Here is a 72,089-nt window from a genome sequence, read left to right on the forward strand (position 1 = left end):
AATGCTAATGAGTCTAGAGATGACACACTCTTCCCTGATGAGGGTGATGATGAGGAGGAAGAGAATGTTGAACCTGATTTGACGAAGGAGCATGCTCCAACTCCCGTTAGACCAAGAGTGTACGAGTCCCACGTGCCGTTTCATTCACGGAAGATTCCCTACCTTGATCATTTGCCAAGTATGACGTATGTTATTGCCCTCACAAGGGATCTTGACGAACTTCGGATAGTAATGAGGGATGAATCTAGAGCAACGGTGTTGTCAAAGGGCATACTTTTTGCTGATAAAGCGCGCCTAAGTAGGCCGGTGCGAATGTACAACATAAAATAGTCTCGTGAGATCGTGGTTCATGAGTCATCTCCGGATGTATACAAGGTTATTTGTCGTAGATGGTTTACGGGTTATAATTGGATGCTGCGTGTGAGGAAGCTGAAAATAAATATGTAGGTTGTGGGTAAATACATTGGCACCCACAATTGTGAATGGACACATTCAGTGGGAATCATTTTAACTTGAATGTTGACTTGATTTCTCTTGTCTTGATTCCACATATTAAAGTGTCCATAAGATACAAGATCAAAGAGTATATAACATGTGTCCACCAGGTATATGGGTGTACCATTACCAAAAGAAAGGCATTTCTCGGGTGCAAACTTGCGTTTGAAATTGTTTATGGTCCTTGAGATAAGTCTTTTGCATCGCTACCTAGGTACATGGCCGCATTGCAACACTTTAACCCCGGGACTGTTATTGAATGGAAGCTTGAGCGGAATCCGGGAATAGCAGAATACATATTCCGATATGTGTTCTAGGCATTTAAACAACAAATTAATTAAATCACAAAACAATCACGAAATAACATAGAACACAGTAAAAAGAACTAATAGGATTTTTTATACATGAGTTTTAACTAAAAATAAGTCGGAATACCTCGATTTTAATTTTTTGGAAAGTTGAAGATTTGGTGATTTGGAGCCGAAACGAGCAACCCACTATGAGATAACGCCTTAGATACGATGTGGGACCGAGAATCTATACTTTTTGTGGGATCGGCAGGCTCCAACTGAGTTTATTTTGGTTAAAAATGATAGGGGGCCCGCTGGAAAGGGGGTGTTCTGGTTCGCATCTGTGGGGAAGGGGACTTGCACGCTTTTTATCTAGGTATAGCACGCATATATACCACGCTATACTATAGCGCGGTATATATGCGCGCTATACCTTCCCGCCCATTTAAAGTTCAAATATTGCGCGGTAGTTCACCACGTTATACCTTAACGAGCAAACGTGCCGTTAAAGTATAGAGCGGTGAAATACCGCGCTATACATGTTATGGTCCCCAAGTTTTTTCCCCACATATTTTAGTTGTTTGAGTCCAAAAGAACCACACTTTGGTTCCGGATTCGGACTTGGATGTCCATGACAACCATTACATATTGATACGCGATGGCTATTACATAATGCACAATGATGATGATGACAAAGGGAAGAATGTTGTATTGCAATCAACAACACCAACAACAAACCTACTAGTTTCCCACAAGTGGGGTCTGGGAGGGTAAGATGTACGCAGCCTTACCCCTACCCCTGAAAGGGCAGAGAGGCTATTTCCGATATACACTCGGCTAGAGAATGATTGAAAAAGAAAAGGTAATTGCAACAAGTAGGAATAACAGTAAGATAAAATAAGATCGAATCTAAGCATGCAATCAAACTCTAGGAAGTAATAGTCATCTAAGAATAAAAGATATCATACTAACACTAATGCTAGCGAACTGAGTAAGACAAAGAGAAACGTTCGACTACCTACGAACCTTCTACCCTAATCTTTAACCTCCACACCTTCCTATCTAGGGCCATGTCCTCAGTCAGCTTTAGCTGCGCCATGTCCCGCCTAATACCTCTCCCCAAGACTTCTTAGGCCTACCTCTACCCCCTCCTGCTACCCACCGAGGCTAACCGCTCGCACCTTCTAATTGGGGCTTCTATACTTCTCCTCTTAACATGGCCGAACCATCTCAACCTCACCTTCTGCATCTTATCCTCCACAGGGGTCACTCTCACCTTTTCCCGAATAACTTCATTCCTAATCTTATCCAACCGGGTGTATTGCAATCAATGCTAATAATGATAGTTGACAATGTATCTTTTCATTTAGTTCAGAAGACGCAATTACGTTAATGGCCCGTATTTACTAAAGTTTATTACTCTCTCCGGTATATAATAAGTGACTTTTTCGCTTTTGGTACATCCCTTAAGAAAATAAGAACTTCTAGAGAAAAAAAGATGTATTCACTAAATTAATCATTGCCTTGACATATTGGTATATGTAAATAAGGGTAAATTTTGGAAAAATAAAATTAATTACTTCTTGATTATACAAAAGAATACTTATTTTGAACCAAAATAAAAAGATAAAATGTCACTTATTATGAACTAGAGGAAGTATATTTTATGTCATTTAAAAGGGTAATTAATAAATATTTCTCAGAACAAGTGAAATGACGCAGCATTTGGAGGAAAAAGATGAGGGGATTACGTTTTTCCGTCTCAGGAACTTGCATCTACAGACTATAACATAAAAAGTCCAATTCCAAGTACTTTCATGACTTGAATCTCGCGTCAATCTCTAGAATTCAATAGTTACTTGAGGTCACATTATCAAATTTTATATAAATCTTTGATTTCGGCATTACAGTAGTACTTAAGAGAAAACAAAACCACAAAAAAAGTGGGAGTCGGGGAGGTGAAGCTGTAAAGTGCCAGCTGCTATGCAACGCGTTAATATGGAGTAATGACAACGGTACATTGTGTGTGAGTAGTAGCAAGAATTTTAAGAGGTGTAGTGATGACTTGACTTGAGTACCAAGTACCAAACTAACTGGAGAGGGCATTAACGAGGAAAGGCCAATCTAGAACATGACAGAATGGGGAGGTTATTGACTTTGTATTGATTAGAATTGTGGGTCTAAGGTTTGGAAAATATTGCATAAGAGAATAAAGGAGACATGTCCATAACGTAAAGGCAAAGACGCGCCTTGTGGGCTCACGCCCATGGCCACGGGATAATTATGGATGCGGCTTCTGCCCGCCGAAAGGTTTTATAATAATCCTTTCCACTGTCTGCCATACTCCCCACAAACGAGAACGCCCTTTCATCAATTGCGCCACGAAAATAGATGTGACCTTGTTAACTTTGTCACCTACTCTTATCGTTTTCATTTTGGCAGAAGCCACCACTAGAATATTAAATCAGACATAGAAGAACCTAGGCAATGAAAAGCACAATCGCTTTGTGTTTTCTTTTTTTCACATTAAAATCCGACTAATTCAATTTTTTAGTATTAAACACACAAAACGTGATTAATTGGATATTCTGATGATTTGTAATCGAACTTACAAAAAATATTTTCAATCCATTCTAAATAAGTTATAGTTAGCTCAATCCTCAAACAGAGAGCAAATAAACTGGCTCGTGACTTAATTCAATTCCAAAAACAAGTTAGTTGCAAAATTAATGATTGATATAATTAGTTGTTGTTTAGACTAATGATGAAGTAGGCGACGAAAGCTTTTAATTCAATTAAGTGTGCCGATGCAGCTAAGATAAAAAGTTATTACAAATTAAAGATATAAAAAAAAAATAGAAGGAACAGAGTTTACCCCAAAATACACGCGTAAGTTCGTTCTTCTTAACTCCAAATGAAATTTCACTATTGAACTGTTGTTTTCACCAGCTTACAAAAAATCTGACCTAAAATCAATGTACCCACATTAAAAATGCTATCATCAATTAGTGAACCCCCTGGGCCTAGAGTATAAGATTATCCTCAGGCTGTTACTTGTTTGTTTGGGCAGTTTCTCGAAAAAGCTTTTCTAGTTTAAAAAGTTTAACAGGTACCCAAAGTTCAAATAACTTAGACAAATTGTTTTTTCTCTGTTTCTTTTTCTTCTCCTTCTTCTTTTTAGTTGCCGTCAGAAGAGGGGATTAGTGGATTTATATGGTATTAGTAAGCAGATTTTAAGGTGGTTTATGGTGTTGTAAGGTAGTGAGTTGTTGTGGTCCTCTTTTCTTTGCTACTGTTTAAGGTTTCTTCATCTTAGTTGCAAAATGGATTAACTAGATTTATTATTGTTTTGATAAAAATGATTGTAGTTTGTTCTTTATGATATTTGGAAGTAATATTTCAAATTTGAGCTCATTTGGAGTAGATTTAGACCTTGAATCGTATATTGAATTATTGAAATTCAAACAAGTTTCAGTATATGAGCAATTTGGACTTCAGACTCGTCTTAAGTACATTTTAAGTACAATTTTTATAACTTCAGATTAAAACGTCGTAAGTGCAAAATTTGCATCTGAGATGTACTTAAGACGTATACGTCTGAAATGCAACCAATTTTTTGCATGCACTTAAGACGTCTTGGTGTGAAGTCACAACATATGACTGTGACTTCCCAACTTTAGACATTGTAATTTTAGACGCAAATTGTGTTGCTTCAATTAGGGGTGTTTATTGGGCGGATCAGGCGGATAATTACGCTTAACGGTTTGGCTTATCGATTATCGGATTATAAATGTAGTAATCCGCTAGCCATCCAATAAGACAATGGGCGGATTGGTATCGAAATAATGATTATCGGGCTGTTTATCGGCTAAACCAAATAGAAATTTTTTGAACAATCAACAAATCCATTAACATGAGCATGCATTTTAATTCACCCTAACACTTTCAATTAAAATGTTACACGGGACTTGTCACTTTTAGTTTGACAACAATTCTAAAAGTTACTGCATATTAGCACATTTTGATGTGATTATATTAAATTTTAAAAGATTTTCTTCTTTCTTTATTGTAATTTGGAAAATTTCTAATGGAGATTTTATGGTGCAGATGTGATGATAATAAGATAATTATTTTCGTGTTGTAAGTTAAACTGCCAAATGCATAGGTTAAACTGTCTTTGTTAGTTTTTGAACAATCAATACCATTTGCATTGTTATCTACAAAGGTAATACTATGGCTGAGAGAGGAATTCAATTCATGTTCACTCATAATTCATGAAAAGCTAGAAACGACTGCCACTAGGCATAGCTACAGACATCAGACAGTTCTATCATTCTATGTTATAATTTTGCATGCATTTGCGACTGTTTTGATTTAAAGAATGTTCAAATTCAACGGGTAGTATGCTGGGAATAATATCATCCAGTGTCTAAATTATAAGCATAGTAAGATGACATGTCGATGCTTTCAGACTAATGTCGGATTCAAATTCAAAAGGCTGTCTTGTTAGTCTAACAGTATTTTTGAAGAGTTGTCTTCCAATCTAGTACATACAAGAATTATTGATAAGGGTAAACGTGTAAATATAAAAATTCTTAACGGGTTAACGGTTTACCCGATAAGAAAATTAAGTAATCCGCCCCCAAACCGTTGAGCCGTTAATTATAAAATCTCAATCCGTTCGCCATCGATTATCCCGATAATCCGGTACTAATAAGCCAATAAGCCATCAATTCGTTTCGGTTAATGGTTTCAGTTCAGTTTTGAACAGCCCTAGCTTCAATCACGTAAGTTTGATTTTGTGTTCGAAATTGGTAAAATTACAAACACACAAAAAAACAAAAAAAAATTAACAGTGGCCACAAAATCGGGTACTTGTACACTTTCCCGATTGTATTAGATCTGTGTTATAAATATATTATATTATGGATGTTCATTTAGTATTCCATTGTAAATAAGCTTCCTGAAAATGTTTATCTATATGAGACTTCGCCGTAAATATGTTTATCTATTTAGTACTCTATTAGAAATAAGTCTCCTCAAGAAACTTATCCTTTCAGTACCCCGTTATGGATAAACATCACACCCGATAAAAGATTATCCATATCTGGTATAATGAGCTTATCCTTTCGGTACCCCGTTATGGATAAACATTACCCCCAGTAGAAGATTATCTATATCTGGTATAATGAGCTTATCCTTTTCCGTTATAGATAAACATTACCCCCGGTAGAAGATTATTCATATTTGGTATAATGATCTTATCCTTTCAGTACCCCGTTATGGATAAATATTACTTCCGGTAGAAGATTATCCATATCTGGTATAATGAGCTTATCCTTTCGGTACCCCGTTATGAAAAAATATTACCCCCGATAGAAGATTATCTATATCTGGTATAATGAGTTTATCCTTTCGGTACCCTGTTATGGATAAACATTACCCCGGTAGAAGATTATCTATATCTGGTACAGTAGCAGCTTACACAACAGCTTGCAGAAGTAACTTACACAACAACTTGCTTTCTTCTATAAATAGAAGAAATTTCAGTTCATTATGTACATAAGTTTGAAATTTGAATAATATATCAGTTTCTCTCTATACTTGTCTTTACTTTATAGTCTTTATTTTATAATACGTTATCAGCACGAGATTCTGCCATCTCGAGCATATACTTTGAAAGTATCAGAGGTACGAACTTTATTTTTTAAATAATGTCAAATCTTTCTAAACTTGAATTTGTAGCCCTCGATATATCGGGAAAAAGCTATATGTCTTGGGTGCTTGATGCTGAAATTCATCTTGATGCGATGGGTCTGGCAGACACCATCATGGACAAAAATCAAAGCATCAAATCAAGACAGTGCCAAAGCAATGATATTCCTATGCCATCACCTTGATGAAGGCTTGAAAATAGAATATCTCACTATTAAAGATCCATTTATATTGTGGAATAATTTAAAAGATAGATTTGACCACCTGAAGATGGTCGTTCTTCCACATGCATGTTATGATTGGACTCATCTAAGGCTACAAGATTTTAAATCTATCAGTGAGTATAATTCTGCTATGTTCAGAATTATTTTCCAATTGAAACTACGTGATGATAATATGACTAATCATGATATGTTGGAGAAAACTTTCACCACTTTTCATACCTCGAATGTGCTCCTGCAGCAACAATATCGAGAGATGGGATTCAAAAAGTATTCTGAACTTATCTCACATCTTCTTGTAACCTAGCAACATAATGGGCTATTAATGAAAAATCATGAAAGCCGACCTACGGGTTCTTGTCCATTTCCTGAATTGAATGAGACGAACTTTCACCAAGCTAAGCGTGAAAGAGGACGTGGCCCCGATCGTGGTCATGACTGTGGTCGGGGAAGAAACAATAATCATGGTAATAATAAAGCACTAAAGAACCCTCCTCACCCCCAGCAGTGGAAAAGGAAGGAACAAAAGCATGAAGTAGTGCAAGCAGCAAAGGCAGAAAATGCATGTTATAGATGTGGAGGAAAAGGGCATTGGTCACGTACATGTCGTACGCCAAAGCACCTGGTTTAGCTATATCAAGCCTCCCTGAAGAAGACAGAGAAAAATGCTGAAGCAAATTTTATTTCTGAAGATAATTTAGATTTCATGCATTTGGATGTAGCGGATTGCTTTTTACTCCCGGAAGGAGAAACAAGTCATGTGATCAGTGATGAATCTGTAGAAATATAAATATTTTAATTTTTGTTGTTTGTAGTAGATAGTATGGTTATCTAATTATTCTATATAAATAAAAGTTATGATTTGATAATGATGTTTACTATCATATTTATTTTGTTTATGAAGAAATTTTCTCTCATGATACCAGAAGTGTGTGGGCAATATTTGATAGTATAAAATGTATCAACAACTCCCGAAGAACTAGTTATTTATCTAGAAGACACATGACACCAGTAGTGTCCTATAAATATTTGATTGTGGATAATAAACGAAGGCTCTCAAAGAGCTTATGTACAAATATGTCATTTATATTATATGATCATGGTTAAAACATATGTTGTAGTAAACCTGAAGTTTACTAATACAAATAGTTATCATATTGAGATTACAAATTATTGGAAGATTTAAAATATTCATGTTTTCACAATCATAGGGAGTAAAATAATATGTATATGAGAAGTGACCTGTCTTATTCTTCAATTTGTACTATATCATATATCACACAGTAAACCAGAAGTTTACTAATGCAAAAGCAATCACAGTAAATCAGAAGTTTTACTGAGGTAAAAGTAGCTACAGTAAATCAAAAATTCGCTGATACAAAAGTAGCCACAGTAAATCAAAAGTTTACTAATGCAAAATTTATGCCATAGTAAACCAGAAGCTTACTAAGAGATAGCACATGCCATGATAAACTTGAAGTTTTCATTTGCCATTTTTAAATGAGCTATTTGAAATTAAATAAGCATATACTGAAGAACTAGAAGATTCTTTAAGAATTCTCTTGTGTTGCTTGTTCTCATAATAAATTGAGTATACCAGCTAAAGTTGGGACTAAGACCCCTGAATTCTGGAATATATAAAAGGTGAATATGGGCTCATTCACCTATTATATTAACCACTTATAGATGCATATATGAGATGGTTACATGTGTGTTTATTGTCAACCTGTAGTTTGGCATTTGAAATTGCTTTTCTCAATTAAGAACATAATTTTAAGATTATTAAATCAAGATAGTTCATCTTGATGATGCTGGTTTATATCCAAGCTAGTTTAGTATTGAATACTTCCTATTAATGGCTAAACTATTGCTTATGAGAACAAAGCCTCATGTGTTGGTCTAAGATTTTCTAAATTGCATACAACAGCACTTGTATGCATCAGACCAACAAAATATAATAAGTCCTCCCCTCACAATTGGTTTAGGATCAGAAACCAAATATTTTTACTATCTAATAACTTTTGATGTGTGGTATATGATTAAGTTCTCTACCACAATGCACAGAGATAGGTTTCCCAAAGAAGATTGGGGATATGTGTTAGTTTTTCTAACATTTGGGGATGGAATAAACAACTGAAAAATATGCTATATGAATCGAATTATCATTAATATGAACCTCACTTAGAATATAATTCAAGTCAAATGCCAGACGCATTTGCTGATCCAAAATTAAATATCATATTTCAGCTGCAAATGCTCCTATTAAAATTAAAGTCCCTGAAGGATAAAGTTTACTGCACGCATAAAGCGCAGTAAACCGATCAGTTCCAAAGGTAACAATCCTTGAAAAATGATAGGAGCAAATGATCAAAATGATCATAATGAGGAGGAAATGAGCTCTAGAAGAGCCCACGGCATAACATTTCATGAAAATCCAGGAAGAAGTTCAGGTACCTGAAAATAAAAAAAGTGATGAGATCTCAACAAGTTATGTCGCTTAGGAACCGATACAAAATGATCGTCGACGATATATTTGATACAATATAGTTCACAAAATTGTAAAAGATTGTGAGGATCGGACCTGTAGTCCAGACACCTGAAGATATCGTGCAATCTAAATGCAAGTCATAACCTATATGACTCATTTGATTAAGTCTATATGAAGATCCCTGAAGGATTTAAAATGCCTGAAGCAAATTCAAAATCTCGAAAAATGTATTCAATCAGATTACAAAGATCTTTGTATGGTTTAAAGTAATATGGGCGCATGTGGTATAATCGCATTAGTGAATATTTGCTGAAAGAGGGATACCTAAATGATGTTATTTGTCCATATATTTTGGCATCAGAATTTGTTATACTTATTATTTATATTGATGACATAAATCTTGTTGGAACTCTAGAAGAGCTCCAAAAGGCAATTGAATATCTTAAGAAAGAATTTGAGATGAAAGATCTTGGAAAGACAAAACTTTGTCTTGGTTTGCAAATTGAACATTTAGCAGACGAGATCTTTATCCATCAATCTGCCTATACAGAAAGGGTCTTAAAATGCTTTTACATGGACAAAGCGCACCCATTGAGTACACCAATAGTTGTTCGATCACTTGAAGTGAATAAGGATTTGTTCTGACCTCCAGAAGAGGATGAGGAATTCTTTGGTCCCGAAATACCTTATCTTAGTGCAATTGGTGCACTTATGTATCTTGTTAATGCTACAAGGCCTGACATAACATTTTCTATTAATTTACTAGCAAGATATAGCTATTCTCCTACACGGAGACATTGGAACGAGATTAAGCATATATTGCGATATTTAAAGAGAACACTTGATATGGGTTTATTTTATTCTAACAAAGGTAGTGCAGATCTTATTGGTTATGCAGATGCAGGTTATTTATCTGATCCACATAAAGCTCGATCTCAAATCGGGTATGTGTTTACATATGGAGGTACTGTCATATCATGGCGCTCCACAAAGCAATCTATTGTTGTTACTTCTTCAAATCATGCTGAGATAATAGTTATTCATGAAGCAAGTAGGGAATGCGTGTGGTTGACATCAGTGATTCATTTTATTCAAGAAAAATGTGGTTTGGAATGTGATAAAAGATCCACAATTTTATACGAAGACAATGATGCATGCATAGCCCAATTAAAGGGAGGTTTTATAAAAGGAGATAGAAGGAAGCACATTTCACCAAAATTATTCTACACACATGATCTTCAGAAAAATGATGACATTGATGTGCAACAAATCTATTCAAGTGACAATCCGGCAGATTTATTTACTAAATCTTTGCCAACTTCAACTTTTGAGAAGATGGTATACAAGATTGGAATGCGGAAACTCAAATATTTGAAATAAGATTTTTATCAGGGGGAGTAAAATATGCGCTATACTATTTTTTCCTTACTAAGGTTTTTCCCACGGGGTTTTTCTTATAAGGTTTTTAATGAGACAACTAGTTATGCGTATTACTAAATATGTGTACTCTTCTTCCTTCACTAGGATTTTTTTCCACGAGTTTTTTTTCCTAGTAAGGTTTTAATGAGGCACATTATCTTTTAATGAACATCCAAGGGGGAGTGTTATAAATATATTATATTATGGATGTTCATTTAGTATTCCGTTGCAAATAAACTTCCTGAAGAAGCTTATCTATATGAGACTTCGCCGTAAATATGTTTATCTATTTAGTACTCTATTGAAAATAAGTCTCCTCAAGAAACTTATCCTTTCAGTACCCCGTTATGGATAAACATCACACCCGATAGAAGATTATCCATATCTGGTATAATGAGCTTATCCTTTCGGTACCCCGTTATGGATAAACATTACCCCCAGTAGAAAATTATTTATATCTGGTATAATGAGCTTATCCTTTCGGTACCCCGTTATGGATAAATATTACCCACAGTAGAAGATTATCTATATTTGGTATAATGAGCTTATTCTTTCGGTACCCCATTATGGATAAACATTGTAGAAGATTATCCATATCTGGTATAATGAGCTTATCTTTTCGGTACCCCGTTATGGATAAATATTACCCCCGGTAGAAGATTATCCATATCTAGTATAATGAGCTTATCCTTTCGGTACTCTGTTATGGAAAAATATTACCTCCGGTAGAAGATTATCTATATATGGTATAATGAGCTTATCCTTTCGGTACCCCGTTATGGATAAACATTACCCCGGTAGAAGATTATCTATATTTGGTACAGTAACATCTTACACAGCAGCTTGCAGAAGCAGCGTACACAACAACTTGCTTTCTTTTATACATAGAGGAAATTTCAGTTTATTATGTACATAAGTTTGAAATTTGAGTAATATATTAGTTTTTCTCTATACTTATCTTTACTTTACGGTCTTTATTTTATAACAATCTGCTCTTTATTAACCTGAATATGAATTGAATTCTATTTGTCTTTTTCAGTTTGAAAGTACCCTCACCCTAGCTATTTACCATTAAAAAAAATTCTACTCTTTCTAAATGCGCATCTTAAAAGAAGTTGTAATGCTCATGTAAATACTTACTCGCGTCCTAAAAGAAGCTACTATAACATATTCATTTCAATTCGCCTTTGATATGATTTTGGGCTAATTTGTTGAAAATTATTAGAAAAATAACTCAGAAAACAAATTAAACGGTATGTCTGCATCAGTTTTTGAGCAAGTTCTGGTATCTATATTTTAATAAGGCAGATTACATCTATGGCCCCTTAAATTTGTCAATATATATTATTTAGATATTCGAACTAAGCCATGTTCCAGGTGAGCATTTGAACACATAATAAAATATTTCTATTAAACACTCGTTGAGGTGATTTTGGAAAATGGCTCTTGTTTTTTCCTAACGGAACGGACTTTTATTTAATGGAGGGAGAATTTGTTTTTAATTGACCGAATTTTTTTTGTTATATATAGCAAATGCTTGTATCTGATGTGTATAATTAAAGGAGAGGTTATATTTTAAGTGATTAACTTATTCACGTAATGGGCTCTTGAGAAGACAGGCGAAAGCTTTTTCAAATTTTGAACTTTTAATGGGAACACTTTATCATGTCTACGGATGATCAATCGTAAACATGCCTCAGTTTGAATATTTGATTGAAATATGTTGGCTAATTTAATGAGCTGTAGATGTATTTCACCTTTTAATAACTTCTTATCCCACGTTTTCATTACATGATTTCTGAACCAAAAATTTGTTTCTGAAGCTTTTTTTATTTTATCCCAATTCATTTATTTATTGACTGGCTTTGTCCTTCTAAACTTGTATCAATGCATATTGCTGAGTCACATTACCTGGTTTTAGTAGTAAAAATAAGAAGTGCAGAAAACAAAAGGGAAATAAAAGCAAAGAAGATTAGGAGGTAGACATAACAAAATAATTCTCTTATATTATCACATCCGTAACAAATGAACGAATCAACAAATTCTAGCTTACACCTCTATGTTCGATTATAATATATCCTACTTTGTAAATGCTTGATTTCTTTCTAGACTAGAGTTGAACATGTAGATGTAGCAGGATCATATAAGGCGGGAAGTAAATATTTCCTTCCATCTGTACCGTGTGCATTGTAGCTTGCACCTGTAGTTTTGTCCACCAACAAATTTCCAGCATAGCCAGGGTAAGCACCTTTGGCATAGATACCAGGACAAGCAGAAGCAGCTTCCAGTGGTGCATCTGCCTCTCCCTGGTAATAACCATTTCCAAATGGGTTCGTCGCGGTTCCAGCCAATAAGCTAGCCAAGTTAATCACCATTCCGTCAACACCCACATCGTTGTTCGGTGCAACCAGTGGTGGGCTCTGTGGTCCGTAGATTGGCTGGTGGAATGGCCAGGCACAATAGCCAGGACATTGTGTCTCTGAATTACCAACCCAGATATAAGCAAATTTGTAAGTCTTGCCCCTAATAATAGCTCCTTTAGAAGACTCATGGGTTCCACAGCGATTGACACAGAACCCATCGACTGCAACATCAGAGGCGGTCAAAACAATGTTAATGGCATCTTTTTGTTCACCCTTTGATGCCAATTGGACAATTTGTTTCTGGGTCAGTGATTTTCCTAGGGAATAATTTTCAATTAGCACTTGCTTGCCCAAATAGAGTGAAAGGGATTTTTTGGAATTGGCGAGATGATAGTATTTTTCAGTGGTCTTCCACCATTTGGCTACTGATGGATCGGCTTTAGATGGAGTTGAAGAAGAAAGGGAAGTGATGAAATCAGAGACTATTGCTCTTTGGGATGGCTTGAATTTGCCATACCAAATCAGATTAACTGAGATTTTGCCGGAAAGAAGTGTACCTTTGTGGTACTGCAATAGTTGATTTTGTGGTTCTTGGACTAAAGCTGTGAGCTTTCTCGAAGCAAAACACACATTAAAGAAAGAAATCAAAAGAAAGAGTTTCAAAAAGAAATGGGTCGAATTGGAAATAAGAGAAGACGACATTGTTTTTTTCTTTGGGAAGACAGTAAAGAGAAGTTCAAAGTTTGATGGAAGTTTTAGTGTTAGACGTAGTTCGAATGGAATGTAGGACAAGTGAGGGGTAATATATATACTTACAAATTACAATGGAGAGATGGTATTGGCTTGTTGCGAAGGTGCTGAGAAATGAGGGTAGATGTTGGAAAAGTGACTTTAACTAAAACGCGTTGTCATTTTCATTAACTGGAGCTAGCTGCGCAACATACGAAGACATTACTACCAACTTATAGCGGCTCGACAATTGACATCACTATTACATTTGACTTCATTCATTACTCATTAGTGCCCCAGTAATTGACAGAGTTGCGCCTCTACACAAACCGCTATTTCCATTATATTTACGTGTTGCGGAGTCGCTGGCACTTTAGACAGCTTCTCCCCTAGTTGATTTTCTCCGAGTAAAACTAATATCTACACCGCCGAAATCAAAAAGTTTTGCTAGTGGTTATGCAAAGGTATTCAAAATCTATTTTTTTTAATCAATAACAAATAATAATATTTTATCTTATACACAATATAATTTTTTCGACAAAGGAGGTTCATTTGACCATTCTTGGCCACACATAGTTTCACCCCTGTTATCTACCTATATTTTACTCTTGCTTCCGGGATTCTCAAGTACAAACATAGACTATACAAACACACTACAATACCATTATGTTCATGCTATAATTTTGAAAATCTGAAATGCTCGTATATAGTGGGGTAAATTTTGCAGAGACTCCAAATTTTGAGCTCCCTTAACTAATGTGAGTAAACGTAAAGTAAGCATAAAATAAAATTACCAAACGGAATAGAAAATATCCCATAAACACCCAACGGATAAATACAAAAATCCTTGTAAAAACTGGAAAATAATTTGATTGCATAACACAATCCTAAATTGGACGACTCATCAATTCTTGGCATTTACTATATACAGCAATATCCTTCCTTTTTCATTATTGTGAATTATCTAATAAAAATGAATTCTATAAAGGTTGTCAAGTCATTGAAACCCTACATAAAAAAAATGATAGAAGTTGGACAAAGAACGAGAAGGGGCAAAGGGGCCTGCTTGATTTCTAATTATTAACCCTCTTCTCTTATGCTATTTGTGTTGATACTTTTACAGAACTTGGAAGAATGCTAGCTGATATCTATATTGTTCTTTTGCCTTGTCAAAACGGGCAATAGAGCCCACAAAATTATTGGCTTCTCCGTTGTTATGCTTGTTATTTTCGCCAATATTGCTATATTTGTAAATAATAATTCTGCAAAATATAAGTTAGCGTAATGAAATAATAATTAATTCGAACCCACTGAATTCACAGTGTTTCCTTAAGGAATTTAATCCCCTCCTAGTACCCAAGGTAATGGATTATTTTCTCCCAGGATAGAACGAATCACACACTGGTGTAGCGGTACTTCAAACCCCAGTGTTTCAGCGAACACAAAGTTCGGTAGCAAATCACACTTATAATTGCTTTGTTTGAAGTTAAAATAATGCAGAACGAAGGAGTAGAAATTCAGAAAATCGTAATTAATTCTGAGAGGAAGGAGTGCACTGTATAGCCAATTTGTTGAGCGAATTGTGTGTTGTGTGTTGAGTGTCTTTCTTCAACATCTGTTGCATATATATATAGCAGCCAGTGTTGAAGAAGACCAAACGTTCACCCTCCATGGTGGAGCAAGTATTAGCTTGTTTGTGGAGCAAGCACTTCATGTTTGTGGAGCAAGCACATTCATGGTGGGAAGAGCATTAGGCGGCTGCCAAATGGTCAATACACGGATTGAAAAATATCCGTTACAAATGTGGATAATCTTACGTTAATATTTCCTATTAACAAATAAATTTGGTCTAAAAAATTAATCAATCAATCATTTGACCAAATCCAAATCCAAATCCAAATCCAAATCCGAATCCGAATCCGAATCCGAATCCGAATCCGAATCCGAATCCGAAGCCGAAGCCGAAGCCGAAGCCGAAGCCGAAGCCGAAGCCGTAGCCGTAGCCGAAGCCGAGCCGAGCGAGCGACGACGACGACGGCGCGAGGCTTGCTTTCTTCTTAACTCTTTAAGAGCTACAAGAAGAGCAATTATATATATTCCCACCAAAAATGTCTTCCTCTTCCAATATGGGACAATGTCTCATTGTCAAGAGGGAAAAATTTAAAATTTACTCAAAATTTTATTTTCCCTCCATTTCCCATTCACCCTCATTTTAAGAATATTTCATCTTAAAAACAAAACCTCAACAATCCCCCACATGAATGGGGAATGGCTATATCATGGAAGTATGCATGGAAAAACTGTGTGATTTACAAGTAAGGATTAATCGCATCTGGATAAGTAGGTTTCCCTTGAACTTTCCGTAGTAAACTTATGTCGGATATACTCGGTCAATCGGTAGATTTGATATCTTTGAATCGTCGATCTTTGGTGTATACCTAGACAACCATAAGTCACACAATCAACCCTTAACCGTCTTTGGTTCTCATTGTTGTGTTCGTTTCAGCCATGAACACCGCCTGGTTTCATAAGTGCGTAGAGAACTGGCCTTACAAAGTTCTCCTTGAAGCGGCTAACACTTCACACTTACATAGGTGATTCCTAAACGTGTCATCCTGTAGATACACTATTTGATATACCCCGTATCAAATTTAGAAATCATTAAAAAGCCTTAATGCTTTATCCTTGGTACTGAACATTGTCTCATCACGAGAACGGACTAAAATTTTATTTGACAATGTTGAACCGTCATTAATGACTTTGTTTGATCTCCTTGAACCTAGATCTTGGGATCTCCAGTCTTCTAGGTAGAGTTACCGCCACAATGACTTGTTCTCGGCCATAGCCCCATTCCCCTTGATGATTTCTCAACTACCTCTCTAGTTAGGCCTTTTGTAAGTGGATCCGACACATTATCACTTGACTTTACATAGTCAATCGTGATAATTCCTCTAGAGAGTAATTGCCTAACGGTTTTATGTCTTCGTCGTATATGACGAGATTTACCGTTATACATAACGCTCCCAGCCCTTCCAATTGCCGCTTGACTATCACAATGTATGCATATTGGTGCCAACGGTTTGGGCCAAAATGGAATGTCTTCCAAGAAATTCCGGAGCCATTCAGCTTCTTCACCGGCTTTATCTAAGGCTATGAATTCAGCCTCCATTGTAGAGCGGGCAATACATGTTTGTTTGGACGACTTCCAAGATACCGCTCCTCCACCAATAGTGAATACATATCCACTCGTGGACTTAGAATCAGTTGAACCGGTGATCCAATTTGCATCACAGTATCCCTCAATCACCGCAGGAAAATTACTCTAGTGCAATTCAAAGTTCTGGGTATGTTCTAAATATCCCAAAACTCGTTTCATTGCCATCCAATGAGATTGGCCTGGATTGCTCGTATATCGACTCAGTTTACTTATAGCACAAGCTATATCTGGTCGTGTACAATTTATGATATACATTAAGCATCCCAACACACGAGCATAATCCAATTGTGATATGCTTTGGCCTTTATTCTTTGCTAATGCAAGATTCACGTCAATTGGAGTCTTTGCAACTTTAAAGCCTAAGTGCTTGAAGTTTTCAAGTACTGTCTTAATATAATGAGATTGTGACAATGCCAGACCTTGAGGAGTCTTATGGATCTTAATTCCCAGAATTAAATCAGTAACTCCCAAGTCTTTCATATCAAACTTAGTATTGAGCATACGCTTAGTAGCATTTATGTTGGCAATGTCATTACTCATTAACAACATATCATCCACATATAGGCAAACAATGACTATGTGATTTGGAACATTTTTAATGTACACACATTTATCACATTCATTTATCTTAAAATCATTTGACAACATTGTTTGGTCAAATTTCGCATGCCATTGTTTGGGTGCTTGTTTTAGTCCGTAAAGAGACTTAACAAGTCTACATACCTTCTTTTCTTTACCTGGAACCACAAACCCTTCAGGTTGTTCCATGTAAATTTCTTCCTCCAACTCTCCATTTAAGAAGGCCGTCTTAACATCCATTTGATGAATTTCAAGACCATACACTGCAGCTAATGCTACTAACATCCGTATGGACGTAATTCTTGTAACTGGAGAGTATGTATCAAAGTAGTCTAGACCTTCTCGTTGTCTATACCCTTTGACTACGAGCCTTGCCTTGAATTTATCAATAGTGCCATCATATTTGATTTTTCTTTTAAAAATCCATTTAGAACCTAAAGGTTTATTTCCAGGAGGAAAATCAACCAATTCCCATGTATGGTTGTTCAATATGGATTCTATTTCACTATTGACTGCCTCTTTCCAAAACAATGATTCCGAAGAAGTCATAGCTTCTTTAAATGTTTGAGGCTCATTCTCCAATAAGAAAGTCACAAAATCCGGTCCAAATGAAGTAGACGTTCTTTGACGTTTACTACGTCTTGGATCCTCCTGGTTACATGTACTTTCTTTTGTTTCTTCCCGAGATCGTTTAGATCCTTCACCAAACGACTCACATTCCTTTTTATACGGATATATATTTTCAAAGAACTCAGCATTATCTGATTCTATAACCGTATTATTATGAATGTCGGGATTTTCTGATTTATGAACTAGAAATCGATATGCTTTACTATTTGTCGCATATCCTATGAAAACACAATCAACGGTTTTCGGTCCTATCTTTACCCTTTTGGGTTTACGAACTTGCACTTTTGCCAAACACCCCCACACTTTAAAGTAATTCAAGTTGGGCTTCCTTCCTTTTCATTTTTCATATGGAATGGATTGTGTTTTGCTATGGGGTACTCGATTTAATATTCGATTAGCCGTAAGAATGGCTTCCCCCCACAAGTTCTGTGGCAAACCAGAACTTATCAACAACGCATTCATCATCTCCTTTAATATGCGATTCTTTCTTTCCGCAATCCCATTAGATTGGGGCGTGTAAGGGGCTGTTGTTTGATGAATAATTTCATATTCTAAACATATTTCTTCAAAAGGAGATTCATATTCACCACCCCTATCACTTCTTATCATTTTTACTTTCTTGTTAAGTTGCGTTTCAACTTCATTTTTGTATTGCCTGAATGCGTCTATTGCTTCATCTTTACTATTCAGTAAGTAAACATAGCAATATCGAGTACCATCGTCAATAAAAGTTATGAAATACTTCTTTCCACCGCGAGATGGTATTGACTTCATGTCACAAATATCTGTGTGAATTAAGTCTAAAGGATTTGAATTCCTTTCAACTGACTTATAAGGATGTTTAACATACTTAGATTTCACACATGTTTGACAGTTTAATTTTTCGCATTCAAACTTGGGCAGTACTTCCAAGTTAATCATTTTTCGCAAGGTTTTATAATTGACATGACCCAAACGTACATGCCATAAATCATTTGACTCAAGTAAGTAAGAAGAAGCTGAAATATTATTATTATTTTCCACAACCATTACATTTAGATTGAAAAGGCCCTCAGTGAGGTAACCTTTTCCTACAAATATTTTATTCTTACTAATGACAACCTTGTTGGACACAAAAACGCACTTAAAACCGTGCTTAACAAGAAGTCCAGTAGAGACTAAATTCTTTCTCATTTCAGGAACATGAAGGACATTGTTCAAAGTCATGACCTTGCCAGAAGTCATTTTCAGAAATATCTTTCCATATCCTTCAACTTTTGCTGTTGAAGCATTTCCCATATAAACTGTCTCTCCGGGTTCAGCAAGAGCATAAGTAGCAAAAGCTTCTCTAGCTGCACAAACATGGCGAGTGACTCCTGAATCAAACCACCACAGTTTAGGATTTCCCACCAAGTTACATTCAGAAAGCATGGCACACAAGTTATCAACATCATCATGGTTTACTACTATGTTTGCTTGACCCCTTTTCTTGTCTTTCTTTGGAGCACGACACTCCGTAGATTTGTGTCCGGTTTTCCCACAGTTGTAGCAGTTTCCATTGAACCGCTTCTTGGTTGGGTTGTATTTCGGACCAGAAGCCTTCTTCCTCTTTTTGTTAGCTTCAACAATATTTGCTCTCATTATTGTTGAATTTCCACAGCCTCTCCTTTCAGCAGCTTTATTGTCCTCTTCGATTCTCAACCGAACAATGAGATCTTCAAGGACATTTTCTTTCGTTTGTGTTTCAAATAATTTTTGAAGTCCTTCCACAACGGAGGCAACTTCTCAATTATTGCTGCTACTTGGAATGCTTCGTTGATAACAAGACCTTCAGCAAGTAGATCATGAATAATCACTTGCAATTCCTGGACTTGGGTAATAACAGATTTGCTATCTACCATTTTGTAGTCCAAAAATTTTGCGGCAACGAATTTCTTCATCCCGGCATCTTCAGTTTTATATTTCTTTTCAAGCGCATTCCACAATTCTTTTGAGGTCTCCACGCTACTGTATACATTATACAGATTATCATCCAGTCCGCTAAGAATATAATTCTTGCATAAAAAATCAAAATGCTTCCACGCTTCAATCACGAGAAAGCGTTCATTCTCTGAAGTTTTATCTGGCAGATCAGGAACATCTTCCTTGATGAACTTCTGTAGACATAACGTAGTTAGATAGAAGAACATCTTCTGCTGCCAGCGCTTGAAATCAATCCCGAAAAATTTTTCGGGTTTTTCTGCCGGTGCCAACGCCGGTGTTCGGCTTGTCGATGCGTTGGCAGTTACCATCGGAACAGCTTGGTTTTCGCTTTCAGTCATCATTTTTTCTGTAAAAGAATGACACAAACAAACGTTTAATACACGTTTTTAAACTGGAGTAAAAATCACGTAGATTTTAATATCCAACAAAACGCCACGAAGGCTTAACTCTCCAAAACAGGAGTACACAGACCACAAAGGTTTTAGTTTGCAGAATAATAAGAATAACACAAATACAGAAATAAATATTAAATTTCCTTAAGATTGTTATTCTCGCCAATATTGCTGTATTTGTAAATAATAATTCTGCAAAATATAAGTTAGCGTAATGAAACAATAATTAATTCGAGCCCACTGAATTCACAGTAACAAATAAATCCGAATCCGAATTTCCTATTAACAAATAAAGCCGAAGCCGAAGCCGAAGCCGAAGCCGAAGCCGAGCGACGACGACGACGACGACGCGAGGCTTGCTTTCTTCTTAACTCTTTAAGAGCTACAAGAAGAGCAATTATATATATACCCACCAAAAATGTCTTCCTCTTCCAATATGGGACAATGTCTCATTGTCAAGAGGAGGAAACTTAAAATTTTACTCAAAATTTCATTTTCCCTCCATTTCCCATTCACCCTCATTTTAAGAATATTTCATCTTAAAAACAAAACCTCAACAATGCTTAATCACCATATTCTTCCAAATCTTACGTATAAAATGTTAAGCTAATAATTTGCTTCGGCTCAACTAATTAATCCCTTGCCTAATTGATCGGCAATAATTAATTCATCTGCATTCCAACAATATAATGTTAAGCATATATATATCTTATTTGGCGCAGAATTTCGGCGCATTAGATAATCGTTCAGTGTTTCACCCTCTTGGTAGAATTCAACAAATCTTAGTCATGTTACTTGCTTAATGACCTTTTTTACCTTACAAATAATAGGAAGATAGCTTAATATCCCTTGTTTGACTTGGGAATTATTTAAAAAATAAATATACCCTTTTTTATTAGTTCTGTTCTCTCAAAGAATTGAACAGGAGAAGGAAAACGGTTTTTCATCTCCCTTTGATCTCTTCTCTATTTCAATGGTGGTAGGGTTATTATCCTCATTAATTTCCTTAATTGCATAATCAATTGCAATTTTAAGTAAGCTAGCTACGTGCCGGAACATGGCATATATGATTTATTAATTCACAAGGACCATATAATCACTTACAATAAATTTTAGTGCACTGTCAAAATATAAATATCGTATACTATTAGATTAACTTAACCTAAGGATATAAGTTTTCATAACAAGACTAATAAAAATTTGAAAAATAAAATAATATACTATAATATAACCAATTAAATAAACTGATACTAGTATAAACCCGATACGAGCGATATGCCGTGGTTTGACAGTTATCACTTTTGTCTCTTTCGAACCTTACCTCAAATATTGACCGACCAAACACCACTAAAATTTTGTCCTTTTCCTCGGACAGTTGGCTGTCTCTTAACTACTGTCCTAAGTCCTATGGTCCCTCCCCAAACTTAGCTGTAGTTTGCTGTAATCTAATGTGTAGATTCGCTCCTAATCTACTCTTTCCATTAAACAACGCGTTCTTAATAGCTGTACTTACTGTGTTTTGCTTCCCCATAATCCCTATATATAACTACTAGTTCTCTTCAGACGTTTTCATCACTCACTCTCTCAGTTCTCAACTCTTTCTTCTCCACAATTACCTAAAAACAAATGGCTTCTTTCATTCAACTTTTAGTTATTTTTTCCCTTCTTCATCTCTCTTTGGCAACAAGGCAATTATCTGAGCCAACGAAAGACGAACAAGAAACTGAGATGTATAAGTTCCATTACCACAATGGCCCTCTTCTTACTGGTAAAATCTCCATTAACTTTATTTGGTATGGCAAGTTCAAGCCTACCCAACGTACAATTATCTCAGATTTCATCACCTCCTTGTCTTCTTCCACTTCGAAACACGCTACCAACCAACTATCAGTTGCCACGTGGTGGAAAGCTACCGAGAAATATTTCAGTTTACTAAAATCCAAGAAAGCTTCTCCTTTGTTCCTCTCACTGGGTAACCAAATCTTGGACGAGAGCTATTCTTTAGGCAAATCTCTCGAAGACAAACACATCAAACAGTTAGCAGCTAAGGGTGATCAAAAGAACGCCATTAACATCGTATTAACAGCCGCTGATGTTGCAGTTGATGGGTTCTGCTCCAGCAGATGTGGGACACACGGGTCTTCTTTAAGTTCCAAAAATACCCCTTCAAAGGGTAAGATTTATAAATTTGCATACATCTGGGTTGGTAATTCAGAGACTCAGTGCGCTGGTCAATGCGCCTGGCCATTTCACCAACCCATTTACGGACCACAGGCTCCAACCTTAGTTGCACCCAACAACGATGTGGGCTCGGATGGTATGGTGATGAACTTGGCTAGCTTATTGGCTGGGACAGTAACGAACCCTTTTGGAAATGGTTACTATCAGGGACCAGCTGATGCACCATTAGAAGCTGCGTCAGCTTGCACTGGGGTTTATGGAAGTGGGGCCTACCCTGGCTATGCTGGCAATCTTTTGGTGGACCCTACTTCTGGTGCTAGCTACAATGCGCATGGTGCTAATGGGAGGAAGTTTTTGCTTCCTGCGTTGTTCGACCCTTCCACGTCTTCATGCTCTACTTTGGTTTAAGAAATTATATTCTTAATTAATTGGCACGCTAATGATAAAGAGAGTTGTACTTAGGGAAATCTACAAAATAGGATATTCTTTTATTCAAATTCATTCTTTTGTCTCGATTAATTAATAAAATTCCTGAAATTATTTTTACATGTTTTCTATTATATTATAGCACAGTGGTATTATTGGTTACACTTTGCGTTAGTCTACTTTCAATTATTGACAAGACGAAGACCTTCTTATCCTTGCGGGAAGAAAAATACAAGAAGGAATATAGTTGAATGGATGGTACTGTTTTAATTTTGACCAATTTATTAGCTTCAGCTGATAGCAAGAGCTAAATGCAGTTTTGGGAGGTATAACCTAAATATACTTAACTTGACCAAAAGAGTTGAGATATATTTGCAATCGTAGTGGGAGGAGTTTGTCTTCAAATTTGTTTATTTATTGGTAACCAAATAAACTTGGGAAATATATTGCAATTCAACATGACCAAATGGTAATAACTAATAACTCGATATGTGTTTTAATAATGGCTCCCAATGGATACAATCAAATTGAGACATTCTACTAATATTTAACGCCTCACACTTAAAATTAACTCTTACAATAACGTTTAGGTGTGAATCAAAATACTCTAGTCAGTTTAGCTTGAATTTGGATAATGTAATACATTCCCAAATTAAATTAGTAATAGGACAATATAATACCTTTTCAAATTAAAGTAGTAATAAGAATTTTTAAGAAATATATCCTAAAAAGCAATTAGTATTATATGGTTAAAAATATATTTCTATCCCGAAAGTAATTATATTAATAGGAAACCTAACGTATTCCTAGATGTTTTATGTTTACATGCTAACATATTATATGTATATGCCCGAAAGTTTATAGTAATAGAATTCCAAAAGATAATCATGTAGGATTCCTAACGTGTAGTATTATGTCCTAAAACTAATAGTATTACAAGGCTAATGTCTAGAAATCCGGTTATGTCCTTTTATTTTGAGTTATTATGCTTAATATTGTAAGGTTATTTTTGTAAATCAATATTATATTCATGCTTTTATAATAATACTAGTATCTATGTACGTACTTTGCACGCTTATCTCTCGCTAATGGTTAAAATATTAAAAAATATGTCATTTTATAACGTCATCTAAAATACGTTTTCGCGTTATTATGTTAAGACAGTGTCAATTAAATACTTTGGCATTTAAAATTGCTCTAGTCTCTATAAACGTGTGTTGCACGCTATTTTTTATCAATGTAATTTGTTAGGTAATATTAATTCTAATTACATTAACTTAACAGCAACACTGCGCAAAATATTAATATTAAATAAAACAAATATGTTTACCGGTGATGCCTTATGCCCCAAACATGTTGTCTAGGCTATTCAAGATGTTAGATCTAATTTTTAAAAAATAAGGTGATTGTTATAATAAAATATAGAGAAATATATATTCTTTGCCGCTCCTATATATATATATATATATATATATATATATATATATATATATATATATATATATATATATAATATGTACTTTTTGGCTAGTGAATACAATTAATTTTTTATTTTGCCCTATAATGTAGGCCGCCCGATTTGCATTTCAATAAATAGCGCTTGTACCATACTTTGGACCAGCATACAAAAAATAGCTTTAGATGACTGCTACTTATAATACAGAGGTTAAACCATTAATACCTAATCGAATGATTTTTTATACTGTATTATGTTGTTATTCAATGTGAATTTGTTATTTTCTATTTAAATTCTAGTTAGCTTACAATATATATATATATATATATATATATATATATATATATATATATATATAAAGAGTTGGGAATTAACAATCTGATGTGGCACCTCTTATATGCTAGAATAGCCATTTATCTTTTTTCTCATTTTTTGACTTTTTATCTTTGTTTTCTAATTTATCTTATTTTCAAAATCTAAAAGTGTCTAAATGCTACCTAATTAATGAGAAAAACACGTCCCGTCGGGTTACATCCGTTAAAAATTAAGGATGAAACACATTAAAGTAAAAGGAAGATGAAAAGAGAGACTTTTCATTTCCAAAACGGTTTTTTTACCATATATAACAAAAGGCCTGTAGTATTTGTAACCAATAACAATGGGTCATCTCCATAATTCTGTCTACTCTTTTTCTCAAATGAATTTATTTTTAACATAAGACAAACAGAGATTATCTCATGATACTTTTGAAGGTGTTGTCTGTAATGAGAAGGGTCAAGTGGCACATATTTCTCTACAACGTAAAAGGCTTAACGAAAAGGTGTAATTCCTCATACGGGAGAGTGTCCAAAAGCAACAAGAATTATATTTTTGTACTGAAGATGAGATGTTCTTCCACTGTTACTGAAGGGGAGAAGGTGAGGTGAGGGAAGAAGGAAGAAGAATTGAGGTAGGAGTTGAATTGAAAAAGAAAAGGAAGGAAAAGAAAGGTAAGGGAATAGCAAATCCGAGGATAAGAAGCCGACTTCTTTTTTCTGTTTCTTTTTTTATTTTTTCACAAGATTTTTTTCTGGTTTATTTTCAAAGGTATTTTTAATAAAAGTTAGTGTTCTTAGCATTTAATTTGGAATGCTAAAGTAACTACAACATTTCACTGATTATATATATGTTAGTCATGATAATGTGTGTCCCGTTTAAGCAAAATTTTCCCTCCCAATTAATGGGAGACAAAGAAAAAAAGCCTAATATTCGACTTGCTCCAATTTAATCAAGTATTATATTTTTTTCCCGATTTTTTGATTCCGATCGACTTGTATATAGTCATAATTAATTCGATACAGTCAACAAAAATTATAGGAATCAATTTCATAAAAATATTACCCGTGGAGCCCACATCTCGGAATCCGACAAAACTCACAAAATCCGATAACTCATTCAATTACGAGTCCAACCATACCAGTTTCACTCAAATCCGACTCCGGATCGACACCGAAATCTCATAAATTCGTTTATATGAGATTTCTAAAAGTTTCTCAAATTTCTATTTCAAAACACTAATTAAATGGTAAAAACAACGATATATTCGTGTATAGTGACCAAATCCGAGTTAGAATCACTTACCCCAATGTTTTTCCTTGAAAATATATCAAAATCGCCTCTCCTCAAACTCCAATTCGTCAAAAAGGCAAATGGGACGAAGTCCCCTGTTTTTATAACTTACAGATTTGTCAGGTATCTCGATTTTGTCACGGAGCTCGATTTTGTCAGAGAGCTCGATTCAAAATCAAGCTCGATTTATCAGAAAGCTCGATTTGTCATGGAGCTCGATTTGTCAGGGAGCTCGATTTTGTCAGGGAGCTCGATTTGTCAGGGAGCTCGATTTGCCGGGAGCTCGATTTTGCCAGGGAGCTCGATTTTGCCAGGGAGCTCGATTTGTCAGGGAGCTTGATTTTGTCAGGGAGTCCGATTTTGACAGGCAGCCCGATTTTGACAGGGAGTCCGATTTTGACAGGCAGCCCGATTTTGACAGCATTTTTAGCAGAAAAATTGCAGCAGCTAAGTCCCACTTTTGATCCGTTAACCATCCGAAACTAACCCGAGGCCCTCGAGACCTCAACCCAATACACCAACAAGTCCTAAAACATCATACGAACTTATTTGAAACCTCAAATCACATCAAACAACACTAAAATCACGAATCATGCTCCAATTCAAGCTTAATGAAACTTAGAATTTCCAACTTCTACATTCGATGTCGAAACCTATCAAATCAAGTCCGATTGACCTCAAATTTTGCACCCAAGTCATAAATAACATAACGGAGCTGTGAAAATTTTTAAAACTGGATTCTGAGCCCGATATCAAAAAGTCAACTCTCCGGTCAAACTTCCAAACTTTAAATTCCTATTTTAGCCATTTCAACCCTAATTTTACTACGGACTTCCAAATAAAATTTCGATCACGCTCCTAATTTCAAAATCACCATACGGAGCTGTTGGAATCATCAAAACTCTATTCCGGGGTCGTTTGCATATAATTTGATATCTGGTCACTATTTGAATTTAAACTTTTAATTTTTCTTCAAAATTTCATATCTCGGACTAGGGATCTCGGAATTTGATTCCGGACATACGACCAAGTTTCAAATCACGATACAGACCTACCGGAACTGTCAAAACACTAATCTGAGTCCGTTTGCTCAAAATATTGACCAAAGTCAACTCAGTTGAGTTTTAAAGCTCTAATTCACATTTTAATCCATTTTTCACCTGAAAAATTTACGGACTGCGCACGCAAGTCGAGTAACGATAAATAGTACTTTTCGAGGTCTTAGAACACATAATTAATTATTAAATTTAAAGATGACATTTTGGGTCATCACAGTTTTATGACCCTACCTCTTTTTTTACACATGAAAAATTTACTTTTATACGTAAGAGATCTATCTTTTACACATAAGAAATCTAAAAAGGTCATTTTCTTAAATTCAAAATTGTAAAGTGCCATGAGATACAAATAACATTGGTTTTTTAAAGAAATTGGAATTTTTGGTCCATCATATTTCAATAGGATTTACAAGTCACTCGTAAAGACGAATTATAACCGATCTCTTTTATATTTGTTTTCTATTTCTTTCTTATTCTATTGTTTTGTATAAATATAATTGTGCCAAACACCATTCAAATGTCTGGGTGGTGTAGTTGGTAATCACGCTAGTCTCACACACTAGAGGTCCCCAGTTCGAACCTGGGTTTAGTCATTTCTGTTTTTGATTTTATTAAAGCTTCTTCATGTTTAACTTGGGCTCGAACATCTTTCTCCATTTTGACTTTCTGAAGCTTTTTTTTTTGTTTCTTTTTCTCCTTCTGTTTTTCCCACAGATTATCTATTTACTAGTATTACTTATTTTTCCAGATTCTGACACCCATTTTAGTTAAGATTTCAAAAGGCTGATGGCCCACAGTTCTGCAAAATGTTCACTAACATGGGAGCTGTAGAGTGTATATTGGAATTTTAATTTGAAGACAATTGAACTTGAGCACTTGCACCATAACCACCACATCTAGATAGAGTTTAATGTATAAATTTTACTAGTATAACGGATTTTTATGTTTATAAATAGTTTTTGTTGAAAAATAAAAATAAATGAGATTAATTGAAAACAAACTAAAAAGAGAATGTTCAACTTATTGAGAGATTATTGTACAAATACACAATTTCCAAATCGAATAAAAAAATTAATGTTGAAATTTCAAAGTAATATTAAAATGTCTGTCTGTTTTACTTTCTCACACGAGTGTCTTGCACGTCGACGTTTTTGGGTCCCACATAGCAGGAAGCAGATATTTACGCCCATTCACTCCAGGCGCATTATAGCTAGCACCCGTCTTTTTATCCAGCAAAACCATACCCGGAAATCCAGGAAAAGCACCAGAACCGAATATCCCCGTGCAAGCAGACACAGCTTCTAAAGGCGCGTTAGCTGGGCCCTGAAAATACCCTCCATCAAACGGATTCGTAACAGTCCCCGCCAAAACAGTCGCTAAACTGATTACCATTCCGTCAACTCCGATGTCTCCGTTTGGTGAACCTAACGGCGTAGTCTGTGGCCCTACAATCGGCTTTTGAAATGGCCACGCGCACTGACCTGGACATTGACTCGCAGAGTTACCCACCCAAGCGTACGCAAATTTACTCCCTTTTTTCTTACCACGAGTTGACCCGTGCATGCCACATCTATTCATGCAAAAGTCTTCCACTGCCACGTCCGCCGCCGTCAGCACGACGGCGATAGAGTTGGCCCGAGTTACCTTAGATGCCAAAATTTCAAGTTGTGGGTCTTTCAATAATTTTCCTATAGAATATTTTTCATCGAATATTTGTTTTCCTACTGTAATAACAGAAGGGCCACCTTTGTATGCTTCGGTGGTGCGCCACCATGATGCGGCCGAAGGCGTTGGTTGGATTTTCTTGTTCTTGGGGCTAAGGGATTGGATGAAGTCGACGATGATTGAACGTTGAGCAGGAGTGAATTTTCCATACCATATAAGATTAACAGTGACATTTCCCTTTAAAAGAGCGCTTTTATGGTATTTTAGGACAAGGGGTTTTTCTTTAACTAGTGCAAGTATTCTTGAATTGGCTAAACAAGGATTAGGAACAAGAACGAATAGCGAGAATAGTATAAAGAGAAAGGTAGTGATCATAGGGTTAGAGGATCCCATTTGATTATAAGATTGTAAAGAAAGCGGGAAGAGAGTTGTTTTATCTTGCGTTTTGAATGTGAGTTTGACAATAGAATTATGTCTCTATATATATATATATGAGACTGTTGAGGGTATATGAATATCTGGGAAGGTGCTAAGAAAGAAGATTAAAGAAAAAAGAAAAGGAATGGTTTGATTTGGTGTTTTGTTTGTGATGAGCATGTTGTGGGTCTAAGAGTAGGAAAGAATGACGTTTCTTCAGTTGACCAAAATAGTAATGCCACTTTTTAGGTTAAAACCACGGGATGGTAGCTAGTATTCTAAATACAGTAGCTAGTTTGGGAGGTTTGTAACAGGTGAAGGTGTTTTGTGGAAAGGGTAGAACATTTCAGACTAGTTTTCCTCATACTGATATATAGTACTTTTTCTCTTAAGTTTTAATCTATGTGAACTTATAATCTTATAATATTTGAATGGAATTTAAAAAAATAAGAAAGCTTTTAAACCTTGTGGTTATTAACATATCATAATATTGGTGTGGCAATAAAATTTTAAAAACTTATGATTTTAAAATATTATAATATAAAAGATTCTTATTAAAGGTAAACTGAAACATTTAAGTTAAATATTGTTCCCAAATTTAAAAAGAAATTAGTGTTTGGAATATATTGAAAAAAAAATCACATAATAATTGAAATGGAGGGTATCAAAGAAAATCTAATATGTTTGCGTGTGCGGTCATGCATATAATACCATTAGACTAATGGAGTTGTATCTCAGGGCATTATTGTATTGCTCGTTTTTAATGTATATTGAATTTGTGCTTCATTAATTTTTATGGGTGCCATGTAAAGATTTTCTACATATATAATCATCACGTTGAGAATTTTAAAAGTAGTAGAAGTAATTGTCGATATAGAAAAACCTATATATATAGCTTAATTAATCCAATAAATAAACAGATTTAGCTCACATACATTAACGATACTATAAACAAAATCTGTAACAGGTTACGTGCTACAATTTATTAAAACTAATTACTTGTAGTTATCATTGCCTACTAAACAATTTGATTGTGCAAAAGTATAAAATTTATACCCTAATTTAATACAGGTAAAACAGTGTATGTGTATATATTTACACACACATTATAGTTGTACACTGTACAGGATGAAGCCAAGCTACAGATGCATGCAGGGAAAAGGAAAAAAGAAAAAGGGGATCGGATCAGGAAGCTGATAATAGAGTGTTTAATTTTATTAATATAAAATAAAATTTACAGGAAGCGTTGATTTGCAAAAGCCTCTTGTAATTCTTTAATTATAGTTTGCCTTATCCATTGCATCCAAATTCATCTGATCAGCGTCACTCTACTATTGCTTTATCCAAACGTACAGTTTATTTGCGTAATCAAGATGGTTTATCACATGCTTAAGTACTACTGTCTTCGGTCCCTTTTAAGTACTTCATCCGTTCATTTTTTATTCGTTCATTATTGACTTTGACTATCCCTTAAGAAATAATAAATAAAATACATAATTTAACATGATACTCATATTAATTAGTGTATAGTCTTAATAGATTTGGAAAATAATTTGGAGTGAGTAACTAATGCTAATGGCAAAACAAAAAAAATAAATAATTTTTCTCTTAATATGCGAAAATGAACAAATAAAAGTGAAAATCTATTTTTAGAATATTGGACAAGTAAAAGTGAACGGAAGGAGTAAGTTTTAAAGAGTTTTGCGCACCTTTTAAGAAAGTCACTTAATATTATTCCATCCGTTCACTTTTACTTGACATGTATACTAAAAATAGATTTTCATTTTTACTTGTCACTTTACGCATATCAACAATTTTTTTTTTCATGTTATAACTACAATATTTATTACTCATTTCAAATTATTTTCTCAAATCCAATAAAGTATGCATCAATTAATATGAGTATTATGACAAATTATACACTCATTTATTATTTCTTATGGAGCGTGAAAAGTCAAAACATGTCAAGTAAAAGTGAACAGAGGGAGTATTAAATAAGTGAGTTATTGTACTAATAGATCTTTTATCTTTCATTAAAGACTTCTTTAAAACTTATTCAACCATTTATTAGATAAGGATAATTCTGGAAAAAAAATTAATATCTTCTTGAATTTTTAAAAAATCACTTATTTTGAATTAAATTTAAAATACTAAAAAATCACTTGAAAAGGATCAGATCACGGGAATAGCAATTAAAACCGACTACTAGTTTGTTATGAACATTCCTACAACTTTATTGATGAGCTACTTTTGAGGCTATTGACCTTCCGGGATGTGTTACTTTGCTTATACTTGACACTTCATTGTGAAGAATAAGATTAAAGTTATATATACTGACATATAACAAATAACTTTATACTATCAGGATAATTTAATCGGTAATAAAAGATTATTCACTTATACTTTATGTATTCATATAAAACTTGATATAATATTCTTTATTATTACAAATAAATTTATCTTGATAATAAAAAAAATTAATTTCTATAAAGTCAGTGCATAAAACCTTAAAACTTTTCTACTAAATTCTATAAAAATGAAAATGAATGGCGATCCATGCAAAAGAAGTTAGTAGCTAAAGTGAATCCCTTTCGTTGGCTTCCGATTATGTTACAGCCCATACAGTAATCTAAAACTGGTGATTAACCCAACACGTTTCCATACAATTTGCAACCTAAGGAGTAGTAGACTAGTAATTAATTAAATATAGGATGACCATGAAGCACACGTCCAAACTTTTAAACTTTATCATTAATTAACAAAGTTATACTCGTGCAAAGAGGAAAAAAGAAAACAAGAATTTGAAAGAGGATAGTTTCGTTGTGTTTTTCTAATGTTATATATAACGCCTAGTTATCATCAATTACAGTTTTGGTCAAACACCCACCGAGGCACGGACTATTATGTATAGCTGGTGAATCATATGGGGGTAGGACTTAGGAAGAGGTTCTAAAGGGATATATTAAACACAATATATAGTAATATGAGTATATATAGGTCAGACTTATCTTATAACATTATTCTTGTATAACAATCATTCACTATAAAAGTCAAATTTCAAAATATATATCATCTATAACAACACTTCACTATAGCAACCAAAATATATTTAAACAAATAAATTTATTATAAAAAAGTTTAACTGTAATATAGAATTATTTTATTTTAGTTAAAGGAGAAGAGGGACAGAGTGAGCCTAGCATCCACAATTAAACGGTGGGGGTGAAGGAATCAAACTTATTGTGCCTTTTGTTCGTCTCCATCGTCATATCTCCTGTCAACAAAAATCTAAGTAGTGGTTTGGTATTTGTTGACCACGTCTAGTTTCCACGTACGAGTTGTGTGTGCATCAGTTTTCAAAGGTATTTAATTTTTAATCTTATTTATATTTATTTTTACCTATATACATAGAGTTCGAGTTAAAGTCATGAGTTTTGCCGAACCTATGGAACCCCCTATGGATCTGTCATTGGTTAATTTATTGTGTTCAAATACATTCGTTAGTTAAAAACCTGAAATCTATGTCTTAGTTTCTCCAAGAAATTATCAATTTCGTGCAATGAAAAAAAAAATTGCAAACTGCAATGTTGATGATAGGTTAGAAACCCGTGTTTTAGTCGTAGTATTGTATTTCAATTGCTGTATTTTTGGGTGTTTGAGTTTAAATGATAGTGAATTATAGTTATTTCGTATTTTATGCCTTGTAGGAAATGATTCTGAGCTATTTAGGTAATTTGGAGCGAAATCGAACAAGTTGGAGCTTTAAAGTCAGAGTAGAAACCCAAAAAATTAAGCAGGGATCACGTTCGTGGGTCGAGGACCAAGTCCGGATATCAAAAAGAGAACAAACAAATTTATGTTGAGAAAAAACCACTACGCGTTGCATGGGGCGCCGCGAGGCGCCGCGCGGCATTGCAAAAGTGGTCTAACAAGCAAAGTGCAAGCTCTCTGAATTTCCTCACTAGCATGCCGTATAGGGCGGCGCGATTGTGCAAAATCGTCAGAGTGGTTTCCAAGTTCGGCTAGGAAAGGATAGTTTCGTTCGGGTTTGTTTCTATATGGTATAAATACACCAAAAATATAATTTTGAATGGACATATGACCTACGGGAGATTGGAGAACCAACCAAGGCAAGACGACTCAAGAATTTATCAATATTACAACCTGCAATCGGTGCAACCCGAGAGTTTGTATCGAATCATTAGAATTGATGTTTTCTTTATTCGTAAACTTATTTGAGATGTATTACTCCATTGTTATGGAGTAATTTTCATTTGGGTGTTGACAAATCCGATATTTTGATAATTTGATTAGGGATTCGATTCTTGATAATTGTTAGAATTAATTGATGGAGCTTTAATTGGTATTGTGAGTTATTTATTATTTTGCTTAATCGGAAGAGGAGTTTGATATTGAATTTCTTCACATCTTATGTTCTAGTTTAAATTCGTGATTCAAATAGGTAATCGAAAGAGCCTCTCGAATTATTAATCGAACTAGAAAATATAGAAATATTCGTGAGAAGTTACCCTTTAGATCATAACCATCATTTGATTGCTGCAATTATTTACCGTGCTTCAATTGAATTAATTACTAAATTAACGTTTAATCGAAAGAGGAACACTAACTTCAAGTGCAATCTGATTATCGGTTGAATTCGAGAGAATCAACCGTATTATAGAGTGAATTAACTCAAGAAATGAACCCCGAGTAAGTTATCTTTCACCTATCTAATCAAATACCCTTATCCCTCTCATTGATATTTCTTTGTTGCTAATCCGTTGTCTTTTGTGATCAATTGTTATTCGCTTAATTTTTAGTAATTAATCGTTGTAACAGTCATAAAATCAAGTGTTAATTTTCTTGGATAGTAATCAACTGGAGATTATTTGAACACCGTTTAAATTCAATCCCTATAAAGACGATAATTAATATATATTATATTTGACTAGCGAGCAATAGTTTTGTGTTAGTGTTTTGAGCTCGTCAAATATCAAAGTTTTTTCTTGCGGTAACGTTAGTTCATAAAGTAGTACTTGCTAACTAATTTGTTCTGGGTGAAAACAAAGCATAAAAAAGAGGTTAAAGTTGTAAATTGTTATAAGGGTTCCATATATAGAAAGGACGATTCTTCAAAATAAATATAACAAGGATCTGAAATGAAGTTGCTGGCGAGTTTGTGTGATTGGTGTATATTTGTCTGTCAGTGGGGAGCTAGCTAGTAGCTAGACTTCATTATTTATAAGCTAAACCTGTTCCATTGATCTATAAGTTACTACCTGAATCATCAAGATTATACGGTAATAATAAACTAAAATGTTCAACCCTGGAACCAACTAACTATTCAGAAATTGAATCCAGACTATATGCTGTCACTAATACAGTAGAATATCTCACTTTTAGCTTAACAAAACTATCTACATAAAGCTAGTTCATGATGTTGGTTAGGTGACTTGCTACCCTAACTCCCATAGTCCCATTTACTCTAAGAGGCATATTTCCATTCAAGTATTATCGGGCAAAAGCAACTCGTGACTAGTAAGTTGAACGCATCCTATACTATACTTATCTGTTTCAATTTAGATGATATAATTTGAAAGTTTAAGGGGGAAAAAAGAGGACTTTTGAAATATGTGGTCCTAAAAATTTAAGGGACAAAAACTTTGTAGAACCGTGAAATTTGTGTGGCTATAAAAACTTCTCTTTAATGGTAAAATAGGTTAAATGAGAAGTTAAATTGTTTTCAAATATAGAAATATTTTTTTTTTTTGGGAACGGACTAATAAAAAAAGTGTGTCATTAAATTAAAACGAAGGGTGTATTAAATTTAAGTTATATACATTCATTAGTATAAAATAATAGACTTACTATCAACTAGTGCAATTTGAGTCATTTGAGTAGCTCCAATATGTGTCTATCCTTGTCTCAAAGTTATCAACAAATATTTACTTACTAGTAGTATATATATTGACCTGCAATTGCCTTTTACGGAGATTTTAAATTTTGGAAAGAAGGCCAGCATTTTGGACCTGAATGATACAATCATACAAAGTCGGTATATAGGATCAATGAGACATCTGGCAGCCAATTTCAGTGTGTATTAGCCAAAATTTTCTTGGGCCTGGCCCATTTATATTTTGAGGCCAAATTTCAACGAAATTAGCACAACGCATCGATATGGTGGAGCATCATAATTGACGCACCAATTCGATTTAAGCTAATCACATCGTGGACCAAGTCATGCTTCAATAATTATGACGGACCATTTGGTTTAAGCTAACCACATCATAGTCAAGTCCAACTTTATTAATTTCTCTAACGCGCAGTAACTGTAACAGACCCCTAATATATAGAGATAAAGCTTTGTCTACTTCTCAATCACTTCTTCCTTTATAGTCGGATGGTTCTATTTAGAGGGGATCAAGATCACATTCAATAACACCCGGCATAGGCCGAGTCAGAATTTGTAGTTTATGAGTTCTAAATTTACTATCGACTCATAAATAATTTTACTTATTGAGTTTAAAATTAAATATTTATAATTATTTAATGAATTTCCTAATATAAATTTGATGTTTAAGTAAAAGTTACTGGGGTACCACAACTCATATTGTAGCTCCGCCCTAAACGCGCAATATCTGAAAAAACTAAGTTCCTCACCGTACTCTACTAACTCAGAGCTCTCAATCACCATTTTCCTCTTCATTTATGCATTGTATAAGCTAAGCTTAACTTCTTTACTCTTGTATTCCCTACTTTTTTGCTACGACGCACCGTTATACTTATTATAACTAGAGATATTGTCAAAATAGTAGTAGAAGTGAGAGGAGCTAAGCTTGAATGCTCTAATGGCGGGTCTAAGAACCCTAGAGTGAGAAAAACTTCTGGAACCTTTCTTTTTGTTCAAAATGAACAGAATAAAATGATACAAAAGGAAAGTTCACTTAGCTACAAAATATCTCACCGTATTTATACACACGTGTACAGTTGTGTACAGCTGTGCTAACTACTAGCTGACTCATATACTACAACGATCTATACATAAAAATATACATTCGTGTATATACTATCAATGCGCCCATTCAAGTTGGAAGGGAGGGGCTCACAACCAACTTACCAAGTAAGTTGCAATGTTTAATCCCTGTTAGTGGCTTGGTGAATATAGGGGATTTCACTTGAAAAAAAAAAATATTCCATACTAACGGATTCGGGTCCATAACTATGGGTTCCAATGCACAAGATCTTGTAGCACTTACCAATGATATCCAGTCAATTAGTATTACACCGAAAAAATGAATATATCTCTCAACTGTTCATGTGTAGATATATGATGCAGGGAGATGAGCCCCTCTTGTAGTTGATGAAACAGTCTACCTCTATGTGTTTGGTATGTTCATGAAACACAGGGTTCTTGGCTATATGAAGAGCTGCTTGGCTATCACAGAACACTAAAATAGGCAAGGCTAATGGTACTGTCAATTCTTCAAGTAATCTAGCTAACCACACCAATTCACCCACAACTTATGTTTCTGATCTGTATTCTGCTTCTGCTGAGGACAATGAAATAGTAGACTGTTTCTTGGATTTCCAATTGATAGGACTGTCACCAAGCAATGATGGTAGGTTAAAAACATAGATTTTTTGTTACATTACACTTATTATTTGCTACACTTTAATTGTATTTGAGCTAAAAGATGGATAATTTATACTTATTACGTATTTTTTATTGTGTAGGTTGAGATTTCGGACTAAAACGAGTTTTTAGAGCTAAAATGGAATAAAAGAGAATTTAAAGCTTGAGTAAAAGTTCGAGAGTTGAACTGGGATCGAGTTCGGGGATCAGCGACTCGATGCGCATATAAAAAAATAGAAAAAAGCCAAAAGTGCACATGAATCTTAAAGCTTCAATCCTTCTCAAAAGTGGCACTAACACGTCATGTGTTAGGCCTTGGCATACGAGGGAATAAGCCATTTTTGGCTTCCGGCGAGAAAAAATAAGGCAACAGAAATTGTGCAATTATGCGAGGCCTAATGCACCGCATTGTGCGGCGCAACAACAGAAATTAAATTGGTCAGGTCTCTGTACTTCCTCATTAGTGCGACGCACAGCGCATCGCCCGGTGCGGCGCGTCTGTGTAATTGTTTGCCCAATTAATAATATTTTGGCTCAGAAAGGATATCTTAGTCCAGGTCCTCTCATACTCCATATCAATACACTGTAAATAAAATGTTTGAGGAGGATTCGACCTAGGAGAATTTTGGAGAGCTACTACGGCTTGAAGACACAGGATTTTATCAATTCTCTTGCCAACAATCGGTACAATACGGGAGTTTGTATCGTAAAGTAATCTTTGATATTTTCTATGTTCTTAAACTTATTTGTGATTACTTTCTCCATATCTATGCAGTAGTTCTTCCCTAGGGTTTTGACGAATATGGTATTTTGAGTGATGTTTGTAGATTTAACTCTAATTTAATTGTTTGAATACGTTTATGGAGCTTTGAATTGATTACGAAATTATTCACCGATTTATTTAATCAAAAAAGGAATATTTTGGTGATTATCTTTGCATTATTTGGTTTGGATTAATTTAGTGATTCTTCTAAGTAATCGAGAGAGCTTCTTGAATTATTGATTAAACCAAGTTAGGAGAATATTCGAGAGATATTTTTCTAAAGACTAGCCCATTAACGTGTTCTTTCGTATCTTCACAGTGCTAGATATTAGTTTATTTTGTAGAGTTCAGATTTAATCGAGAGAGGAATCTTGACCTTACGTTTAAACTAATTATCGAGTGAATTCGTGAGAATCATTAGAAGTGAATTTCAACATAGTTAAATCCTGAATAACTATCTTGCACTTATCTTGTCGCGACCCTTATTTCTCATATTGCTTACAATCCTTTTTAGTTCAACTCTCATTCTCTGTGATTAATTTTAATTAGTCGTAATCTTAATTTAATAATTAATTATAGTTAGTAATTACCTCAAATCAAGTGTTGATTATCCCGAATAGTAAATAATCCAAAAATTACCCGAACATTATTTAAATTCAATCCATGTGGAGACGATATTTTACTATACTATGTTTGACTAGCGAGCATCAATTTCGTGTTGTAATTTGCGCTCGTCAAATTTTGGTGTCGTTGCCGGGGATTGGCAATCAATAGTGTTCAAAATTATTTTTGGTGCTAATTTGGAAATTCTTTTTCTTTCTTTTTATTTTATTTTATTAATTTAACTTGTCTTCAAGATTTTTTTTGTAGTACCTGACAAATGCTAGGGATAACGCTTGAAGAATTATTCCTAATGTTGAACTTTAATGGTGTGAAGGTGGAACACAACCGGCCTAAGAAAACAGTTAAAGAGTTAGCAGTTAACATTATCGGAAGTCTGCTATTTGTTTTAAATGTAATGAAAATCATCTATGGGTTGACTGTCAAGCAGGTAAGTATTCTTCCTATGGTTTATCTTCTGAAAAGTCTCATTCTCTTTCTAGTTCGTACAGATATGAGGTTTCATATGGGCACAATTTTAACTGTGGATGGAACGAATACTCTAATTATGACTAGAATGAGAGCGAAATGAGACAACCACCTCAAGAGGAGAATGGTAGTTTAGAAGAGCTTATGTATAAGTTCATGAATAGTGTTGAAGAAAGATTTATACAAAATGATGAAGCCATTAATAACCTAACAACGCAAGTTAGTCAAATAGTAAGTATACTTTCAGAAAGCTCATTGCGTTGTGATGGTGAATATATGGGGCAGATACCTAGTGAGAATGAGCCTACCCAAGAGGATGAGCATCCACATAGAGCACTTGTCACTCTGCAAGAACACTCTAATTCAATTGAGATGATTGAAGATGAGGCTTTGGTTGATTGTGAAGCAATAAAAGAAGAGTTCAAACCCTTATCCACTTTTTTACATTTACAACCGTTAGTAGAAGAGAATGAGAAACAAATGGTCTGGGACATACCACAGGAATATTCTCATGACTTTTCTTCTTTATTTTTTTTATTCTAACCTTGATAATGTAGATTGTATTTTTGAGGATTTACAGAAAGATACATGAATTGATTCAGTGAAAGAATGCAGAAACAAGTTGAGAGGATGATCTTACAAGAACAATTCACCGCTCAAAATAAGGCCAAGAAAGAGAGAAAAGAGCGGGTGTTGCAGATAGCCTCAGGAGACTTGGGCTTAATGATCTACATAAAAAAATCCCAAAGAGAGAAAATGAGGAATGAATTCAGAATTAGTGAAGGAGTTCATAAGTTCTCGGAAAAGGAAAAAAATCAGGGGAGTCTCCTTTACCTCTTACTTTTTATTTGTGTATCATGGGGACATGCTACAATTTAAAGTATGGGGTGGAGGATTGTAAATATGTACACGTGTGTTTGCTTTCCTTGTTTTGTTTAAAAAATATTTTTTTTGACTTTTCCAAATGATGGATTTCCTCGTCTGTCTTCTTGAGGGATTAAAGTGGAGAAAAAAAAATTTAGCCGTTTATTTTGTTTTGTTTTCTTAGGTAGTGTAATAATTTCCTCTTGGTTTTCTTTTATGCCGCTGTTCTTTTTCAAGGGTTTTGCTTGAACCGGGTGTAGTTAGTTTTTGTTTTGTTAGGAATAAGGAAGTCTTGTGCTGGTGTTAAATAGAGATAAATGCTCTTGAATTTGTTGTACCTTTAGAGTAGTAAGTGCCTTAGTTGTGATGCCTAGGCTCAGTTCTTGACTCATAGATAAGTGCCTTAAATTGTTGATTTTGACTTTGCTTAATTGCATTGACTAGAGAGTCGGGGTAGATCCGATCCTAAGTGGGTTGTGTGCCAATGTGTGTGTGAGGTATTTGTTGATATTCTGTACATGTCAGTTGATGTCTAGAACTTGCCCCGTGTGTTTGCAAAGTGAAACAACAGTCATATTCAGTCTAGGAAGTGATAGAGACGTTTCTTTGTTGAGCTAGATATATGCTTTTACCCACCTAACTAATGTGTATCTTAGTTAACCCTTTTGAGCCTGTAATCCCATTTCTTTGGCAACCACACTACAAGCATGACCCCTTTATTTGAATTGACTATCTGTTTGAATATGTTACCTCTCTTGAGCACTTGAAATTGTTATGATATTGTTAAAAACTAAGTGGAGGTATGGTTAAGTTTTTGAGTGGAACTATGGAAAAAGGAGAAAGGTGAAATATTTGAGAAAATTTGTGAGAGTCACGTGTAAGGAATCGAAAAAAGAAAAGTGAATTTGCTTGAAAAAAGAATCAGAACTTTGAAAGAAAAGAAAAAAAGATTTTGTATATATATTAGGAAAAAAATTGATTCCTTACTAGTGGTAGTTTTCATCTTGTTTGTGCTTAAAGAAATTGGGAGTTTACAAACCGTCCCGCAGCCTACATTACAACCAAAATAAAGTCTTACTTAATCTTTGACTGAATGAACTCAATTAGTAGAGTATTATACTACGGGTAAGCCTATGGTACATCTTTTGTGGCACATGAATATTTCCGAGAGTGAGTGAATTCTTTCTATTTTGAGTTCCTATTTATTCTTAAATTTTATGTGTGTGAAACTACTCTATATTTTTGGTATGAGGGCACATAATTTGTGAAATAAAGGTAAAGTATTTGACCTCTGTGTTAGAGTAAGTGAGCAAGGTGTGAAAATACGTGGTGCTTGTAAGTTGAGTCTTAAGGCTAGGATGTTATGGTATGGTGCTTAGTCTGCTTTAAATATTCTTGTCATGATGAGTTAGAGAAGTTATTTGATGAAAAGGTCATCTTATTTGAAGTATAGTTTGTTGCTCGAGGACGAGCAATGGTCTAAGTGTGGTGTGTTGATGGTAGGTTAAAAATATAGATTTTTGGTTACATTACACTTATTATTTGCTATACTTTAATTGTATTTGAACTAAAATATGGGCAATTTATACTCATTATGTATTTTTTATTGTGTAGGTCGAGATTTCGGGATAAGACGAGTTTTTGGAGTTAGAAAGGAATAAAAGAGAATTTAAAGCTTGAGTAAAAGTTCGAGAGTTGAATTGGGATCGAGTTCGGGGGTCAAGGACCGGATGCACATATAAAAAAATAGAAAAAAACCAAAAGTGCACATGAAGCTTTAAGCTTCAATCCTTCTCAAAAGTGGCACTAACATGTCATGTGTTAGGCCTTGGCATACGAGGGAATAAGCCATTTTTGGCTTCTGGCGAGAAGAAACAAGGCAACAAAAATTGTGCACCTGTGCGACGCCTAACGTGTCGCATTGGGCGGCGCAGCAGTAGAACACATTAGTAGAAATTAAATTGGTCAGGTCTATGTACTTCCCCGTTAGTGCAACGCATAACGCGTCGCCCGGTGCGGTGCGTCTGTGTACTTTTTCGCTCAGTTAATCCTATTTCGGCTCAGAAAGAATATTTTAGTCCAGGTATTTTCATACTCGATATAAATACACTGTAAACAAAATTTTTATGGGGGATTCGACCTAGGAGAATTTTGGGGAGCTACTACGGCTTGAATACACACGATTGTATCGATTCTCTTGCCAACAATCGGTGCAATACGGAAGTTTGTATTGTAAAGTTGTCTTTGATATTTTTTATGTTCTTAAACTTATTTGTGATGACTTTCTCTATATATATGGAGTAGTTCTTCCCTAGGATTTTGACGGATATGGTATTTTGAGTGTTGTTTGTAGATTTAACTCTAGTTTAATTATTTGAATACGTTTATGGAGCTTTGAATTGATTGCGAAATTATTTACTTGTTTATTTAATCGAAAGAGAAATACTTAAGTGATTATCTTTGCATTATTTGGCTTGGTTTAATTTAGTGGTTCTTCTAAGTAATCGAGAGAGATTCTTGAATTATTGATTAAACCAAGTTAGGAGAATATTCGAGAGATATTTTCCTAAAGACCGGCCCATTAACGTGTTCTTTCATATCTTCACAGTACTTCATATTAGTTTATTTTGTAGAGTTCAGATTTAATCGAGAGAGGAATATTGACCTTATGTTTAAACTAATCATCGAGTGAATTCGTGAGAATCATTAGAAGTGAATTTCAACAGAGTTAAATCCCGAATAATATCTTACACCTATCTTATCGCGACCCTTATTTCTCATATTGCTTACAATCCGTTTTAGTTCAACTCTCACACTCTATGATCAATTTTAATTAGTCAGAATCTTAATTTAGTAGTTAATTATGATTAGTAATTACCTCAAATCAAATGTTGATAATCCCGAATAGTAAATAATCCAGAAAATACTCGAACATTATTTAAATCCGATCACCGTGGAGACGATATTTTACTATACTATCTTTGACTAGCGAACATCAATTTCATGTTGTATTTCATGCTCGTCAAGCAACACAATATACCCACTTACTAATTTCCTTGACTCAGGGCATGCAACCTAGTCTGAGTCACAAAAGGCCCTAACTCCATAATCTTTGCTATTAGACAGGAAGATCCCCAGACTTGGATCATCTTTGAGTTACCTCAGTACATGATATGCAGCTTTCAAGTGTGGTTCCCTGGGATTCTGCATATATTGACTCAGGTGCTATACACTATAAGATATGTCAAGTCTTGTATTGGTTAAGAAATTCAGCTTTCCTACGAGCCTTCTGTAGTGAGATAGATCTGGTAGTAGAGGTCCCTTTTCTGCACTTAGTTTAACAGATGAATCAAGTGGTGAGATCATGGAAGAGTATTTGGTGCAATCAAACTCTTTCCGAAGATCCATAGTAAATTTCCTTTGAGATATTAGCACCCCATCATCCTTGTACAACACTTCTAATCCTAGGAAATAGTGCAATCTTCTCAGGTCTTTTATCTTGAAGGTCTCATGTAAGAAGGCCTTCAGTGCATTAATTTCTTCTAAATCAGTACTTGTGATCAGAACATCATCCACATAGACAGCTACAAACACCACTGAAGCTCCATGTTTCTTGTGTAAAAGTGAGTAGTCAAGTAAGGAGTGTGTGTATCCTCTGGAGAAAAGTGTTGCAGTCAATTTCCATACTATTGTCTGCTTGCTTGTTTGAGTCAATATAAGGACTTATTCAGCCTACACACTAAGTTTGGTCTCCCCACAACAAGACCTGGAGGCACTTCTATATACACTTCTTCATGGATATCCCCATGAAGAAATGCATTGTTGATATCTAGTTGACAAATATTTCACTCTTTCTTCACCGCTGCCCTAATTAAGGCCCTCACAGTTGTCATCTTTACAACTGGTGAGAAGATTTCTGTATAGTATACCCCTGCTTGTTGAGTATACCCCTTCACAACTAGTCTTGCTTTGAATCTCTCTATGGTCCCATCTGCCTTGTACTTTACCTTATATACCCACTTACATCCTATTATTCTTTTTCCATCTGGAACTCCAGGTATGGTTTTCATACAGTGCTTTAAACTCTTGAGTCATGGTTGTTTGCCAAGCAGGATTAGCAGTTGCTTCTTCACATGAACTGGGCTCACATTCATGTGAGATATTTTTAATCAACTGTTGACTATCAGAACTTAATGCACTGAGTGAAATACATTGGGCACTAGGTACAAAGGCATTAAGAGAGAGTGAAATGGTGCTTTGGTTACTGTTAGAAGGGGAATCATAGTGGTTTGATTGTAACTTAGGGAGTGAGTAGTTTTAATCTCTCAAATAGGTGGGAACTTTGTGTGTTTTGGAAGGTCTACCTAATGTTTCACTAGGATGTTGTACTATTGGATTGGAAATGTTACTAGTAGGTGACTCATTTTGATCACTGTCAGACAAGGAGCATTCTCCAAAGTATGGAGTTGTATTAAAGATGGTCTTACTTGGTCTTGGTGATGAGGATTCAAGTGAAACTTCTGTGAGATGCTGACTAGGTGGACTGGGAGGAGAGATAGACTCATTAGGAGGAAACAAATCATGCGCTAGGTCTGAATTTACTTATGGAAATGAAGGGAAGACTCTATTTGAACTGGGAGACAAAGCAAAGGGAAATATACTTTCATGGAATATAACATCCATTTGACTAGATTCAGTACTTTGTATCCCTTTGTCCCAAATGGGTATCCCAAAAATACATGAGGTAAGGATCTTGGTTCCAACTTGTCTTTATGAGTTTTAAAGGTTGTAGGGAAACAAAGACATCTAAAGCTTTTAAGATGGGAGTAGTTACGTCTTTTTCTATAAAGTAACTCCAATGGACATTTGTTTTTAAGAGTAGAGGAAGGAAGTTAGTTAATAAGATAAGTTGAGGTCAGAATACACTCTCCCCGGTATTGTATAGGCAATCTAGATTGATACAACAGTGTCTTGACTGTTTCTAAAAGGTATTTGTATTTCCTTTCTATTACGCCCATCTGCTCGGGTGTATATGGATATGTTTTCTGGTATATAATGCCTTCAAATTCAAAAAATGAGGTAGTCTCTGTATTGATGAACTCAAGTCCATTATCAGTTCTGATTGTTTTAATGGAACGGTTGAATTATTTTTTCACTATGATAGAAAAAGCTTTGATTACCTGCAGAGCATTGCTCTTGTAGGTAAACAGGTGTTTCCAGGTGCACCTGCTATAATCATCCACTAGGGTTATGAAATATGTATACTTATCATGTGTTGTGACATGATAGGGTTCCCACAAATCAACATGTAGTATTTTAAAGGTTTTGGTTGTGAGTGTAGTTCTTTCTGGAAAAGGGCAATCTACTTTGCCTAGCCATTGGGCATATGGGACAAACAAAAGGTTGTTTGAATGAAAAATTGACTGTATTGATTTAATTCCCCTCATTTTGACAAATGTACATGTCCCAATCTATTGTGCTACAAGAGATCAACCATATTTTGGTCAGACACAGATGTATTGCACATAGAGATGGAATTTTTATTATATTGCATATGAGAGTGTGCAACAACCATATTACAATTATGAGATGGAGTGAGCAAACTAGATGCAACATGTGAAACATAGTGTGGGACACTATTATCCATATTAGGTGATCTAGATAAAATGTCATAAATCAGAGAATTAGACTTACAAGATTCTGAAGAGTAAAGATACATACCATCCTTACTTTTACCAATTGCCAGAGGCCTCTTTCAGTGAAGGGGCATGCAACAAGCAAATTTAGTAATGATAACAAAACAATCGAGTTGTACTATTAAACAGTGTACAAAGATTAAGTTGAACTTGGAACTGGAACAAAAAGAACCCTTTTGAGGGTAAACTTAGGACTCAGAATTACATCTCCCATCAGTGTCACCTTCACCTTATAACCATTAGGTAATGTGACTAGGAAAGGGTACATTAAGTTTTTTACATTAGTTAACATGGATAGTTTATAGCTCATATGGTTTGATGCCCCAGAATTAAGTATCTAAGAATCACGATTTGATTTAAAAACACTCATATGAATTAACACCAGAATCAAAAGAAGTTGAGCAAGCTGAAATACCTGCAAAGTTCACATCCCCTGCTTTCAAGTCACTTCCTACATTTCCAATGTGGAAGTTCTCTAGAATAATGAGTAGTTGATTGTACTGTTCCTTTGTAAGATTTTGCATAGTTCGATCATGTTCTTGAGCTTGACAGTTTCCCCCATCTTCACCTCCAATGCTATTCTCACTTTGGTTTCCAAATACATTGGCAGCAATTGGTATAATTTTGCCCTATTTGTTTGATCATATCTATCCTCTAAATCCTGTCAAAATTCCTGAGCATCGTTGACATATTGTAAACTTTCTGCTAACTCCTTCGAGTGAGAATTCAAAATCCATGACATGACCATGACATCACAGCATTCCCATTGATCGTAACTAGGATCCATTGAGTCTGATTTCCTGCATTTTCCGTTTATGAACCCTACTTTATTTTTCATTGAGAGAACTCTAATGACTTCTCTCCTCCATGACTTATATACCGATCCATCAAAGGGAACTGGCACGAGCATAGATCCCGCACTTTCAGATGGATGCATGTAAAGTGGATTTGTCGAATCCAGAAGCGGATTTGTGGAATCCGTCACACTTTCGTCAATAGCCATACTTCTCGACCAGATTTGAGCAGAAAATTGACCTTGCTCGAACTATTTCTCAACGACTGAGTTGAAATTGGGGAACAACTTCGCAACTCGCACAAAACCTATTGTACACTTATTTGGGTGAAGAACTGGCTGATTGAGCTTAGTATTGAGATCCTAGCTTTGATACTATGTCATAATAGTAGTAGAAGTTAGAGAAGAGCTGAGCTCGAATGAGCTCTAATGGAGGGTCTAAGAACCCTAGAGAGATAAACTTTGGAACCTTTCTTTTTTATTAAAATCAACTGAATAAAATGATACAAAAGGAAAGTTCACTTAGCTACAAAATATCTCACCCTATTTATACACACGTGTACGGTTATGTACAGTTGTACTAACTACTAACTAACTCATACACTACAACTATCTATACATATAAATATACATCCGTGTATATACTCTCAATAGATATTGTTTGCCCGAAAACGGATAGAGTTGAATTTATACGTAGTTTTAAGGATATGTAGTATAACTTGGTACAAATCGAAAAAGTATGTAGAAAAATATCGAATATTGACTATAAAAAAGGAATGAAATACAAACCAAACTAAGCAGAAAATGATTTACGGATAAGCAAGATGAATCAATGTACAAGGCTCATAAAAGGATAGTTTCTCATGTATCTATACGTGAATATTAATAATCTTTTCAGTAAGGGAGTGTGTAGATGCCTCCAATATCCCATGCTTTTACAGAAATGATAGCCACTCTTTTATAATGGAGGGATCCTACTTTGGATATAATAAAAAATATATAACGGGGATCCCATGATAGATTAGTTAATTTAGCTTTTCCGTAATTCCTGCCGAGATTCTCTCCCCAAGTGCGTCCACAACGGCTCTTGTCTCTTAGCTCGATCTTGGTTGGACTTGAAATTGGTCGATCTCCAGATTTCGAGCTCGATACTGACTCGAGCTCGATGTTGACTCGGGCTCGGGTCTTGAGTTCGATGATGCCACTTCACATCATAGTTCGATTTGGACTCGAGCTCGATAATGACTTCGAGCTCGATATTGATCGTTCCCTGAATCTTGAGCTTGGTAACCTGGCTTCGGATCTCATCCCGGTATTATGAAAACGACCCTCGGTTCATCATGTTCTAATTTTGACTAACCACATGAAGGGCAAAATCAATTTTGACCGTATACAGATATGTTCCATCAAACTAAAACCTTTACTGCTTTAATTATCAATGCTTTCGTTTATTATCTCTTTGCTTTTGCTTGTATTATCTCGCCACTCTTAATTGATGGATAATTTGTATCTACAGTGTGATCTAATTTTTTATGGGGGCGTACTATGTTTTTTTTTATATTTTTATGAGGGACTATTGATATTTAAGTTGAGGAGCCAATGAGGGGATTTTGCCTGCACTATGTCTAATAAGGACTAAGGCCAATTGCTTAATTATGTAGGGTATATATATATATATATATATATATGAAAAGGTGAGCCTATATTATTATAAAAGCACGAATACAATATTGATAGATCAAAATAGCTCTAAAATATTAAACATAATAACACATTGGACATAACCGTATAAACCTATTTTTGGACTATAATACCTTTTTATGTTTTTTTTAATATTTAAGATTTTAAAATTAATAAAATTTTATCTATTAAATTCTTATTAAAAATATGTAGGAAGGTTTAATAAAATTAATTTCATAAGAATTCTCTATATTGGCAATACGTTACCACTCTATATTGTCCAATATCAAGAAAAAATAAAATTAATATTAAATAGATTGCATAAAGCGTTGAAATTGAGAAAAACAAATATTCCCACGATAAAATTGTAGACAATAAATTGCGTCGAGAAAATAAAATCAGGCCGAAAAATATTGCAACAATCGTAGTATTTTATTTCAAATATTTGAGTGTACAATCTCTATGAATCCTCCGATTCTTCTTTTCAATAATAAATAAATTCAAGGGCCTTTGAGCTTGATCTTGAACATATAGTTGTCGCCACGAACGATGATCTTGTTCTTGAGCTTTAGCTTGGTTGCTTGAACTTGACCTTGATTTGTTCTTTGTTTTTGAGCTTGAACTTGATTGCTTGGAGCTTGAAACTTGTGGAGGAATTTGCAGTGTTTGATCCACGAGCTCTCTCTTGCTTCTTGTTATAACTTACTGGTGTCTTTTCTGGGTTATGAAGACCCCTATTTATAGTTGTGGAAGGGAGGAGTTATGATAAGAACAAACTCTTTCTGACCAATCAAATTGAAGTGTGATGTGGCCGTATTTGATTGGCCAGAATATGTCACTTGCACATGTGGCGTGATTTCATTAGCCTTTTAATATGACTTGGCATGCCTTGTCATTTTGACACGTGGCATGATCCTATTGGCTCTTTCGCTTGACTTGGCGTACTACATCATTTTACACGTGGCACCAAACTGGGCTCTAGGAAAATGACATCTCGGACTTAATAGAGTGGGCTCATCGCTTGTAGCCCAATGAACTTGGACTAATTTATTAAGTGCATCTATATCAGACTTATATAATTAATCCAATTATATTAGCCCAATAAATTTATTTGGACTAATATATCTTAAATTTAAAATATAGTCCAAATTAAGTTATGAATTTAATTTTACGAATTTTATAGTCTACAAATGCCCCCTACTTCAAGACTTGTCAAGGTATAAGCTTTAAGACTAGGCTTGAAGTAGTATGAAGCAACATCCTTTTCTCTTTCTTTTCACGTAAAACTTGGCCAATCTTCCTTAAAAGTAATAATGATAACTCCAAAGCTTGAAACACCAAAGTTCTAAATTCACGTTAAACATTGTAATTGCTCTCTAATATTTCATTTTGACTTTGGTAAAACAAATCTCACTTAATTGAGAATCATTACTGTTTTATGTGTAGTATAAGTCCAGTACATGAAAAGCGAGAATCGAAAATTTAACTCAGTCTATAGAATATGCAAGTTAATCAGCCTTGAGATGAGTTTGCCATGTAGTTCAATCCCAAACCACCTGTATCGCTACACCATCACTATCCAAATCTCTTTAGGACAGAAATTATGAATATTTGATATTGAAGACTACACTTCGAGTCCATGTCCAACACAACTAATTTCTGCCGTCTTAGCAATTCCTAATCCTTTTGGTTACTTGATTTCGGCGATCTCACATCAAAATCTCACCTCCCAATCAGCTACATATGAGATCTATATAAACCCATGCCCATGTGTTTATTAAGTATTGAATTGTAGCATCTACAAGCTGCCTTGGCTTTGTGTTTTCACGAGTACGAGGCAATCCCAAGGTAATTTTTCTTCTATGTATTTTTCATTGTCCTTTTCATTCTTCATTTTGTTTTTGTATAGGCCAAGAAGAGGAGGACAAGCTTCACGCATGAAGAAGGTGATCTTAGAATGTGAAGAGATGAATACTCATCCTCGCCCAAAAATCAGAGAGTTAATCTTGGGGCACAAAGGTTCAGGCACATATAAGGACACAACTAGGCCACATATAGAAGAACAAATTTTCAACAACATATAGAATGATCAACCTGCAACAACATATAGAAGGACAAATACAGGGCAACCTATGAAGGACAACTCCTCAATAGCATATAGAAGGATCAAATCCATGATGAGACCAACTTAAGTTGCAAATGGACTTAAATGTCCACCTTAAGATTGAAAAATTATAGTTCCTTTTAAGGACAAACCCGTGAAGAGGCCAACTTAAGGTGCCAAAGGACTAGCTGTCCACCTTAAGATTGAAAAATTAGAAAGCTTCAACTTGAAGGCTTGGTGAACTTGACAGCTTCGACTTGAACACTTGGCAAACTTTGAAGAGTTGGCGGACTTTTCAGACTTCAATTTGAAAACTGACAAACTTGAAGATTTGACAGACTTGAAGATTCGGCGGACTTTGACGCTACAACTCGAAGAGGGATGGACTTTTAAACTTCAACTTGAAAAATTAGCAGCCTTGAACAATTCAACTTGAAGATTTGGAGGACTTAAATAATTCAACTTGAAGACTGACGAATTTGAGGACTTCAACTTGAAGACCGACAGACTTGAAGACTTGGAGGGCTTGAATACTTCAACTTAAGAACTGGCAGACTTGCAGACTTCACTTGAAGGATGGTGGACTTGAAGACCAACAAACTTGAATGTTTGACGAACATGAAGACATAGCGAATCCCCAAACTTTAATAAAAATACTTGGCATCCTCCTAAAGTCCTCTCATTGAAGATACCAATTTACCATAGAGGGGGGTTGCCCTCTTTAAATCAAATGAGATTCAAAGTTCAACAGAAGAATGGTGTTTCAGCTTGATTTTACATTCCTTCATACTTCACCTGGACAACAATTGGGGCAATATGTATCTTTTGAACTTATGCGACTGAACTTAGAAAGAAACTCTAAGCTACCACGTACCTCGGTGAAGCGGATCAAGTCATGTCGTAGTTCAAAATAAGTGGATTTTTTTTATGTCCTAACTATTCCTTAGGTCGCCTTTTTCGAGGTTTTTGACCTAGCGGACATTTTTTTTTATATTTCCTAACTTTTGCCTAGGACGCCTCTTTTGAGGTTTTCAACTCTTGTGTGCCAGGAGTAACATGTAGTTTATGATCTTGCATTAAGGAGCGTAGCGACTTGCAATTTAAGCTTGTATTTTGAGGAGCTTTGCAACTTGAAAATTTTGCTGGAATTTGAAGAGCTTTGCAGCTTGAACACTTTGCTCGAATTTGAAGAGCTTTAGTACTTGAAGACTTGACCGAATTTGAAGAGCTTTACATCTTGAAGTTTGTATCGAATTTGAAAAACTTTGCGATTTGAAGTCCTTGCTCGACTTTGAAGAGCTTTCAACATGAGTCTTTGCTCATATTTGAAGAGCTTTGCGACTTGAACACTTTCCCCAAATTTGAAAAGCTTTACAACTTGAAGATTTTGCTTGAATTTGAAGAGATTTGAAACTTGAACACTTTGCTCGAATTTGAAGAGCTTTACAACTTGAAGACTTTTCCGAATTTGAAGAGATTTACGTCTTGAATTTTGTCTCGAATTTGAAAAACTTTGCGATTTAAAGTCTTTGCTCGATTTTGAAGAGTTTTCGACGTGAGTCTTTGCTCATATTTGAAGAGCTTTGCAACTTGAACATTTTCCCCAAATTTGAAGAGCTTTACAACTTGAAGACTTTGCTCGAATTTGAATAGCTTTATACCTTAAAAATTTAGTTCAAAATTGGGGAGCTTCGTGACATACAATATATACTCATGTACCATGAAGAATTATAACTTGCAATTTAGGCTCGTGCGTTGAGGAGCATTCCAATATGCAGTTTAGGCTCGTGCATTGAGGAGCATTATAACTTGCAGTTTAGGCTCATGCGTTTAGGAGCATTATAACTTACAGTTTAGGCTCATGCGTTAAGGAGAATTACAACTTGCAATTTACGCTCGTGCGTTGAGGAGTATTGCAACATGCATGGACTCTTCAGTTTCATCTTCGGATGAATACTTGCCCCCATTCTCAGCATCATCTGCTTCTATTTCATAATGAGGCTCAAAGCTAGGTAACCTTTGATATCCACTTATAGCCATACTTAATTCCATATCATGTGCACGAGTTGCTAGTTCTTCAAATGTTTTAGGCTTTATGCCTTGTAAGATATAGCAAAGACTCTAGTACATGCCTTGAATGCACACTTCGATGCCAGAAGTTTCGCTAAGGCGATCTTTGCCGTTGAGGCTTAAGCTCCTCCAGCGGTTGACAAAGTCAATAATTGGCTCATCCTTTCCTTGATGAGTGTTTGTAAGTTCGATTATGCTTACGATGCGTTTTGTGCTATAGAAATGATTAAGAAACTCATGCTCTAACTGCTCCCAACAATCGATGGATCCAGGTTCGAGATCTGTGTACCAATTGAATGCATTACCTTTGAGAGATCAAACAAACTATTTGACAAGTTAATCATCGTACGTTCCAGCATTGTTGCAAGTTTCAACAAAGTGCACTACATATTGTTTCGGATTTCCCTTGTCGTCAAATTGTTGCAACTTAGGAGGTTGATAACCAGCATGCATCTTCAAGTTATCAATTCTTTGCATATACGGCTTTGCATATATGAAATATAATTTGGATGACGACTCACGCTTATCTTTGATAGCCTCCATGATGAAGTCCTTCAATTTCTCAACGGGAATTGGACCTTCAGTGGAGACTTGGATCTCCTTAATTGTCGTTGCTTGCTTTTCGGAGGAGTCCCATTTATCTTGTAACCTTTGAAGATTTAAAGGTGTTTGTATGAATTCTCCTTCTACTATGCTATCCAACTTATTTGTTAAATTGGAAAGTTTAGCATCTTGATCTTGCACGCACTTTGACAAGCCTTCAACTACTTTCGTCAAATTTGCGAGTTGTTCTTCTACGGTAGAAACTTCAATAACTATTGCTTGCACGATGTCCGTAGAGGATGAAGAATGGAAATAGATCATTATACGGATAGAGCTTGGAGGTCGCATTAATTGAGACTAAAGTAGATTTAGCGCTCAAGTTGTCACGACCCAAAATCCATAAAGGTCATGATGGCGCCGGACACCACTGTCAGGCAAGCCAACAATAAGTACTTAATTGGGTTTTCATTTTTTTTGTTACTTTTGAAAACATATTTTTCCTTCAATTTAAATCATAAAAGATGAAGTTTACAAGATAAATAATAATGTCTTTAAAATTTCCAATACAGCACCAACCATAATCCTCCCAAAACCCGGTGTCACAAGTGCATGAGCATTAACTAGGAATGTAAAATAAAATACAACAGTTGTCCGGAATACAAATTGGACAGGAAAAATATAGGTACTCTGAGGGAAACTCTGTTGGCTGCGGATCGTCGTATAGAATGCAGCTCACCTAAGTCCCTGCCATAATCGCGCCTCTGCACCCACAAGGCCGCTAAACATATGTGTACCTGCAAAAAAATGTGCAACAAGTGTAGCATAAGTACGTAAATCAACGCGTGCCCAGTAAGTATCCCGCCTAACCCCAAAGAAGTAGTGACGAGGGGTCGACTTCGACACTTACTATGGGCTATAAATAAATGAAATAATATCATTAAATTAGACATGGATTAATTAATACGGTTGCAAGCCCATTATTCTGAAGTAAGTAAACAGTTCTTTTATAATTAACGAATCTCCAAATTTTGTCTCCCATTATTTAACGATTATATCTCCGGCCAAGGAGGCCATATCAAATTATCAGTTTACCTCAGACCAGGGAGGCAATATCGTTATTTATAAACTTCAAGGCAAGCAATAAAAGCATGCACAAGTCATGCCGAGGTCGTACAACCTGATCAAATAATTATTTAAACTGTGCACTGCCAGAGGGTCGAATGACGCGAATCTTAGATGCATCTATTTAATCTACAGAGGCATTCGCCCCGTTCCACAAAATATAACACATTCAAATAATCAATCAAGAATTTATCAAAGGGCAATTAGTCAAGGAAAAAGGCAATTTCTCTTTTAAAAGTCAGGAAAACGATGTCTAGTCTTTTAGAAATTTATTAACAAGGTTCGATATGATTTAAGCATTTTAAATTGACAACAAGATTTCAAATATTACAAGTAAAGCATGCTTTTGGGTCCTAGACTACCCGAACTTAAGCATAATAGTAGCTACGCACGGACTCCCGTCACCCCGTGCGTACGTAACCCCCTCAAATAGGAGCACACATTGATTTATTTCACCTATGGGGTAAATTTCCTCTTACAAGATTAGAAAAGAGACTTACCTCATTCCGAGGTTCCATAACCGGCTTCCGAGCCCTTCAAAAAACTCGAATCGGTTCCCAACGCCCCAAAACTAGCCAATAATTATGCAAACCCATTAATATACACTCAAATTCTCAATATAATCCAATTTATAATAATTTCTAACCCCGATCGAAAAGTCGATAAAATCACCCTTGGGCCCGCGTACCCGGATTCCAAAAAATTTTTCGAAGATAAAGTTTATCCATAGCGTCACGAACTCATATATATAATTTCCATCTAATTCCATAACCATTTCCATGGCTAAAATATAATTTTTATAAAAATCTAAGTTTTTCATCTAAACCTTTGATTTTCAAGATTTATAAGTTATAATCCACCCAAAAATCTATGTATTTAACTCAAAGTGTGTAGAACTAACTTACCTTCAAGTTGCTAGTTGAAATCCCCTCTCAAAATGTTCCACAATCGCCCAAAACATGAAGAAAATGGGCTAAACATACGCAACTCCAGACTTAAATGAAGGTTCTGCCTTTTGCGATTTTCGCACCTGCGGAGTCACGCTCGCACCTGCGGTTCCACACCTGCGGACAAATTCCTCGCAGGTACGCATTTCTCCCATTTGGCCTGGCACCGCACCTGCGGACAATGGCTCGCTTCTACGCAACCGTAGGTGCGCCTTCCTCTTCGCTCCTGCGCATCCATCCGCTTCTGTGCCCAATACTCGCACCTGCACGTTCGCAGGTGCGCCAAAATACCTCGCATCTGCGGTTGCTGGCCAGCTCCTCACCTTCGCACCTGCAAGCTCGCACCTGCGGCTGCCCATGTGCAGGTGCGATCATACCAGAAGCTGGAAGCTTCAGCTCTTCCTCCAAAACCCTAACTCGATCCGTTAACGTTCCGGAATCCACCTGAGGCCCTCGGGACCTCAACCAAATATACCAACAAATCCCAAAACACGTTACAAACTTAGTCGAGCCTTCAAATCACATCAAATAACGTCGAATTCATGAATCGCACCCCATTCCAAGCTTAATGAAATTTAGAAATTTCAACTTCTACATTCGATGCCGAAACCTATCAAATCACGTCCGATGGACCTCAAATTTTGCACACAAGTCACATTTGACATTAAGGACCTACTCCAACTTCCGGAATTAGATTCCGACCCCGATATCAAAAAGTCCACTTCCGGTCAAACTTCTCAAAAACCTTCAAATTTCTAACTTTAGCCAAATGACTCCAAAATGACCTACGGACCTCCGAATCCACTTCCGGGCGCGCTCCCAATACCAGAATTACCATACGGAGCTATTCCCAGACTCGGAACCCCAGACGGACATTGATAACATTGAAATGCACTTCAACCCAAATTTATGAAATTTTTCCAAAATGCTAACTTCCACAATAGGTGCCGAAACGCTCCCGGGGAATCCAAAACCCGATCCGAACATACGCCCAAGTACAAAATCATCATACGAACCTGCTGAACCTTCAAATCTCGATTCCAAGGCCGTTTACTCCAAAATCCAATCTTAGTCAATTCTTTCAACTTAAGACTTTCGAAATGAGAATTTCCTTTCCAATTCAACTCCTAACATCCCGAAATTCGATTCTGACCACCCGCACAAGTCATAATACCTGAAGTGAAGCTGTTCATGGCCTCAAACTGCCGAACAATGCGCTAGAGCTCAAAACGACTGGTCGGGTCGTTACATTCTCTTCCACTTAAACATACATTCATCCTCGAACGTGCTAAGAACTGCACTGGAGTTGTCCGAAATCACTGTTTAACACCTCGTGCACCTACCCGTTCTACCACAACTCAGTTGAGCACATTAGCTTGATCAAATCTGAAGATATTCTCTTTTATTTAGGCAAATAAGCCTTAGAGTCCATTTCCAACATCCGGAATTGTCTGCTAGGCCTGCTTCCAACATACAAACACCGTATCAATCACCACACGATGTACCAGAACATGACTGCATACCTTTGCTGAATTCACACCATGCACCGCAACATTCACGTGACCATAATAACATTCTCTGATCATAATAGCCGAAATTTTACGAATTCGATGCTCACAATGCACCTCATAGCATATATAAGTTTTGCTCCAACTCTTGCAATACCTCCATAACGGAAGAGATGTGTAGAAATTCGTAACCAACTGCCGAGTTATCAAACCATTAAATCTCCCCTCTTGACTAGAATCATCACCTCATTATGAATCCAATAATGGTAATTGCTCTTTAATATACTTCATATAATCCGATCGCACTGATTCCAGATCCAAGATCTCGTCTCACCCAGTATAAGCCGCTCAGGCAACAAGCCACCCCAGACATGACCAAAAGTCTCATATGCTGCCGCAATGTGCCAATAAGCTGCAAACTCGAATGTGACACATAAGGCAAATGAATCTCTTGAAAGGATTACTCAAACCGCGTAACTAATTAGACAACCGAAAAAGTGTTACGAACCTTCCTCAGAAATGGAACACAAAACACATGCAAATAGATATAGGGGACTGTACTTAACATCACACTGTTTCGGCGCACAACCCGATCCGAACATGAAATCTATATAAGGAGATACTTACTAAGCTAGAATTCTCATTACTACAAAATATTCGAATATCAGACACAAGCACGCTAAGTGCATAATACCATCCCTGGGAGGACCGATATCGCCATACGCTACAAAACTTAAGCACAACTAAGGTACGATATATGATTTGAGTCTCGAGAGCTATCCTGCTCATATAACACCATCGCTATGCAGAACCTCAACACACATGAAATTAACAAGTCGTTTCACAACTCACATGACACAATATAGAATTTCATGAAATAGCCGTCGAAGCAATGACGTCCAACATTCTAATACTTCTCCATAAGGAGCGCTATGCAGAAATGAACACATCCGGCCTGGCATAGAGCCCATATTCACATTTAAATCCATTCACAGACCTCAAGCCAATTCTGATCGCACCGTACTAGGCTAATAACCTTTCAGGGATCCATAATAACCCTTTTCCCCATAACACACAAGAACAACCATCATAACCAGAACAAACTTCCACAGTCCACAACCAAATGAACCGAGCGCCCTCCAGGCATAAATTCCCAATTAGCGATATTACCAAAATCTTCATACTTGGTTTCCATTCTTCAATCAATCAAGTGACTACATGCCACTCATACCCGATCTTTCCGTGGGACACGCTCCCACGACCTTTCGTACTAGGTAACAAGTCTGCACATTCATACTACCTGCCACACCAATCGCTATAAAGCAAATTCAAGAATCCACATTCAGTATGCCAAGCCTCTTCACAGCAGGTACCGATCTCAGGTCCAAAGATAATACCAGCTTACTCTAACCATCTAAATCCTTTCCCGCTCATCCGAGCTCTTGACATTCTTGTCGACACCAAACTGCAACCTTGATCCTCAACTTCTGAATCCCATGCCGATCACTGCACTTAATCCTTCCAATGCGCAAGAGTACAAGAACTTAATCTTAACCTCCAAACTACTAATAGGGTAACACTTTACCACATAGAACCCTTTTACTTAACTCATTCCAAGGGAACCATCTCAACACGTGACTGAATCCTCATATCTGCAGAAATACCAATCTCAAGTAGTGGTCTAAACCACCATAACCCTTCTGGGATCCATCTGCACATAACATGCCATAATACTCGAATGCCTCCGAATAAGATCAGTTACGGTGACCGTCAAATCTCGCACGTACCGTCACAAATCACCTGAATAACCCAACACACTAAAGGAGCAGATCATTGCCATCATTATGCCAATTCAACCATTTCTAACCAAACCCGACTTCTCCTAATTTACTCTGGATCTTCCTTAGAAATAACAACAGCTCCTTTATCAATATAACGAACTCAATCCGCACTCATTCCGAGCGACCCCATTTCACGAGACCACATCGTCTCAAAACCCACGAACCATTTCATACCCTCCTTGTGGCATGATCGCGTCTTCCTATGATTTCGAAGTTATTTTCTCCCATTCTTCCACTGCTACACTGCATACCGAAGATAACATAGAACACTCCAAGCCCTTTTTTTAATCCAGTGCAATAGCTCAATACTTAACCATACTACGAACTCGAAATTCTTAGGCACCACACTTTAACTTTTGAATCCACTAGGACTGTTGTTGAGAGTCACCCACTCTGACTGGGTCCCGAATATAATCAAACTCCCAGGCTCCACTAGCACATGAACGCCCCCTCAAGAAGCACCCGACTAAATCACTTTCCTTGTAAATCACCTTTACACGAAGCATAAATCCTGAATCTTCCCAAAACCTGAACATGAGTCAATAAGGCCAACTATAGCACACATTCCTCAAATTGCTTGCTCAAATTACCACTGATATTCTCTTTCCTTAGTCGTAATAACCCATCAATATGAGGATAACCAGAAATCTTACAAATAGACGACCATGCCATCCAACTGTAGGCAGTGGAACTCTCCCACTTAGCTTAAAGCTACTATTGCGTAAACCTGAAACCCACCAAGATTCTTCCTTCATCGACGTGATCTAGCATGATCAACTCTCCAAATTCCTCGAAATCCTTCCATTAACCTTTAATAAATACTCCGAACCACTAGCCACATTTACATATTAAATCTCTTACCGGGTAGCCAGTAGAATTCTTCACAGAAGCTTTGTCAACACCACGAGACCGCTAACCTGCTCACAGGAGATAACCCACCCATGAAAATTCCATGTCGACATCCTCCAATAACACTGCACCGCGTATAGTTACCACGAAGCCAATGAACCATCCGGAGCCCGTGCTCGTTCACCAGTTGTACAAGTCCGTTCACTCCTCTTGGACATTAACTAAAGATGCGACAATACATTCTAATCCAAAGTCATGTTGTATCCTTCTTCATATCAAGCAACTCCCTCCCGTCACACTTAATCTTCCTCAATATAGCCGCCAATATTCCAAATTAAGTCTGTAGACCCAATCGCCGTCCACCATAATTTCCAAATCACTCTAACTTTCCTCAAGGCGTGTAGCTATCCTACCCCGTAGCCCATATGCTACCTTGCCACTCTCCCACTTTGGTCAAACCCTCTCCTTTAAGAAACCACTCGACTTTTGTTTCTCACACTTGGCCTTCTAGGAACTTAACTACTACAAGACACCTCCCACATGTCCTTTCTCATCCTTCGCTGCCCAGTTGTTGCCTTAAATCAAAATCTACCTATGTAGCACTTGAACCGATCGATCGCTACCAACTTTAAATCTCTTAGAAGATCCTCTTTCTCGAGCCATTAATACTAGAAGTACCGATTCGATTCCGAAATCGCTACACTCCGTTATCTCTAACAACCGCATCTCAAGCACCATTTCACAGTACCCTGCCCCAAAGGCAAATTGAAGAAGGCCATAACATCGGCGAACCTTAACGCATTTAACAAGGATGATGAAACCACATCACAATATGAGAGCTCTACTACGCTCGAAAATACCAAGCCTCGTTACTCCATCAACCCAAATCTGGACATTCTTGGTTCGATTGCCTTTCCTCCGTCGGAAATAAAATACCGAATCTGAATCGTGCACTGAGTAAACCTGCTTTCAAATCATTCACTGCCCCGGGACATAGGCAAGCATCCTACCTTCACATCAATACTGTGCGATAACAACTCATGAGCATCATAGCAACCTGTGCATAGCCTCAAAGCTCTCAGAAGTACAGCTACCGAGTTGAAATGACAGAATATCCTTCCACTAGGCGACGACAATAGCCCAATCAACTACGTAGGGAGAAACATCCCGCACCACATCTGCAGCACCATTACAATTCCTCAATTCCAATTTATAATAAGCGCTTCGCATCACGTAAGATTGAATAGGAAAGAAATGAAGGCAAGCCTCAAAGGATTCAAATCACACGATGAGGAATCAAGAAGGAAAGTGCTCCTAACAGCCCTGTAGCCTCTCGAAGATAAGTACAGATGTCTCCGTACCGATCCGCAAGACTCTACTAGACTCGTTCATGACTCGTGAGACCTAAGTAAACCTAGTGCTCTGATACTATGTTGTCACGATCCAAAATCCATAAAGGTCGTGATGGCGCCGGACACAACTGTCAGGCAAGCCAACAATAAGTACTTAATTGGGTTCTCATTTTTTTTTTGTTACTTTTGAAAACATATTTTTCCTTCAATTTAAATCATAAAAGATGAAGTTTACAAGATAAATAATAATATCTTTAAAATTTCCAATATAGCATCACCCATAATCCTCCTAAAACCTGATGTCACAAGTGCATAAGCATTAACTAGGAATGTAAAATAAAATACAATAGCTGTACGGAATACAAATTGGACAGGAAAAATGTAGGTACTATGAGGGAGACTCTGTTGGCTGCAGATCGTCGTATAAAATGCAGCTCACCTAAGTCCCTGCCATAATCATGCCTTTGCGCCCACAAGGCCGCTAAACATATGTGTACATGTACAAAAATGTGCAGCAAGTGTAGCATGAGTACGTAAATCAACGCGTACCCAGTAAGTATCCCGCGTAACCTCGAAGAAGTAGTGATGAGGGGTCGACTTCAACACTTACTATAGGCTATAAATAAATGGAATAATATCATTAAATTAGACATGGATTAATTAATACGGTTGCAAGCCCATTATTCTGAAGTAAGTAAACAGTTCTTTCATAATTATGGAATCTCCAAATTTTGTCTCCCATTATTTAACGATTATATCTCCGGCCAAAGAGGCCATATCAAATTATCAGTTTACCTCAAACCAGGGAGGCAATATCGTTATTTATAAACTTCAAGGCAAGCAATACAAGCATGCGCAAGTCATGCCGAGGTTATACGGTCTGATCCAACAATTATTTAAACTGTGCACTGCAAGAGAGTCGAATAGCGCGAACCATAAATGCATCTATTTAATCTACCGAGGCGTTCGCCCCGTTCTACAAAAGATAACACATTCAAATAATCAATCAAGAATTCATCAAGGGGAAATTAGCCAAGGAAAAGGAAATTTCTCTTTTATAAGTCAGGAAAACGATGTCTAGCCTTTTAGAAATTTATTAACAAGGTTGATATGATTTAAGCATTTTAAATTGACAACAAGATTTCAAATATTACAAGTAAAGCATGCTTTTGGGTCCTAAACTACCCGAACTTAAGCATAATAGTAGCTACGCACGGATTCCCGTCACTTCGTGCGTACGTAGCCCCCTCAAATAGGAGCACACATTGATTTATTTCACCTATGGGGTAAATTCCCTCTTACAAGGATAGAAAGGAGACTTACCTCGCTCTGAAGTTCCATAACCGGCTCCTAAGCCCTTCAAACAACTCGAATCGATGCCCAACGCCCCAAAACTAGCCAATAATTATGCAAACCCGTTAATATACACTTAAATTCTCAATATAATCCAATTTATAATAATTTCTAACCCCGATCGAAAAGTCGATAAAATCACCCTCGGGCCTGGATTCCGAAATTTGTTTCAAAGATAAAGTTTACCAATAGCCTCACGAACTTATATATATAATTTCCATCCAATTCCATAACCAATTCCGTGGTTAAAATCTCATTTTTATAAAAACCTAGGTTTTTAATCTAAACCTTTGATTTCCAAGATTTATAAGTTACAATCCACCCAAAAATCTAAGTATTTAACTCAAAGTGTGTAGAATTAACTTACCTTCAAGTTGCTAGTTGAAATCCCCTCTCAAAATGCTCCACAGTCGCCCAAAACATGAAGAAAATGGGCTAAATATACGCAACTCCGTACTTAAATGAAGGTTCTGCCTTCTGCGATTTTCGCACATGCGGAGTCACACTCGCACTTGCGGTTCCGCACCTGCAAACAAATTCCTCGCAGGTGCGCATTTTTCCCTTTTAGCCTGGCACTGCACCTGCAGACAATGGCTCGCTTCTGCGCAACCGCAGGTGTGCCTGCTCCTTCGCTCCTGCGCATCCATTCGCTTCTGCGCCCAATCCTCGCACATGCGCGTTCGCAGATGCGCCAAAATACCTCGCATCTGCAGTTGCTGACCAGCTCCTCACCTTCGCACCTGTGACTGGTGGCTCGCACTTGCGAGCTCGCACCTGCGGCTGCCCATGCGCAGGTGCGATCATACCAGAAGCTGGAAGCTTCAGCTCTTCCTCCAAACCCAAAATCGATCCGTTAACCTTCCGGAATCCACCCGAGGCCCTCGGGACCTCAACGAACTATACAAACACGTCCCAAAACACGTTACAAACTTAGTCGAGCCTTCAAATCACATCAAACCACATCGAATTCATGAATCGCACCCCATTCCAAGCTTAATGAAATTTAGAAATTTCAACTTTTACATTCGATGCCGAAACCTATCAAATCATGTCCGTTGGACCTCAAATTTTGCACACAAGTCACATTTGACATTACGGACCTACTCCAACTTCCGAAATCGGATTCTGACCCCGATATCAAAAAGTGCACTTCCGGTCAAACTTCTCAAAAATCCTTCAAATTTCTAACTTTAGCCAAATGACTCCAAAATGACCTACGGACCTCCAAATCCACTTCCGGACGTGCTCCCAATACCAGAATTACCATACGGAGATATTCCCAGATCGGAATCCCAAACGAACATTGATAACATTGAAATGCACTTCAACCTAAATTTATGAAATTCTTCCAAAATGCTAACTTCCACAATAGGTGCCGAAATGCTCCCGGGGCATCCAAAACCCGATCTGAACATACACCCAAGTCCGAAATTATCATACGAACCTGCTGGAGCCTTCAAATCCCGATTCCAAGGCCGTTTACTCTAAAATCCAATCTTAGTCAATTCTTTCAACTTAAGGCTTTCGAAATGAGAATTTTCTTTCCAATTCAACTCCGAACATCCCGAAATTTGATTCCGACCACACGCACAAGTCATAATACCTGAAGTGAAGCTGCTCATGGCCTCAAACTGCTGAACGACGTGCTAGAGCTCAAAATGACCTTTCGGGTCGTTACACAAGTCATCATCATAACCTTGCATGAAAGGTTTCTCAGACTTAGATAAACTAAGTTGGGCAAGAACCTTTTCGATCCTTTTGGCGACATCGTTCACTTTTTGGGTCGTGCTTGTGGAGGGTCTTGCTCCTTTTGAAGATGAAGATCCGAAAATAGGGGTTGACATGGACGACACTTGGAGTGCTTGTTGTCCGAAAGAGCTTGCTTTGATCCTTGTAACTGGCCAAAAACTTCCAAAGGTAACATCGAGAATGCTTTCCACATTAGCATAGAACTTGGAATTAGCAGTCTCACTGGAAGTTGATCTGGAGTTAATTTTCTGTGAAGCCATTGGAATTAGCAGTCTCACTGGAAGTTGATCTGGAGTTAATTTTCTGTGAAGCCATTTCGATGTTCTTGAACTTTGGTGATTGAAAAGTTGGGATGAGAGGTAGAGATTGTCCCACTGGGCATGCCAGAATTTGTAGACAATAAATTGTGTCAAGAAAATAAAATCAGGCCGAAAAATATTGCAGCAATCGTAGTATTTTATTTCAAATATTTGAGTGTACAATATCTATGAATCCTCTTATTCTTCTTTTCAATAATAAATAAATTCAAAGGCCTTTGAGCTTGATCTTGAATATGTAGTTGTCGCCACGAACGATGATCTTGTTCTTGAGCTTTAGCTTGGTTGCTTGATCTTGACTTTGATTTGTTCTTCGTTCTTGAGCTTGAACTTGATTTGTTCTTCGTTCTTGAACTTGAACTTGATTTCTTGGACCTTGAAACTTGTGGAGGAATTTGCAGTGTTTGATCCACGAGCTCTCTCTTGCTTCTTGTTATAACTTCTGGTGTCTTTTCTGGGTTATGAAGATCCCTATTTATAGTTGTGGAAGGGAGGAGTTATGATAAGAACAAACGCTTTTCGACCAATCAAATTGAAGTGTGACATGGCCGCATTTGATTGGCCAGAATATGTCATTTGCACATATGGCGTGATTTCATTAGCCTTTTAATATGACTTGGCCCGCCTTGTCATTTTGACACGTGGCATGATCCTATTGGCTCTTCCACTTGACTTGGCGTGCTATGTCATTTGACACGTGGCACCAAACTGGACCTCTAGGAAAATGACATCTTGGGCTTAATAGAGTGGGCTCATCGCTTGTAGCCCAATGAACTTGGACTAATTTATTAAGTCCATCTATATCAGACTTATATAATTAATCCAATTATATTAGCCCAATAAATTTATTTGGACTAATATATCTTAAATTTAAAATATAGTTTAAATTAAGTTATGAATTTAATTTTACGAATTTTATATGTTTACAAAAATATTTTTATATTATATTGATCTATTTTCCTACTCAAATAATATTATTTCACTATTAATTTTTCGTGTAATATTAAAAAATATACCGAATTATTAAAAAATAACTAAGAAAATATTTAAGAATATAAATGTGTGAGAAAGAGAAAGAAAAATGATTGATAAGAGTCAATACCACTAATGATTCTGCAAACATAAAGATTTATAAGTAGAATGTCAGATCGTTCTTTTTACTCTTTGAAAATAAAATTTACGGTAATAAAATTTTAATTACGATTAAATATTCAAAAAATAGATGAACTGCTATTAAGAATTTGAATCAACCTAAGATAAATTATTTCTTTATTTTAAGACTATATAATTAAATCTTTCAATTAATTATTTAGTAAGGGAATCCAATTCAAGTATTATTTTTAATTCATTATATGAGTAAAATTATTTTTCAAGTTAAAAATAAATCTTAGAGTATATAAATTTATTTCATAAAAAGAGCATTAGAGATTAAAAAAAATTAGAACACAAAGTAAAAAAGGTTAGTATAGTATTAAGAATAAAAAGGCCATACAAGTGTCTGGAAAAGCACAATCAAAGTTAAATCCTTAACAAGAACAAACTTTCAAGACTATATTATAAAGAGTTAACTCTGGTATAGTGGGATTATCCTTTGTAGATGCCTCTGACGGAATCAAAGTAATATTCTTATGACATACATTACTTGCAAATGTTAGATCAAAAGGCATGATACTGTTTGCAAGAATAACTTGTGGTGTACCAGCAATGATTTTATTATGAGATCATACAACTCATTTTAAATTTGATATACCTTTTGAAACAACTAAAATAAACATCACAAATATATTAAACCATAGCAATGATGCTAAATTTATAAGAAAACCAAAATCGATAATATGGGATGAAGTGCTTATGGCTAAGCGTCAAACGCTTGAAACAATTGGCCGGAGTTTTAGAGATACGTTGGATATCAATGAACCGTTTGATGGAAAAGTAATTATTTGGGAGGTGATTTCTCTTAAGTACTATCAGTAGTTCTAAAATCGACGAAAGCGTAGACCGTAAAAGTTAGCTTGACAAAATTATACTTATGGCCTCAAATGAAAAAGATTCAACTGACAAGAAATATAAAATAAGAACAGATCCAGCATTCAATGACTTCTTGCTTCGTGTCGGAAAAGAGCATCCAATAAAAGATAATTTGGTTCTTCCAAAACATTTGGTTATCAACCCCAACACTAATAGTAATGCATGTAATAAGGAAAATATTTTCAATATTAGACTAAAAAGCAATTTGTGCAAATTATATTATAGAAATTAAAGAGCTATCTTAGCTAGCATAAATGAATGTGTCGATCAACTACATAAAATGTTTTTTGGTAAGTTTTATGGTAAAAATAAAATATTTTTCAGTTTTTGACTCAACAGAACATGATACCAACAATTACTACCAAGAAAAATACTTAAATATTTTAATACCAAATGGTAGATGTTGTCAAGTTCATTATTTTTTACGTAAGTTAGTGTCACCGTATATATAATACACTAAGTTAAAATTGATCTTCCATTGCATATAGCTTGATTTTGAAGAAAAATATGCCCCTTATGCTACTGAAAAACTTAAAATCCGCCGAATAGCTTATGTAATAGCACACAAATGGTATATAGAAATTTTGACAATAACGTTATATATACATGCAAAAATTATGATACTGGTCAATGTGCTTTTAAGTATGTGTTTATCCCCGAATTCAACTTTCGTCTTCCGGAACTAAAGAATATCCTTTTAAATTTGTGTGAAAATAATTTCAGTACGTTTACATTTATAATAAATAAAGCACACGGATTAATATCCTAAATATTGGACTATATTTATTACAATATATTTTCTTGCTTGAATAACTATATGTTGCACTTTCAAGAGGGATATCAATATCGACAACAATAGTTCTGGTTATGGCAAAGCAGCTAAAATATTAGAAGGAAACATACACAAAAAAAAATTGTCTACAAAAAAATGTTCGGTAAGATACCATCACATTAAATACTTTTAAACTACAATACATAATTATCTAACTAATATGACTAAATTGATCATTTGTGTAAGTTCTGATGATGTCCTTTTATTTTAAATTCACTTATTATGCTAATGTAATAATATTTTTTGGCATTTAGATGATTGTTGTATTATTATACATAAAATTTCTCTCATTAATTAAATTTTTTATTCCTTCGTATAAATAAATGTTTAAACCATCACGTGTCATTATTAACGTGCAACGTGTGTGTGTGTGTGTGTGTGTGTGTGTGTGTGTATATATATATATATATATATGTGTGTGTGTGTGTGTGTGTGTGTGTGTGTGTATGTATATCTTATACAACTTTACAGTACATTAATCTTTTGCACTATTGGTTTGTAATCTGCAGTAATTTGACTATTTGTCTTTACTTTTTAGTTATTATAAAAGTACGAATAATAATGTTGATTTATGAAAATATCCTTAAAATATTAATTTACTCTTATGAGTAGAAAGGCCATGAGTGTAATGACCCGACCGGTCGTTTTGAGCTCTAGCGCGTCATTTAGCAGTTTGAGGCCATGAACAACTTCACTTCAGGTATTATGACTTGTACGCGTAGTCGGAATTGAGATTCAAGGAGTTCAGAGTTGATTTGGAAAGAGAATTCTCATTTCAAAAGCTTAAAGTTGGAAGAATCTGACTAAGGGATGATTTTGAGTGAACGACCTCGGAATCGGGATTTGAGGTTCCAGCAGATTCGTATGATGGTTTCGGACTTGGGTGTATGTTTAGCACTTTGGAAGAATTTCATAAATTTGGGTTGAAGAACATTTCAATGTTATCAATGTCTGTTTGGGATTCTGAGTTTGGGAATAGCTCCGTATGGTGATTCTGGTATTGGGAGCGCGTCCGGAAGTGGATTCGGAGGTCCGTAGGTCATTTTGGAGTCATTTGGCTAAAATTAGAAATTTGAAGGTTTTGAAAAGTTTGACCGGAAAAGGACTTTTTGATATCAGGGTCGGAATCTGATTCCGGAAGTTGAAATAGGTCCGTATGGTGATTTAAGACTTGCACGCAAAATTTGGTGTCATTCCGAGTAGTTTAAGTATATTTCGGCGCGTTCGGAGTAAGTTTGAAGAATTTAAAATTTCTAAGTTGAATCAATTTGGTTTGGGGTATGATTTTTAGTTTTGATGTTGTTTTACACGTTTCGAGAGTTCGAGCGAGTCCGTTATATGATTTCAAACTTGTTGGTATGTTCGGGCGGGACCTCGGGGGCCTCGAGTGTTAACCGGACGAGGCTCGGACCAATTTTGGAACTTTGAAGAAGAGCTGAAGCTTCCAGCTTCTGGTATGATCGCACCTGCGCATGGGCAGCCGCAGGTGTAACGACCCGACCGGTCGTTTTGAGCTCTAGCGCGTTGTTTGACGGTTTGAGGCCATGAGAGGCTTCACTTCAGGTATTATGACTTGTATGCATGGTCGAGATTGAATTTCGGGAAGTTCGCAGTTGAATTGGAAAGAAAATTCTCATTTCGAAAGCTTTAAGTTGGAAGAATTGACTAAGATTGGATTTTAGAGTAAACGGCCTCAGAATCGGGATTTGAAGGTTCCAGCAGGTTCGTATGATGATTTCGGACTTGGGCGTATGTGCGGATCGGGTTTTGGATACCCCGGGAGCGTTTCGGCGCCTATTGTGGAAGTTAGCAATTTGGAAGAATTCCATAAATTTGGGTTGAAGTGCATTTCAATGTTGTCGATGTCCGTTTGGAATTCTGAGTATGAGAATAGCTCCGTATGGTGATTCCGGTATTGGGAGCACGTCCGGAAGTGGATTTGGAGGTCCGTAGGTCATTTTGGAGTCGTTTGGCGAAAGTTAGGAAATTGAAGGTTTTTGAGAAGTTCGACCGGAAGTGGACTTTTTGATATTGGGGTCGGATTCTGATTTCGGAAGTTGGAGTAGGTCCGTAATGTCAAATGTGACTTGTGTGCAAAATTTGAGGTCAATCAGACGTAATTTGATAGGTTTCGGCATCGATTGTAGAAGTTGAAGTTTCAAAGTTCATTAAGCTTGGAATGGGGTGCGATTCATGAATTCGACATTGTTTGGTGTGATTTGAAGGCTCGACTATGTTTGTAATGTGTTTTGGGATGTGTTGGTATAATTGGTTGAGGTCCCGAGGGCCTCGGGTGGATTCCGGATGTTTAACAAATCGAGTTTGGACTTGGAAGAAAAGATGAGGCAGCAAATATCTGGTGTGATCGCACCTGCGCAATAAGGGCCGCATGTGCGAGGTCGCAGGTGAGGTTTGGTCGAAGCTGGGCAATGATCGCAGGTGCGAAAGGTTGTCCGCACATGCGAGGTCGCAGATGCGGAGATGCATCGCAGGTGCGAGAGTGAGAGAAGGGTCTGGGAGCGCAGGTGCGAGGGTATGTTCGCACCTGCGAAGGCGCAGATGCGGAAGGAAAGGCACAAGTGCGGAGAGTGCTAGGCAAAGGGAATGCGAAGGTGCGAGGTTTTGGCCGCACCTGCGAAGCCGCAGATGTAGCTACTGTTCCGCAAGTGCGGAAATGTCGCTGGGCAGAAGGGTTTTTATAAACGGGACTTGGCCCATTTTTTCTCCCATTTTAATTTGGTTTGGACGATTTTGGAGAGCTTCAAGGGGAGATTTTCATCAAGCAATTCTAGGTAAGTAATTTCATCCCATTGTGAGTTAAATACATGAATTATACATGGGTTGGAACATGGAAATTAGTATAAATTATGGGGTTTTGGTAAAAGACCTAGAATTTTGTATATTTGGATTTTGACCATGAAATTGGGCATGGAATTTAAAATAAACTATATATTTGAGTTCGTGAGGTTATGGGTAAAGTTATCTTCGAAAATATTTGGAATCCGGGCACATGGGCCCGAGGGTGGTTTTTATCGACTTTTCGATCGGGGTTAGAAATTGTTATAAATTGGATTATATTGAGTATTTGAATATATATTAATGGGTTTGCATAATTGTTGGCTAGTTTTGGGAGCGTTGTGCATCGATTCAAGTTGTTTGAAGGGCTCGGAAGCCGGTTATGGAACTTCGGATCGAGGTAAGTCTCCTTTCTAACCTTGTAAGAAGGAATTTACCCGATAGGTGAAATAAATCAATGTGTGCTCCTATTTGTGGGGGCTATGTACGCACGAGGTGACGGGAGTCCGTGCGTAGCTACTACTATGCTTAAGTTCGGGTAGTCTAGGACCCAAAAGCATGCTTTACTTGTAATATTTGCAATCTTGTTATCAATTCAAAATGCTTAAATCATATCGAACTTTGTTAATAAATTTCTAAAAGGCTATACATCGTTTTCTTGAGTTTTAAAAGAGAAATTGCCTTTTTCTTGGCTAATTGCCCCCTGATGAATCCTTGATTGATTATTTGAATGTGTTATCTTTTGTGGAACGGGCCGAACGCCTCAGTAGATTAAATAGATGCATCTATGGTTTGCGCCATTCGACCCTCTGGCAGTGCACAGTTTAAATAATTATTGGATCGGGCCGTACGACCTCGGCATAACTTGCGCATGCTTGTATTTCTTGCCTTGAAATTTATAAATAACAATATTACCTCCGTGGTCTGAGATAAATTGATAATTTGATATGGCCTCATTGGTCGGAGATATAACCGTTAAATAATGGGAGATAAAATTTGGAGATTCCTTAATTATGACAGAACTGTTTACTTACTTCAGAATAATGGGCTTGCACCGTATTAATTAATCCATGTCTAATTTAATGATATTATTCCATTAATTTATATCCCATAGTAAGTGTCGAAGTCGACCCCTCGTCACTACCTCTTCAGGGTTAGGCAAGATACTTACTGGGTACGCGTTGATTTACGTATTCATGTTATACTTGCTGCACATTTTTGTGCAGGTACACATATGTTTAGCGGCCTTGTGGGCGCAGAGGCACGATTATGGCAGGGACTTAGGTGAGCTGCATTCTATACGATGATCCGCAGCCAACAGAGTCTCCCTCAGAGTACTTACATTTTTCTTGTCCAATTTGTAATCCGGATAACTGTTGTATTTTATTTTACATTCCTAGTTATTGCTCATGCACTTGCGACACTGGATTTTTGGGAGGATTATGGGTTGTGCTGTATTGAAAATTTTAAAGATATTAATATTTATCTTGTAAACTTTATCTTTTATGATTTAAATTGAAGGGAAAATATGTTTTCAAAAGTAATAAAATGAGAACCCAATTAAGTACTTATTGTTGGCTTGCCTGCCAGTGGTGTCCGGCGCCATCACGACCTTTATGGATTTTGGGTCGTGACAACTTGGTATCAGAGCACTAGGTTCACTTAGATCTCACAAGTCATGAGCGAGTCTAGTAGACTTTTGCGGATCGGTACGGAGACGTCTGTACTTATCTTCGAGAGGCTACAGGGCTGTTAGGAGCACTTCCCTTCTTGATTCCTCATCGTGCGATCCGATTCCTTTGAGGCTTATGCCTTCATTTCCTTCCTATTCAATCTTATGCAACGCGAAGCGCTTATTATAAATTGGAATCAAGGAATTTTGATGGCACTAATGATGAAGAGCAGGATGTTTCCCTGCGTATTCGATTGGGGCTAACGTCGTCGCTTTGTGGAAGGATGTTCTATCATCTCAGCTCAGTAGCTGTATTTCTGATGGTTTTGGGGCTATGCGCCAATTGGTATGACGATTCGTGCATTGCTATCGCACCGTGTTTGTGTAATGGAAGAATGCTTGTTTATACGTCGAAGTAGTGAATGACTTGGAAGGAGGTTTACTCAGTGCATGATTCAGAGATCCAGTATTTTATTTCCAGCGAAGGAAAGACAATCGGACCAGGAATGTTTAGATTTGGGTTGATGGAATAACGAGATTCGGTATTTTCGAGCTTGGTAGAATTTTCATCAATAATGTGGTGTCGTCTCCCTTGATCATGTCAATGAGGTATTAGGAGTCTTGGTAGATTCCAAAATTATGCAATGGTAGCTTCAAGCTAAGTGGGAGAGCCCCCACCGCCTACGATGGGATCGCATGGTTGTCTACTTGTGTGATTTCTAGTTATCGGCATATTGGTGGGTTATTACTACTAAGGAAAGAGAACATCAGCGGTAATTTGAGCAAGGGATTGAGGAATGTGTGCTATAGTTGGCCTTATTGACTCATGTTCAAGTTTTGGGAAGATTCAGGATTTATGCTTCGTGTAAAGGTGATTTACAAGGAAAGTGATTCAGCCAGGTGCTTCTTGAGAGGGCGTTCATGTGCTAGCAGAGCCTTGGAGTTGATTATATTCGGGACCAAGTAAGAGTGGGTGACTCTGAATAACGGTCCTAGTAGATTCAAAAGTTAAGGCGTGGTGCCTAAGGATTTCGAGTCCATAGTATGGTTGAATATTGAGCTTCTGCAGCGGATTATGATAAAGGAGCTTGGAGTGTTCCGTGCTATCTTTGGTCTACGGGGTATCATGAGAGGAACGGGAGCGTGTAACTTTGGATTTATGGAAGAATTATCAGAA

The 72,089-nt window shown here is 36.3% G+C and overlaps 3 protein-coding genes and 1 non-coding gene across 4 annotated transcripts; 2 read left to right on the forward strand and 2 right to left on the reverse strand.

The window, feature by feature from the left end:
- Nucleotides 1–12,608: 12,608 nt before the first annotated feature.
- On the reverse strand, nt 12,609–13,774 carry LOC104121578 (protein PHOSPHATE-INDUCED 1-like). The gene has a single exon (XM_009633604.4). The coding sequence runs from the start codon at nt 13,691–13,693 to the stop codon at nt 12,734–12,736; it is 960 nt and encodes a 319-aa protein (XP_009631899.1). The 5' UTR covers nt 13,694–13,774; the 3' UTR covers nt 12,609–12,733.
- An 8,284-nt stretch (nt 13,775–22,058) lies between these two features.
- On the forward strand, nt 22,059–23,227 carry LOC104094372 (protein PHOSPHATE-INDUCED 1-like). The gene has a single exon (XM_009600297.4). The coding sequence runs from the start codon at nt 22,127–22,129 to the stop codon at nt 23,087–23,089; it is 963 nt and encodes a 320-aa protein (XP_009598592.1). The 5' UTR covers nt 22,059–22,126; the 3' UTR covers nt 23,090–23,227.
- A 4,521-nt stretch (nt 23,228–27,748) lies between these two features.
- On the forward strand, nt 27,749–27,822 carry TRNAV-CAC (transfer RNA valine (anticodon CAC)). The gene has a single exon. It is a non-coding gene; the product is annotated as a tRNA-Val (tRNA).
- Nucleotides 27,823–28,218: 396 nt separating this feature from the next.
- On the reverse strand, nt 28,219–29,361 carry LOC104113397 (protein EXORDIUM-like 2). Its single transcript, XM_009623545.3, has one exon. It carries the CDS (start codon nt 29,285–29,287, stop codon nt 28,352–28,354), a length of 936 nt encoding a protein of 311 aa, XP_009621840.1. The 5' UTR covers nt 29,288–29,361; the 3' UTR covers nt 28,219–28,351.
- Between the last annotated feature and the right edge of the window lie 42,728 nt (nt 29,362–72,089).

Source organism: Nicotiana tomentosiformis, chromosome 4, assembly GCF_000390325.3.
Source record: "Nicotiana tomentosiformis chromosome 4, ASM39032v3, whole genome shotgun sequence".
NCBI lineage: Eukaryota > Viridiplantae > Streptophyta > Magnoliopsida > Solanales > Solanaceae > Nicotiana > Nicotiana tomentosiformis.

Bases quoted from the DNA above. Each gene is read 5' to 3' on its own strand.
- LOC104121578 (XM_009633604.4), bottom strand. From the start codon at position 13,693: ATGTCGTCTTCTCTTATTTCCAATTCGACCCATTTCTTTTTGAAACTC.
- LOC104094372 (XM_009600297.4), top strand. From the start codon at position 22,127: ATGGCTTCTTTCATTCAACTTTTAGTTATTTTTTCCCTTCTTCATCTC.
- LOC104113397 (XM_009623545.3), bottom strand. From the start codon at position 29,287: ATGGGATCCTCTAACCCTATGATCACTACCTTTCTCTTTATACTATTC.